General features: G+C 36.4%; 2 protein-coding genes and 1 long non-coding RNA gene across 6 annotated transcripts in view; 1 reads left to right on the top strand and 2 right to left on the bottom strand.

Moving 5' to 3' along the window:
- The window catches only part of PTTG1 (PTTG1 regulator of sister chromatid separation, securin), a 10,513-nt gene extending 4,551 nt beyond the window's left edge, over window positions 1-5,962 (bottom strand). Inside the window, exons 1-3 of one of the 3 annotated variants that reach the window (XM_074291980.1) lie at window positions 5,815-5,962; window positions 3,097-3,181; window positions 1,638-1,831 (exon numbers count right to left, since the gene is read on the bottom strand). In XM_074291980.1, the coding sequence (XP_074148081.1) occupies window positions 1,638-1,831; window positions 3,097-3,172 (270 nt within the window). In that variant the 5' untranslated portion in view covers window positions 3,173-3,181; window positions 5,815-5,962. Of the gene's footprint in view, window positions 1-1,637; window positions 1,832-3,096; window positions 3,182-4,319; window positions 4,562-5,801 lie in introns of those variants that run through there. The other 2 variants (XM_074291979.1, XM_074291981.1) reach the window with 2 other exon arrangements.
- A 35,567-nt stretch (window positions 5,963-41,529) lies between these two features.
- On the top strand, window positions 41,530-61,260 carry SLU7 (SLU7 homolog, splicing factor). 2 transcript variants are annotated; one of them, XM_074291976.1, is made up of 16 exons: window positions 41,530-41,664; window positions 47,538-47,719; window positions 47,812-47,965; window positions 48,397-48,477; window positions 48,778-48,942; window positions 49,440-49,508; window positions 51,072-51,119; window positions 54,025-54,156; window positions 54,996-55,093; window positions 55,281-55,348; window positions 55,724-55,863; window positions 56,217-56,378; window positions 58,193-58,297; window positions 59,959-60,030; window positions 60,319-60,432; window positions 60,954-61,260. In XM_074291976.1, exons 2-16 carry the CDS (start codon window positions 47,550-47,552, stop codon window positions 61,131-61,133), a joined length of 1,758 nt encoding a protein of 585 aa, XP_074148077.1. In that variant the 5' UTR covers window positions 41,530-41,664; window positions 47,538-47,549; the 3' UTR covers window positions 61,134-61,260. The 2 variants fall into 2 exon arrangements, with proteins under 2 accessions (XP_074148077.1, XP_074148079.1); XM_074291978.1 differs by lacking the exon at window positions 41,530-41,664 and adding an exon at window positions 41,774-41,875.
- Window positions 61,261-65,731: 4,471 nt separating this feature from the next.
- LOC141553551 (uncharacterized) lies at window positions 65,732-67,436 on the bottom strand. The gene is made up of 3 exons (XR_012485518.1): window positions 67,337-67,436; window positions 66,076-66,252; window positions 65,732-65,952 (listed from the first exon to the last, which is right to left on the bottom strand). It is a non-coding gene; the product is annotated as an uncharacterized LOC141553551 (long non-coding RNA).
- Window positions 67,437-72,089: the final 4,653 nt, after the last annotated feature.

Genomic DNA, 72,089 nt, shown 5'->3' with positions numbered 1-72,089 from the left:
TGCCAGATCATAATTCAAATCACTGACATCATAGGCATCCCTCAAGGGTCTGTGGACCCTCCTTTCCCTCTATACTATTATGCTATTTCACTTGGTGATTTCATTGACTACCTATGGTCAAGTACCTTCTCTCTCTAGATGACTTTCAGATCTATTTATAAAGTGCTAACTTCTCTCCTAAGCTCCAGTCTCACACATCACTAAATGCCTACTGGATATCTCAAACAAAATACCCCAAGGAAAAACTAATTCAACATGTCCAAAATAAAGCTCCTCTTTTCTCCCAAATCTTCCCTTCTTCCCAACTTCTCTATTACTGTTGAAGGTATGAGAAATGGTAGATACATTTCCATGGAGAAATTTTAAAAAAACAGAAATCTAAAAACAGAAATAGTCCAGAAAAGGTGAGCAGGGAAGCGCCTGAAGCCAGCTGATACTGGGTAAACTGGATAGAGCTAATCATGTAGCCGAAAAAGCTGAAAATAGGACAAAAGTCATAACAAAGCTAAAGCAGGCATGATTAATTGCTTTATACATTTTAACTTCTCCTCCCAGGAGAAGCTAAGGCTCATTTTGATGGTCATACAATATATGCAACAGGAAGGGGGATGTGTTAAGGAGCATATGTTGTAGGAATTGAGGAAAGAATGTTAACTTCATTATCCCAAGTCATTGGGGAGATGAGGGACAGACTTGCCACAGGGAAAAGAGATAGGGCTATGCTCTTGCCTCTGTAAAGTTGTTGCTCATTCTGGAGTTTCACACTACTTCCTACAGGGACATATTAAAAGTTTAAACTGATTCACTCATCCTGAGTTTGTTCATTTACTGCACCCTTACTGGGGTTCAGAATTTTGTTTCCAACAAAGGCACCCACCGTCCTGCTGCCCAAACCAAGTCAGCCACCTCAGTTTCATTCTTAACGTTTTCTCACATTCACTCCACATGTCCAATCTGTTGCTATGTCTTCCTGTTATTTCTACTTTCACCACATGTCTCATAAATATCCCTATCTGTCCACTCACTGTTGTCCCCTGACACAAGCTCTCCTCTCCCATCTGGACCACTGCCAAAAATCTTTGCTGTGCAGAGCTGTTCATTCTACACACCTTTACCAAAGTGCTCTTCCCAAAGTACAGATCTGACCACATAATTCTCCTATTCAATAAATCCTACATCTGGAATGCTCTCCCTCCTCACCTAATTCTCCTGGTTTCCTTCAAGACTTGGCTCAAATTCCAACTCAGTTATATGCCTTTGCCAGTCTCCCCCCTGACTTCTCTCCAAGATTCTCTCACATTTACAATGTATTTATCTTGGATGTGAGTAGCATGCTGCTTGAGGACAAGAATAATGTTTTTGCTTCTTTTTTTTATGCCCTGTGCTTAGGACAATGCCCAATAAGTAATAAGCCCCTTTTAAAATGTCAGTTGATTGACTAGAGAGAAAATAGGTAGATTCCCATCAACTGGCGAAATGGCTAAATAAATTTTGGTACTTAGCATAACAGAATATTATTGTACTATAAATACGATATCATGAATATAGAGAAGCATGGAAAAATATATCATCCAGAGCCTCCATTCTCACAGATGTCTAAAGAAATATCATCTTGAAATACCAAAAATCTAGCTTACATTTTTGGCTGTGAAGTTTTGCCCTTTCTGTTTGAGAGGTCCTTTTCTCTTCCCCACCAAGTTTTCCTTTTCTGTCGTCCTGTTGACAGGCCCCAAAGCCTTTCTGACAGATTTGGATACAGTTGGAGTTGCAGCAAACACTTTGCCAGCCTTGGGAGTTGAAATCTGAGCTCTTCCAGATAAGGCTTTGATTGCTGAAAAAAACAATTGTGATCAGAATCCCCTACTCTGGAATAACTACACCAAGTTATGCTGTTGCCCAATACGTGAAACTTCCACTGTATATACGCTCTTGCCTCTGCAACAGTGACCCTGACAATTGCTTTGGGATTATTTCAAAATGCCAAAACTCAAGATTTTCTCCTCTTCATAAAGTTATCTCGATAAATGGCTTATCAAAATGGTATTTGGTTAATCCAAGCACAACGGTTATTTTATAATGAATGCCCCAGATTGTGTACATAGCAGGCCTCAGGGAAGGGCTAACTATTAAGAGATACATTTAAAGATATTTCTAAAAACACATTACTTAGAATAGACATCAGTACAATAAGAAGGTATAGATTCCATGGTAGTTATATGAACATGATATGACCAGTGGAAGCATATAATGTAATTTAAACTTATTAAAGTCTTTGTTCCAAAAAAATAAATAAAAATTGGGAGCCCTATTTAGCTCCCTACCCCCCCCCAAAAAAAAGTGGGGAAGATACTCACCCATAGGAGTAAGGGAGTCTATTACTGATACTGATTAAAACAGAAGAGAAAATCCAGACCAAAGGAAAGGATGCAGAGATGCAGATACATTACTCTTATTTGTTGAGCAGTATCAGATATCCATTGTCATTTGACAACTGCCACTTTGATAGAATTTGAAGTCTGGAAGTAAAATTCCCCCTTCTTTTTGTTTTTTCCTTTATTATTCTAGATATTTTATTTTCCAAATGCATTTTATTATTATTTTATCAAGTTTTATAAAGTATCCTTTTAATAATTTGATCAGCATAGCATTAAAGCTATAAATTTACAGTATTATCATTTTTATTACATTGGCATGACCCAATCATGAGCAGTGAATATTTCTTCAGTTATTTAAAAGATTCTTTAGTAATAAATGTTTTATAACTAAATCTAAACAAAATTTTTGTATAATTTAATAAATTCATTCCCAGATATTTTATGCCCTTTGGGATTTCCTTTTTTATTATGCCTCTTGGATTCTGTTATTCTATATAGAAATGCCACTGATTTCTAGGGCTCGTTTTTGTAGTTAGCCGAAACTATAAATTGTCTTGATTAGTATCTTTGCCGGTCCCCTAGAATTTGCTAAGTAAACCATGAGGATGCAGACACATTTTTTAAAGTACATACACCTTATACAACTTCCACGGCAGCCCTTCAGAAGTGAAAATTTTATTCACAACAATCCTGCACGCCCATCAGAATCCAGTAAACTTACACTTCAGCCTGTCTTTAGGTGCCACATGAGAGCCTGGTTCTCCATTCTCCTTATCGACATAGATTAGAGTCGCCATTCTGGATTACTGTAGAGGAAAAAATACAAAGAGGGCAGCCCCCTGTAGCGGAGAAGTCAAATGGTCCAAGCCCAACAGTAACTGTGCTTCAATCCTTACTTTAACTACTGGCTAAAGCTGACAATGGGGCCCTACTCTCCTCATCTGGGGCATGAAGGGATTTTAATGAGATGATCTTTGAGTTCCCTTTCAGTTCTTTTAACTATGACTCATAAATGAATGAAAAAGCACTTACTAAGTACTTTCCATAAGAGTAGCACTGTGTTAAGAAATGTATCAGACAGAAAAGTAGGCCAGAGCCTGTCCTCAAGAAACTCACATTCTAATAGGGAGAGGAGGCACATATAAGGAGTTTCTGGTACAAGCCAGATGGAAAGGCCCAGTGGTACTTGCTATGCAGTGTTCGAGCAGCAGGACCCCTTAGGAATTCTGGGCCAGTGGTCTTCAAACTTTTTAAATAGGGGGCCGTTCCCTGTCCCTCAGACTGTGAGAGGGCTGGACTAGAGTAAAAACAAAAGCTCACACTCTGTCTCCGCCCCTCAGCCCATCTGCCATAACCTGGTGGGCCACATATACGTCCTCAGCGGCCACATCTGGCCCGTGGGCCGTAGTTTGAGAATCCCTAAACCCTTACCAAGTTCTCACACTTTCAAATACAAAGCAGCAGCAGTTCCCAGAGACCTGGGCCAGCATTTAGTGAGTACGCAGGTTAATAAACTAGAATCATTTAAATCAGTAAGTAGGAATTGGTTTTTGCTCCCACCAGTACCCGTTTTACAGAGTAGGCTCTCAAACATTTGTGAAGGTCAGCCAAGGAAAAGAGCTGAATTCAAAACCAGAAAAGTGAAGAATCCAAAGCCAGGACTGCTTGGTACCCTTATTCAATTCCAACAAGGAGATAGGGACTTTCTGATTTCCTTTCTTCTCTCTTAAGCCTCCTGCTCAAGAAATCCACCATATCAATGGTCTCCCCCTCATTAAAAACTCTTCCCTGAGGGCAAAGTCAGGGAATATAGTTATGAATATGCTAGATGCTTATGCTGAATGGCCACAGTCTATTTCTACTGTTTCTTAAAGGGAAAAGTGGTATAGTATAGAGAGAGAGAGGTCTTCCTCAAAATCAGGAAGATCTGGGTTCAAGTCCTACCTGTGGAACATTGGCTAAAGAGCCCTGGGAAAAGTCACTTAAATCTTCAGTGCTCTAAGCAATGTTACAGAGGAGGTACAGACTTGCACTGGTAAAGGGATTATCACCTCCCAGAAGTTCCCCATCCTAATGAAATCAGAGGTTGCATCTGCATCCCTGAGAAAGAGCACTGAAATTAAAAGCAGAAAACCTGGGTCCAAATTCCAGCTGTGTATCTGCCTGACCTCTTCAGAGGTCAGTTTCCTCCTCTAAGATTCAAAGGCCAGGACCAGAGGCCCCAAGGAGGGGGGAGGGGGGCTCTAAATTTGATCCCAAGGGTAAACTTTTCCGCTTGGCATTTAAGCCCCTCACAATCAGCTTCCAGCACATGTTTTTTTTCAGGTGCATACATTACTTCTCACAGTGGGTACTAAGGCACAGCCAATCTGGTCTTCTTTCTCACATTCTACAGCTCCCTCTCCTCTATGTTTTTGCATAGGCTGTCCCAGGTGCTGGGATTCATTCCTTCTTCCTCGTCCCCATCTGCCTTTGCTCATCTACAGAGCTCCCTGCCTCAAAGGACCTTTCTTTATTTTTATTTATTTCTTTATAGCACTATATGGTTTGCAAAGCTTTTTACATATGGCATCTCATTTGATCCTCACAACAATCCTGAGAGGTGGGTACTGTTATCCCCATTTTACAGATGAGGAAACTGAGGCCTGCCCAGTCACAGGACAGTGTCTTAGGCCCCTCCTGACGCTAGGTCCGGCTCTGGGCACCCGGCTGCCTGTCACTGATCCCGGAGCTTTCCGCTTCTGCATTACTTAAAACTTGATTAGCGAGGCAGCGGGGATGGAGGGCCCTGACACCGGTCCGAGCCCTGTCTCCGACACCCACCCTTGTAACTTAACAGGAAGCACAGTCTGTGTCAATTACTTGCAGAGAAGATGCCAATCAGTACTGGTAGAAGTCTCCTGCACTAAGCAAACCGGCGGTTCCGGTAATTGTAGCATAGATTTAACCCTTTACTGCGATAAGCCTTATGACAGTTTATTTCATTAATTTATGCATGTGACTCATGCTTCCCAAGAATGTAAACTCCCAGTTTGCTTACTGGGTCTATATACACTCAGAGCCTAGCACTCTCTGTGGCACACAGTAGGCGCTTAATATATGGGCCGGCTGCCGGGGGTGGCAGGCTGCCCCGAGAGCGCGCCGCTCCTCAGCGCAAGCGCAGCCTAGAGTCCCGGGAGTCTCCGGGAGCCCGAGCGCTCCCAGACAGTCCGGGGGCTCAGATCGCTCGCGTCACTCTCTCTGCCTCCACGGCCGCCCGGGCGGACACGGTCGGCGGCTCAGCCGTTTCCTCGCATTCTACCTCCCAGCTTCTCTTCGAGGGCCTGTTCTGAGGCAAGCCCCCGGCCTGCGTCCGTGTCCCCACCTCCAAACCTAGCGACCGGACTCAAGCTTCCGTCTCCCCTCCACCCCAGGCCCACTACTCACGTGGAGCCCTCACCGTCAGCTGGGCCGAAAAACAGAGCGGAGCCAACCACCGAGCCGCCCCACCGCAGCCGTTAGCAGCCTAGCTGGCCTTGTTTTCCCAAGACTGTGTTTAAACTGGAGCAAGCGCCCTCATTGGCTCTCCGGCATCAGGGGCGGGGCGAAACCGCCGAATGAGCCAATGAGAGAGCCCTCCCAAGTCCGGCCAACTTTATAACAGGGGCAAGAGGAGAGAAAAAAAACTCTTGCGGGATCTTCTTCATAGAAGGAAACTGTGCCTGCACCCGGAAGCCATGAAATCTGAAGTTCAAATCCTACCTCCTATATCCAAGCAGGCTTTTAATGTGACATCACTGAGCATTTAAAAAAATATGTTGATAATTGTATTGTAATATAATTCTGTTCTTTTGTTAGTCTATATATATGCATATATGTGTGTGTGTATTTTTTCCATGCATTTAAAAACATTATTTTAAGAAGGAATCCACAGGCTTCATCAAACTGACAAAGTCGTCCAAACCTATGACCAACTATATGAGCCTGGACAAGGTCCCTTAACCTCTTGGATCCAGTTTTTCCTGTAAAAATTGTCAAAAATATGTTGATAACTATTGCAGTATAATTGTGTCCCTTTGCTAGTATATATATATATATATATATATATATATATATATATATATATATATACATATATATATATACATACATATATATATGCATATATATATGTATACATATACATATTTTTTTTTAATTTCATGCATTTAAGGACAATATTTTAAGAAGAGACTGCCTAAGGGCCAAAAGATCATTATGTACTTCAACAACAATACTGAAGGCTTGAACAACAAGCCTAAAGAGGGACACAGTACAAAAACTTTCTTTAAAAACAGAGAAGTTGAACACTTTAAATGATTTCCAAAAATTAATAGGAGATATCCAATGGATGTGTCCAGTGTTAGGCTTAACTACCAATCAACTGCAACCTCTATATGACATTTTAAGGGGAGACAGTGCTTTAAACTCACCAAGCCAGCTTACAAAAGAAGCACAAGAGGCTTTGAGAGAAGTTGAACTGGCTTTATCCAATGTGGTTGAAAGAGTCACTCAAAAACCCTTGGAAATGTCAGTTTTTGCTACAAAAGAAGCACCCACAGCAGTCAAGGAGACAGTGTGATTGAGTGGGTGAACCTCCCAGCACAATCAGAACAAAGTCTTACTCCTTACCCAGTGCTTGTGGCTAGGATTTTATTAAAGGCTATTAAGAGAGTAATGCAATTATCTGGAATAAGTCCTGAAAAAATATACACATTCTATACTAACGCACAAATTAATGTATGCTGTGAGACCATCCCAGAATGGCAAATTTTATTGGCCGCAGCTCCAAATTTTGCACATGGATCTCCATTAAAGATAACCCGGCTACTACATAATTGGCAATGGATTTTTGAAGAAAAGGTTTCTAAGGTTCCTCTTAAAGGACCAACAATTTTTACAGACGCCTCCAAAGAAAATATTTGTGCTGCATATTCTCATGATTTAACCATAAAGAGAGTAATCAGGACTCCTTTTCAGTCCACTCAACAGAATGAATTATTTGCTATCATGCTAGCTCTTATTACCCAGGAGACGTAAATATAATTACTGATTCAGCCTATTCAGTAGGTGTGGTACAAAGAATTGCCACAGCCCAAATAAAATTTGCAGCCTCTAATATTTATCAGCTCTTTAAGGAACTTCAAGAGCAAGTGAGAAAGCATCCAGGCAAGATTTGTATCTTGCATGTCCACTCACATAGTGGACTTCCAGGTCCTATTTTTGATGGAAATTCAAAAGCAGATAGCCTTCTAACTATGTTAGCCAGTAGTCCTTTATTTCAAGAAGCACAAGAATCTCATTCTAAATATCATCAGGTTGCTCAAGCTTTACATTTACAATTTGGAATCACAAGAGAGGAAGCTAGGAGCATAGTAAAAGACAGCTTGTCTTCCTTTCCACGCTCCTACACTCTCTCCAGGGAAGAATCCTCGTGGTTTGAGACCCAATGAAATCTGGCAAATTGATGTGACCCACTATAAAACTTTTGGTCGTCTGTCTTTCATTCACGTGGTAGTAGACACCTTTTCAGGATTCACTTTTGCAGTGCCAACAGCAAAAGAGACAGCCCAAGTAGTCACTGAATTCCTTATCCAAGCATTTGCAATTATGGGTGTGCCACAAGAAATAAAAACAGATAATGGACCTTCATATAGTTCTAAACATTTTGCGCACTTTTGTGCGCAGTATAAGATTTTACACACTGGGGGCAGCTAGGTGGTGCAGTGGATAGAGCACTAGCCTTGAATTCAGGAGGACCTGAGTTCAAATCTGGTCTCAGACATTTAACACTTCCTAGCTGTGTGACCCTGGGCAAGTCACTTAACCCCAGCCTCAAAAAAAAAAAAAAAAGATTTTACACACTACTGGAATACCTTTTAATCCGCAAGGTCAGGCAATAGTAGAGAGAAGAAACAGAGACATTAAGACACTCCTCCAAAAACAAAAGAAAGGGGGAGCCACAGGTAGCCCTAGGGAACTTCTAAATTTAGTTCTCTATACCATTAATTTTCTAATTTTTGACAAAGATGCACTGGCTCCGGCAGACAGGCTTTATAACCCACCAGAAGGGCAGTGTCCAGTGTGAGCAGCTCCACTGTCCTTAGATAATCGCCAGGTGATGTGGAGAGATCCACAAAGTGGTGAATGGAAGGGACCAGATAGGTTAACTGCCTGGGGGAAAGGGTTTGCTTGTATTTCAACAGTAGGAGAAGGAATCAGATGGGTGCCAACGAGTCGTACTTGCCTTGTCCATTGGAGAGAGACAGAAAAAGAGAAAGACCTCAAAACAAAGGAGAAAAATCTAAGAAACATCTGACACTGAAAGAGCATGGCTAATAAGAAGACTGTTAAAGAACTTTAGAAACCAGCAGGAATCATTGGATTTCCTAACACAAGATGAGACTAATGGACAATGGACTTATGGACATTTATAAATTCTCAATTTATGATTATTTGATCATGTTATTTGTTACATACTTCTAGTATGTACTATGTTACTATGTTATTAGGTTACTATGTCTTTATATAATCTATGTAATTATGTGTAATGCCTCCCATATTGATGGATTTATGTTTCAAGGTCATGACCACCCTATGTTCTAAATCAAAAGAAAGGGGGGGGGGGATGTTAGGTTCTTACTAAGTGCTAATGACATAATGAGATACTAGGTTTTTACTAAGTGCTAAGTCGGTACTTGACAGTTCTCTAGTTCGGGCCTTTCCTGGGAGTTTTACTTGTGAATTCCTGGGGAGGAGCTTGCGTGCTTAGGAGGAGCAAGTTCATTGGTTGAAGTAATTTTTTCCCAGAAGCCCTTGCATTATCCCACGCCCATTCTCTGGGAGGATAAAAGAGGGCGGCACTCCAGAGATAGAGAGTCTCTGTTCTAGGTCAGAGTTGTGGCGGCTCTCTGAAGGAAGAAGTCTCTCCTTTAGACCAGAGAGCAATCGGCAGTTTCTGGAGACAACAGCACGTTACATATGATGATCAATTCTGATGGATGTGGCCCTCTCCAACAATGAGATGAACCAAATCAGTTCCAATAGAGCAGTAATGAACTAAACCAGCTATACCCAGTGAAAGAATTCTGGGAGATGACTATGAACCACTACATAGAATTCCCAATACCTCTATTTTTGTCCGCCTGCATTTTTTATTTCCTTCACAGGCTAATTGTACACTATTTCAAAGTCCGATTCTTTTTGTACAGCAAAATAACTGGACATGTATACATATATTGTATTTAATTTATACTTTAACATATTTAACATGTATTGGTCAACTTGCCATCTGGGGGAGGGGTGTGGGGAAGGAAGGGAAAAGTTGGAACAAAAGATTTGGCAACTGTCAGTGTTGTAAAATTACCCATGCATATATCTGGTAAATAAAAACTATAATAAAAAATAAATTAATTAATTAAAAAAAAAAAAGGGGGACTGCCTAAAATCTATGACCAACTATATGAGCCTGGACAAGTCCCCTTAACCTCTCAGTTTTCCCTGTAAAATGAGGGAATTAAACTAGATGGTCTTTAAAGTCCTCTCTAAATCAAAATCCCCCTTTAACTTTCTAGCCTTTCAAACATATGGGTAACTAGTTATTGAATACCTGCTGTACACTCAACACCTTCCCAATTCCAACCTCCTCTCCCTTCTGATTGAAGGGCCACAGGGTGGAGCACTAGATCTGGACTCTGCAGCTAACTGCACTTTCCCTCGGAGCTCTTCCTGGTTTGAACTGATGATGCCCTGGGTTTCCCAGCCCCCATTACCTACCCACCACCCCAGACCCCTTTCCAGCTTCCTTTTGTGTATCTTCATTGGATTATAAATTCCTAAAGGGATGGAATTTTTTCTTATTTCTAACTCCAACTCAATATAGTGGCTAGCACAAGTAGGTACTTAATAAATATGTTTGGGGCAGGGGGATGTAATTGAATTGAATTACTATGTGCAAAGTATTGTGTTAAACATAAAATTTATAGGATCAATTCAGAGCTGCAGCTGAGGTTTCTCTGAGGACATCTAGTCCAGTCCAATCACTATATATGTGTATGTATGTATGTATGTATGTATATATGTATGTACATAATATATGTACATATAATATATGTAATATAAATAATATATGTAGAAAACTGAGACTACAAGGTTGATTCCCTTAAAATCCCCCTATTAAGAACAACAGAATTCCAAATCCAGCACTGTTACATAATATGTTCTTCAGTCCTATCACCATCATGTCCACTGCCTTCTGTACTGCTCCAGTGTGTCACTACCCTACCTAAAAGCAAGAACTAATTACATTACTGTGTATGAGGGTCTAACCTGGGCAGATTATATCGTATCCTTCTGAATATTGCATCTTGTTTCTATACAGGCAAAAACGAAGTTGGTATTTCTTTTTTTTTATTATTGACTCATTGGACTTATTTTACTTTTCGTTTCACTAAAAGTGAAAGTCTTTAGAAACATGTATGTTTGCACACACACTCATAGTTGTCCAGTCACAATTTCCCTATACTGAACTTGTGTTGATGCGGGATGGGAAGAGTATCCAAATGTAGGATTTTATATTTATCCCTAAACATTTAATCTTATAAATCAATCAATCATTAATAAGATTTTATTATGCATATACAATTTGCTATTAAATTCAGTGCACTCTTACCTCTTCTAGATCTTTTGGGATAGCAATTTGGCCATCCAACCCATTAGACTCCCTACTAGCTTCTTGTCATCCATGAATTTGATAAGGCGAGCATATATCCCATTATCCAAATTAATTCATAAGTTTAGGTTTTTAAGGGCTATTCACTCACATACTTAAATGGATTTGTGCTGTCATTCATAAGAATGTTCCCTATAGTGAAGCAAAGCAAAACCCATCAGCATTCTCTTATCTACTGCAATTCACACCTATGTTATCCCAAAGATCTTTCACAGAGAATTTAGCCACTATTCCTGGGGGCTTCTTTTAGTTGAAGGATTCTGAACCATATTTTTGTTATGGATTCTAGTTGTACTTGAGGGAATACCAAGGCCCCTCTGTTAGAACAGTATGTGTAATGAATTATAATGAAATACATAGGAAATATTCAGCATATGGGAAAATATATAAGGACATAGGAAATAAAATTAAATACACAGGAAAATCCTAAAAATATGAAGGAAAAATACAAAAGAAAGCAACTATTTTGAAATATTGTTATAAAAGATTTTTTTAAGAAATTCACAGACACTACCTTAAAAATTACTGTTCTAGGAGCAGCTAGGTGGCACAGTGGATGGAGCATCAGCCCTGAAGTTAGGAGGACCTGAAGTCAAATCAGATTTCTGTGTGACCCTGGGCAAGTCACTTAATCCCAATTGCCTCAGCAAAAAATAAAAAAATAAATAAAAATAAAAATTACATGTCTAAGCCTTTTTATATTTTATAGGCATCAATCTCCTATTCCAGCAGTCCATCTGTTTATTCCCCTTCACTCTTACCACTCATGTGGTCCAATTCATTTCCCAATATTACATCTCTCTGATCATATGTACTGATTACTAACTCAATAAGCTGGCTACCAAAAAAATGGTTTTCTATTCATTAAGCTTTCCAGGTATAGACTTTTAAGCCAATATTTTTAATACAATTTTGGACAATCTTTTGGAGCTCAAAGCAATCAGAATAAGCTTATTCACAAATGGTAGTGTCTAGAGAATCTCATCATTTATAGAGACTCTCATTTAAACTCTCTTTTGGACATCCTCCATGAAAGTTTCAAAGATCTTTGATGTACATATATTCATTTCCTTCATATAGTCCTTAATCTATTTCCTTAACATATATCTAATATCAAGCAAGGCATATCTGACATTAATAATCAAAGGATAGTTAAATAAAATTACTTCTTTAGTTGTACTTGTTAAAAGGTCCCTTCCACTACTTTTGTATAATATGATTCGTATTCATGTCTATTCATATTAATGCTCTAAGACCCTATTAATGCTTTTATCTCCCTGAATTTCCTCCCCTTGTACAGCTGCTATGCTAATCACATAATACTACACTGTAGTGATGGGAGAGAGCAATGTGAAATAGAAACAGGATAAAATCAGGAAAATACAATAAAAGAAAACACTCAACACCATGCCCAGAATATATTTACCCTCTTAACATCCTGTTTATGTACTCAATCCTTCTCCACTTCCCCTTGACTTTTGATACAATAAAAAAGACATCCACGTAACTTAGGAGCAGTTTTTACCAAATCTCAAATAATCCTTCTGTTTCCCACATGGCAGAAGAGGTAACAGAAATTCAATCAATCATAGGAGATGGGCAGGAGCTCATGGGGGTCACCTGTGTTATATTCTTTTATATATTTCCACAGTAGCAAATTTTCAGCGTATAGGCTTCTTGGTACTGCAATTAGAGAGAATATTGACACTTTTCATTACAGCGGGAATACATTTCAGATATACAGACTTTTTGCTGGAGAGCTAAGGGAAAAACATGCTCCCACATCTTGCTGCCTCAGGTCCCACTGGGACTGCTGTCAATGCTGTGCTATTCCCAGCATGGACTACATATAGCAGCTATAATCATTTCTTCCTAGGATCTAGTTCCTGACTTCCCTCAGCATTCTTTTCCAAACTGCCACCCTTTCACAAGTCACCTGCTCTGAAAGACTATATTAGCTGGAGGCAATGGAGGAAGGGAAGCCTGCCATTAGTCTGTGAAATTACCACACAGGCTTATGGGAAATTCAGTTCTTGATGTTCCCCAAGGGGAATTTGTCTTCCCACCAAAAACATTTATCAAGGGCAATTGTATGACCCTAACATCTATCTACACATGAAAGGTTCCTTGTCAAGGGAAAACATTGAAGTTTGTACTTTTCTCTATTAAATCAAGGCTGTTTTATAACCAACCAGCAATAAATGTATGCCCTTTCTAGCTTCCTTTGAATTCTAGCTAAAATCCAACTTTCTACTAGAAACTTTTCCAATTCCTCTTAATGCTAGACCCTTTTCTCTGTGATTATCTCCAATTTATCTTGTTTGTACACAATTATTTACTTGTTTTTATTTACTTGTATTTTATTTACTTGTACCCTTTAGATTGAGAGGTAGGGACATGGGCCTAGAGTAAAATACTCTGGAATCAATTGGGGACTCAGATACTTTCTAGCAATGTGACACTTAACATCTATTTGCCTCATTTTCCTCATCTGTAAAATGAGATGATAATAGCACTACCTCCTAGAGTTGCCATGAGGATCAAATGAGATAATAATTATGAAGCACTTAACACAAGGTATGGCACAAAGTAGATGCTATATAAATGCTAGTTATTATTATTATTATTCCTTGCAAGTAAGAACTGGTGCATTTTGTTTTACTTTGCTTTTTTTCTCTTTTTTATATCTCGAATGGCAAGCAGTGCCTAACACATAATAGGAGTTTAATAAATGTTTGTTGCCTAATTGGCATATTGTATTCTTCTTGCCTTTCAGTAAATTGTGTGACTGTAATGATGTGATCTGTTCTAGAAAAAATCACTTATGAAAGCCTATTTTCTTTTAATATTTCCATAGGGAGCTTTCAATGGACAAAAGGAAATTTTCTGTATAGACTATAATAGGGAAGAGGAAAATAGAGAAGTGCTCAATTAGCAAATGGGTGCTGATTATAGTTCTAAATTTTTTTCTCATTTCCTTTTCTGTTTTAGCTATTTGCTTTTGTTAGTACCATTCTGTTGTTTGATTTGGATTCTGTTAGCATTTATATAATGATGAGAAGTAAAGTTAGCAGAACCAGGAGAGCATTTTACACACAGCAATGTTTTAAGAAGAACTCTGAGCAATTAAATTAAAAATAAAGGATACATGAAGAAAGATTATATGCATTCAGAAAAAAAAACAAATAGAAATATGTGAAGTGTAATTTTACATAAAAATACCTATTGTGTCTAATGATAGCAATCTCTAAGTAAAGGGGAGGAGGAAAAGGAAGAGAGTAAAAATAGAATTTTATATAATGTGTATATTTGGAGGGAACAACAAGTTGCCCATGGTAGATTTGCAGTTTCATTTGAATTCACCTTTTTTATTGTACTGTGTTACGGAAAGGCTTGTTTTGTTACATGAATTGAAAATAAAATTTTTAAAAATAAAAATAACTGAGTAATTAAATGTAAGTTGATTTTAGAGTTGCTTAGGGTCATTTTGGTTTAGAAGTTCAAGTCATATAAGAATGCAATTTCCAGGAAATAGGTTCCATAAACATGATCCCAAGTCCTTGATGAACAAGCTAATTCATGGGTAATAATGTTTTTCTTCTGAAAAGACTTATAAAGATGAGCAATTGGCACACATGTTGGAAAGGATCTTATTTTTAAAATAATAACATTGTTTATTATTTTCTCCTTCATTTTGGTATCACCTCACTAAAAAATCTTGTAAAACAATCCCTTGAAGTTTTCAAGATTCTGCTGATCTGATGCAGACATTCTTTTCTAATTCTTCCTTTTAAGTATCATTTCAAGTAACTCAAATGGTGTTATGCCAGTTTCCTTTTATTGCTCTGCCTCAGTTTCCCTAAATTGCTCTGCCTCAATTTCCCAGAATTGTTCTGTCTCAGTTCCTTGAATTGTTTTGCCTCAATCCCCCTGATTGCAACCTCCCTTCCTGATCATTAGGACTGAGATAATTAGGGCTGGGACCCCTGACCATTAACATTCCATAGAGCCATAAATTGCAGATGAGTTACTAGGGGATATGCTTACATATCTCTAACTTCCAGACCTTCTGTCTTTGACTACCTCCTTCACTCCCAGTTTATCAGAATTTATGGCCCTACCCCCAACCTGTTAGAACTCAATTGATGGTCCCTGCCTGAAAATTCCTGCTGATACTCGAACTCCACCCCTTGCCTTTGTCTCCCCTGATTTATAGATACCTATAAAAATCATTGGAATCTCACATTTGATGCTGGATTCTTTGAGACAAAAGTCCAATTCAGCCCTGGAGGCAGAATGGATTCTATTCTGCCTCCAGACTATTTCTCCCTCTCAGAAACCCAAATAAAAAATATTAAAAACTCTCTAATCTCTATATTGCCTCAGTTTCTCCGGCATTACAAAGGCAACTGTGAACTTTGGTGTTAGAATTCATGTGTGTTATTTTCATAACCACTGGGTATCAAATCAGATTAGTATATAAACACAGAAAAAATTATTCCAATTTTAATCACATTATTATCTTCTTGCAAATTTTATTTATTTCTGCTCTCAAACTATGTCAAGTTGAGCCCATAAAATTTTCTAGTTAATTGACTGATTTGTTTTTGCCTCTAGAGTTTTTGGTAATTTTAGAAGGCAATAGTGCTCATAATCTTCAGCCATTCTCTATGGCGTTTACATTATACTACAAACCAACATTCCCCTTGCTGACCATCTCTTCCATTTGCCAAAAAGATTGTTTATTGATTAAAGCAGTTTCTGGATAACTGATATCATGAGTAGGACCTTACCCCTTCTCCCAGATACCAAGCTTCTATGACTAGAAACTTGTCCCCAACCAACCTCTTAGGCTTTTACCACTGGCAAGATCAGTGGTATATAAGGAATATTGACCACTTTTGTTGGACTCTACATAGGAATTCCAAACCCTTTTCAAACTGCATTAAGACAATGCCCCTGCCAAAATACATCTCCCCAGAAGTAGCCAGGGTATCAGTTCCCAAGCATGTTCTGTGAGAAGGCCATTGCTACAATTTTTTCTCTGCCTTCCTCTTCCTTCTCTCTGCTCCTTTTGACACTTTTAGCCACTCCAGTCCTTGATATTCTTATCCCCTCTTTTTTCCCAAGAGGCTCTTCTGGTTCTCTTCCTAATCGTATGATTGCTCATTTTCAGTCTCATTTTCTCTATTGTGATGTCTCTACTATCTATAATGGGCATCTCTAAAATTCTTCCATAGGATACCTTTTCTACTTTCCCTAAGTTCTTTTTTTTAGTGATCTATATATTCATTATCTTTTCTACAAGGATGATTCCCAATATATACATCCAGTCATAATCTCTTTCTAGAATTCCAGTCCTTCATATCCAACTACTTGCTGGGTATATTCACCTTGATATCCTAAACAGTATGTAAAACTTAGTTTGTCTGAAGCAGACCTCAAAATTTGAATGTAAATTCCCTGCCCCCCAGACTTTCCTAAGTTTGAGAGTATTATCCTTTTCTTTCTTTGCCTCGGACTCCCTCTTTATATTTGATCAGTTGCCAAGTTTTGCCAAGTATGCTTCCATATTTTATCTTGAAGCCATAGAAAAAGGACTAACTCCTGACAAAAAATATTAATAAACTTAAGAAATATGTGGGCTATTAGTAACTGAGCTACACACTCATCAAACAGCTATGCCATATTTGGATATCACTTGCTATAATCAATCCAATTTAGAAAGTACATTAAGTTTGAGATCATTCTTCATAGAAATTACAGTAGTAAAGGAGATACTGGCCAAGGGTTACAAAAAAAAGTTTGAACTTCTCTTTTTGCTGTATCTTTGATATAATGACCCCATTGTAAAAACTAAAAAATAAAGAAATGAAAGAGTATTACTTTAATCTTCCATCATCAAATATTCTTTTAATTTGAAATAAGCTTGAAGGTTTTTATTCAATGAAAAAAATTAAACTAACTTTTTTCTCTGTTATACTCCAAAGTACATCAATTTTTGCAAAATATATTTCATACTGTATATCCTGAACTTGTGTCAACTAGAGTAGGCAACCTGAGATTCATAAGAAAAATAGAAAAGAAAAATTGGTAAAATACTTGATCAGTCTTCAAATCAGAGACCAGTGAATTCAACTTCTATTCCTGAAAAATTTATAAAATATATTATGAGATATACTTCAACATATTTAACATGTATTAGACTACCTGCTATCTTGGGGAGGGGGTGGAGGTGGGGGGAAGGAAGGGAAAAGTTGGAACAGAAGGTTTTGCAAGGGTCAATGATGAAAAAATTACCCATCCATATTTCTTGTAAATAAAAAGTTATTATAACAATAATATATATGTATAAGTACATATATATGTATTATAAGAGAAAGAGAGTTGGTCAGCAAATATCCAAGAAAAAAAATACTCATTTAGAAAAAGTGTGGTTTCATCAAGAATAACTTGTATCAAGGGCAGCTAGGTGGTGCAGTGGATAGAGTACCATCCTTGAAGTCAGGAGGACCTGAGTTCAAATGTGGCCTCAAACACTTAACACTTCTTAGCTGTGTGACCCTGGGCAAGTCACTTAAATCCAATTGCCTCAGCAAAAAAAAAAAAAAAAAAAAATGTGTCGTTTTGGTTGTTTTGTTTTGCTTTTTATTTCCAAGGGAGAGACAGGTAGAGAAAGTAAAGAAAACCAGTCTTAATTGAAAAAAATAAAATTGAATTTTTAAAAAATAGGACAAGTCAAATTAATCTCATTGTTTTCATTGACGGATTTTATTAGATCGATGAATCAGGATATAGTATCAGTAGATATAGATTACCTGCATTTTAACAAAGTATTAAAGTTTCTCACACTTATTTTTATAGAAGGAATCTATCTTGTAAATGGGTAAAGATGTGCTAGATCAACAGTCTTCAAATAATTACATACCTCTGTTAATTAAAATTGTGAATTTAATGTATAAATTGTATATCCCCAATATGTATAAATTTACTAGTAAATTATATACATGTACTATATAATTACTATTTCACAAAATACATAAAATAGACATTTATAAAGAATAAGATGAAAATTAAATAATATTTGATCCTAAACTATAAAGAGGCAGAATTTAGATCTATATGAGTATAATAGATACTCTTCCTCTCTCCTTCCCTTCCTCCCTTCCTCTTTCCTCCTTCTCTTTCTCTTTTCCTTCCTTCTCTCCTTTCTTCCTTCTTTGTTTCCTTCTCTCCTTCCTTCCTTTTGTCCTTCCCTCCCTCCTTCCTCTCTCTGTCCACACAAAGTACCATACTCTTACCTACTCTTACTCTTAAAAGAATTTTTTTCTCTTTTGCACCTCTGAACCCTCCCAAGATATCTTGGGCTAGATTTCTTCCTTAAAGACCAGGCCTCATACCAGAACCAATCTGATTCTAATTAGCCACCAGCAGCCAAGCCCCATTTGATCATTGTTTGGGTCCTGATTGACTAAGAAGGATGTAAATAGCAGTCATTTCTGTTTTGACCAGAAACCCTGATCTTTCCCTCCCAGATTCATTCTTTTGTTTATTTATCTATTTAGATCTTTTTTGGACTAGATAAAAAAGAAGATTCTTTGCCTCAACTGCAACCTATCTTTAATCACTAAATAAGTGCAGCCTCAGTCAAACTGAGACTTGTTGAAGACCTTACCTTAAAAAGGCCAAGGTCCCCTTTGTATCAAGGGCCATCTCTAGTTGTCCTGATCTATATCTGAACTCAGATGACTCTGGAGGGAAAAGTGAGGCAGGTGATCTTGCACAGCCCTCCCTCACTCAAATCCAATTCACTTGCATGTCATGGTAATGTAGCTTCTAGGGGACACAGCAATTGTCAGGAACCTTCCCCAACCTTTCCCCTTGCTCTTCCCCCCTCTTGAACAAACCCAGGTCACCACGGCCCTGAGGCTGATGATTTCTGAGGAATGTCAAGACCACAGTTCCCAGAACTGATATGGAATAGACAAAACTACGTTATTCCACCCCGTCCTTGGGCCCCTAACCGTCTCATAATCTGCACCTGGTAAATGTTACAAAAATATTTGACTCATCTATCATGCTACCCAATCCTTATGCATACATGGCATTGCGGTTTTCTGCCTATAAATTCTGTAACTGTAAGCCAATAAACGAGACATGCTTGACCATTGCTTTGAGTAGTCTCCCCTCTCTCTCTCTCTAGATCCTGTTCCCGGGCTGTCTTAGCCCCCGCAGGCTTTTGCCTTAATTTCGGTCTATGTCCTTCCTTTTTTGACCCACGTTGAAGACCTGCTGGACAGGTCAAGCAATAATTTTGTTCTAACAATCTGCCAGTGATTCTAAATCTTCTGGCTTTGGAATCTGTGATCCTGAAGCCTTCTGATCTAAGAATGCTATTGTTCTGTCGATAATTATAAAAGTCTTCTGGCCTAAGAATATAAATATTTCTTCCCTTAAACTTTAGGGAAGATATATTAATGATCCTGAGATTCTCTAACTTTAGGATGCTATTGTTTCTAACAATCTTGTCTGTCAATGACTCTAAAGTCTTCTGGCTTTAGAATTGTCCTAGGTCTGCTGGTCAGGAATAACCAAATTCTTGAGACTACTCTTCAGTTCTACCTGTAAGCCATAAAATTAGCATATAAATGACATAAATTGGATAAATTTGTCTCCTTGCCCCAGGTTCTTTGCTAAATTATGTTGGAATTTAGCCCACTTCAATTGATGTTACAATTATAATAAACTTTGCCCTTTGACTTGGAGATGAGTTCAAGCCTGCAAATTCTTTTGAGGCACCTTATGACACCAGTCTATGACCCCAAACTTTTGGGGTCCCTTCCCAATCTCAACAATGGCATCACTTTCCAGATATCATAATCTTCTTTGAGAATGAAGGACAAAACAAAAGTTTTGCTAACACCTTCTGTAAGGGTTAAAAAGCCTCTAGAAGCAAGGAATGCAGTTCAAGGCATGTGGGAGGACCTGAGGGTGGGGCACAGCCCCATGAGGCAGTGTCTGATTCCACTCCTCCCTCCTTAGTGCTCTCAAAGCCTAGCATGCCTCCTTCCTTCTCAGGCCAATCCCATTATGCCAGGTTCCTAGAGGACTTCCCCCTTCCCCCATATCATCAATGGGATATAAATATGTGCTATTTCAGAATAAAGTTCTTTTTTGCTTCACCCCTACCTTCTGGTGGTCCATCTCTATGGGATCCGGGTTGGTGCCCAAAGACAGGTAAGTGTGGCCTAGCCATGCTGTCGACAGACGGGCATTAAGAATAGCTCTAAGGGGAGCTACCAGGTTAGAGTAGTCCATAGGGGTGTAACACCTTCTCTGATGAGGACATGCCATGGTGGGCAATCCTGTGCCAGTGTCTCCCATTGACAAGGGGAGCCTCGAAACTCTCTAAAACCCCTTGAAGGACAGATTCTCCTTGAATCTTGAACTCGGTAAAAGATCCTGAGAGATGGGCACCACCCCCATTGATAACACTCACTACTGATTAAGCTTCCCGCTGAATTAAAGAGACTCAATTCTATTCAAATTCCAGCTCAAGCTGAAACTCAGCTTGTAGATAAAAAGAGCCAACTTAAAACAACTCCTTTCAGAGAACTTGACATGCCATGCTATGCCATGCTATGCTATGCCAAGGAAACCTCTGCCTACTGGGATGATGTTCTCTTTCAGCGTTACCCTCTCTTTATCCTCACCTATTTCCCTAACAAGACTTTATATTTCTCTGTTTTATATCTCTCTATCGGGACTTTGCCATTAAGGAATTCAGTCTTTCTATTCATGTGTAGCAAAGGCTGATTTCCCAATGCCAATAATAAATCTCTTTTACCAATCTAAGTTTTCGGGTTCATAAATTCCTTTACAGAGAATCCCTGTGCTGCCAGAAGGGGGTTCCCAAAACTCCCTCCCCATGAGCTGAATCCCAAGGGGACTTAGGAGAGCCAAACGTCTTTATTTGGTTCCCTGAACTCCAAACCTGCCACTAACCTTACCATCTAACTCCCTGACCACCAGGAACCCTAATCTCATCATTTGATTCCCTGACCACCCTAAATCTAGACCTCTATTATTGTAATTCAATTGAAGCAGAATAAATTCCAAAAGGATTTAGCAAAGAACCAGGAGCAAGGAGACAAATTTATCCAGTTCTTCATATCATTGATATGCTAATTTTATGGCCTAGAAGTAGAACTGAGGAGTGATCTATTCACTATTGTCTCAGAATTTGGTTATCACTGACCAGCAGATGATCTATTTGACAATCAGCAAAGTTTGTAGAATTATCCTAAAATCAGAGGATTTTAGAATCAGATTCAACAGACCCCATCACTGCTATGTTTCCCCCTAGGAGTTATACCCATCATTTCCCCTCTCAGGCAGTTTGAATCCCAAATTCATTTGAAGGGACAGAGATCTCATATTCTGAAGCTACTTCTTGCTAATACAGGATGAAGAGCTGTCCCTGCCTGGTGAGGTCCAGACTGAGGAGAAGAGGCATGCAACTTGAAGATGGAGGCAGCAGCATTCAGAGGGATGCTGAGTGTCAGAATCAATTAGCCAATAAATAATTGGAAGTCTGGAGGAAACAAATTTCACAAGTAGACTGAAAAAAAAAAAAGAATAAACAAAAAGTGGAGTTAGTAACCAGGAATCCCATCCAGAGGAAGACTGGAGGGAGGAGATGAGGCTATCATGAATGTCTCTCATCCAGACAGCTTTTCCTAGGGTAAATTCCAAAGAACATGTCCCCCCAAATCCCTGATTTTTGTCTCCTCAAAGGAGTAGAGGAAATGAGTAGAACAGTGGTATTATCCACAGTGAAACAAGTGCTCAGGTGGCCTAGAGTGCAAGCACCATAATGTTTAAAAGGCATTAAGCATTGAGTAGAGAGGATGACTTGCAGAGTGAAGCAGAGTAATAATTAATTTTAAATGGGTTTTCAAAAACCTCTGAGCCTTTTCTTACAAAAGAAGATTTTTACCCAATTAGTAAAGTTGTCAAGAAAAACAAACAAAAGCAGTTTGAAGCCCCTGAGAGGGGACACATGTAAAATCCATCTGCCAGCCCTCCCTAAGTATGTATCCCTCTTCCAAACAGACTTCAGAATGGGAGGTTATCAGCCCTTTCAGGATTTACTTGGGCACAAACTGGGCAGGCCTGACAAGCCTGTTTTTCCTAGCTTGTGACCAGTGAAAATAGGTTTCACAAGGGACTAATGAGCATTTTTTTCCCAAATGAGTAGCTTGATGTAGGGCAAAGAGAAGTTTTCACTGGCTGACCTCTGGGATTAGAAGTTGGTCTGAAAATATTTGAAACCACCTAAAAGGAGAAAGGAAGTACCCCCTTTCTTTAGCAAAGGACATGTTCCTGTGAGCAATGAAGAAGTATAGGAGTTGAGGAGTTGGGGAATTAAATGTCTGAAGTGAATCCCCCTTCTGGTGTCCTTTACAAAATATAACAAAAACCTCTCTATGAATAAGTTGCCATTGTGGAATTTTCCCTGCATTTTTAATGGAGAATTATTTATTTAGTTTTGCTGTCAAAAATCCCATTTCTTTCCATATAGCCCCATGAGCATGCAAAACCTAAAAGGCATATTTGCAATCAGTATAGATGTTCACTCTCATTCCTTTCCTCAGTTCTAAAGCTCTGATGAAGGCAAAAATTCTCTGAACCTGATTAGAACTTCCAGTGGTTGGTTTAGGGTGAGCTTAGAGACTTCCTCAATTTAGAAGAGCTGTGGTAGCCAGCTCTGAGGCAGGAGGGTCACCCTAAAGACAAGTTTCTTTGAAAAATAAGCAAAAAGTCTGGGATAGGGTTCCAGAGACTGAGTAGAGATCCTTAGGGCTTGGCCATACCTTTGATCAACATACAGAGTAAAAGGCTCTAGGTAGGGCTAAGGCTGGGGCAGTTCAGCTTTCAGGGTCTTAAAAGCTCTGGCCTGATCAGGGACCCATTCGAGGGAAATTGTGTCAGGTCCTTTAATAGAATCATAGAGGGGGTTAGCAATAACCAAAGTTACGTATCCAGATTCTACAAAATCCAGCCATGCGCAGGAATGTACACAGCTGTTTTTTTTTGAACAAGGTTCAGGGAGTGATGATTGCTTTCACTCCACTGTGAGCAAAAAGGAGATGGGAATTAATTCATGGCCCAAATACTTAACAGACTGATAGACAGTGTGGACATTTAGACAAAGAAATTATCATCCCAGAAGCCAGAATATTTAGGGTTTTTATGACTGCAGCCAGAGAAGCTTCTCAGGTTAGGTCAAGATACCATCTACATACTGGATAGCCAGTACGTGCCCAAATATGTGAGGGCTGTCATGGTAGCCTGACCTATCTCCATGTTATGGACATGATTGTCCATGTTAATTGGTGGGAGTTATATTCTCCTGGATTTGCCCCTTCAAAGGCAAAAAAGAAATTGTGACTCTTTTTGCAATGGTATGCAAAAGAAAGATCTAAGGTAGAAAACCATTGTGTCCCCTGGGATACTTTTATTGGGCTCATGGCTTCTACTGACTATCTGTGCTTTTTTTTTCCTGAGGCAATTGGGGCTATGTGACTTGCTCAGGGTCACACAGCTAGGAATCTGCTCTCAGAGCAGATTTGAACTTAAGTCCTCCTGCCTTCAGGGCTGATGCTCCATCCACTGTGCCACCTAGCTGCCCAGCATTTGCTCTTATTATAGAAATTTGCTATAAGAGAAAAAGCAAGGGCATGATTATAATAGCATCAAAACAGGTTCTTCAGGCTTCAGCCTGTGAGCACATACATGGCGAGATAAAGCATCTTTAGTTCAGTCTGACAACCAATCATGTAGTAACAATTCAATCAGATAGCCAGATTCAGGAATAATCAGTGAGAAACAAAGAAGCAGAACTGAGAAATTAAGTCAGAAAGATCTAACCTTGAGCAGAGGCTAAGGTTGTCCTCCTAGCTCTTGCCCAGATCTGATGTCCACCTATGACAGTTCAGGAAGGAATCCCTCTGAATAACTTATGGCATTTCTCTCAAATGGTGGGTAATGAAAATAATCAGGCAATCAAATTCAAAACTCAAAAGAATATCAGTTACAGTCCCAAGAGATTTTATCTCTAACAGTAAATTCTACTAATCGCAGCTTAGGGCTAGATACATTATTTTTTTAAAGTTTGCCAGGACTTACACACATAGGAGATTTTGTTTAATATGTTTTATATATTTAAACTTATCTTGGTGCAAAGGACCAATCATTAAACAAGCTCATAGATTCTTAGTAAACACCTTCCTTGTTTAAAACTATATATATCCTAAACAGGCTCATTTCTCAGAGATAATGGCCTTGCTTAACCTGATTACAAGAAAACTGGCAAGTTTACAAATTAAGGGGGATTGACAGAAACCCAGGGAAGGGACTGAGTTTGTCGTTGCCAGCTTCTGCTATTCTTAGTGTTTTCATGGGCTAGGCTGTTTGATACCTTCTTCCGCTCGGTGAAGGGGGGAAAAGGAGGTGAATTGATAAGTCTTTTACCTCATCCCTCTTGTTCCACACACAGTAATTAACAATTTTAAATTTTATATGATGACAATAACTCCAAATTGTTTTGGGCCAGAACTCTGAAACAAGGATTATTACAAAGTGTTAAGTCAGTGGAATTGATAAGACAATGGTTATCTAGTTTAGCATAGTGCTTAATAACTATTCCTCTTGTTTCTGATAATGACATAAAGCAGACAAGGCAGCACCATGTATCTAGTGGTATTTTGGAGACAATGCAGAACTAGGAATCAGAATCTCAGAATCAGAGGTATCTTGGAAGCCATCTTGTAAAATCAACAACAGAGGACTAACAAATATGAGATTTTCCCTGACTCAAGCTACTAATAGAAAGCAAAAAATCTAAAACCTGACTAAAAAAGAGCCATGAAAATCTTTTCATCCTTTGAAAGGAAAAAAGCTTTTGAATTTTTAAAGTGTAAATGTCACAAGATCAACTGTGTGGCTCTGGACAAAATGGAAAAAGCACTAACCCTAGAGTTTGAACTCTCTCTAGATCCCATCCTTCCCCTTCCCTTTGACCTTTAAAAATCCCCCTTCATTCTCAGGCAGTTGCTAAAATCAGTTTCTATTTTGTCAGTGAGCCTTAACAACATATAAACAAACTCATAGATCACAACAGTATTATTTTAACTGTTATATTGAGACTTAAATATCAGGATATGAAAAAATTTGTGTAATAGATGAGGAGGCAGTTTACATTTCACCTTGGTTCTGTGTTGTCTGAACAATATACTCTAGGTCCATGACTTCTGGTAACCCAGGCCAGAATCTGAAGCTCCTCTATATTATTTGGGGTCATCTGATAATCCTCTCTAAAAATTCATCCTGCTATAAGTCAGCTCTGACTAAAGAATTGACTCAGGAAGCCTAGAGATCTGAAATATAGAGGATTGTCTCCAAGGCTAGAAATGTCCATCTCAGGATTGTTTCTCAATTATCTATTGCAGTAAGGAAAAACAAAGAAAAAAAGACAATCAGGGTCTCCTAAACCAACACATTTACTTTAGTTGTTCTGTATTCCTACTTTACCATTATTGCCCTCATGGGAGAAAAGACATCTTCTGTCCTCATCCCTCCAAAGGAAGGCTCTAGTAGTCTTGATTAACTCCACAGAAATGAGAAAAGAGAAGAGAAGGGGCCATTCATTCTCTTTTTAAGATCCAATGAGTCATTGGCTCTTACTGCTTGATGATTAATAAGAGACTCTTTCATCACCTCTTCAGCAGAGAATTAGTTACATACATATGGCAGAGTTTGGCAGCATATCCTATAGGATATAGCAAATAGCTATATATAAAATAAGAGAGGGTTCACCTCTAAAATGCTTCTAGCTCTAAATCTATTTGCCATTCATCTGACTGCTACAATTAATAAATTATAAGAAAAAACTGAAAAGAATATTTAATCAAAGGACTAGAAGAAGCTTTACCAAAAAAAGGTCATATATTTGAGAAATATGTTAGCTCTTCATCTTTCACCATCAAATGTTTTGGTTATTTTAAGCAAGTGTGGATTTTTATATTCCAACTCCATTTGTCAAGGGGGCAGCTGTTTTCATTTCTCTTTCTGTAATTTCCCAGCCTCATAACTGAAATTTGGCAAAATGTGTTTCACAATCTATATCCTGAACTTGTGTTTAGAGAGCACAGATTAAATAAAACTGATGAAGTAGGGGAATATTAATGTGGGATTTTTTTTTTTTTGCTTTATTTTGTTTTGTTGATGTTTAATTTTTTTCATTAAATGGAATCTTTTTGTTTTCCGTCTTTATCCAGGATCTCATCCAGTTTTTATTTCTAGAAATCCTGTCCAGAGAAATTAAAAATCATGCCTTGAATGATAGCCCAGTATCTTCCTCCTATTTAATTATACTCTCCAAGAACTTTTCTGGGCCTCAGTTTTACTACATGTTAAATGAAAGTTTTACCAAAGAATCTTTAAAATGCCTCATTCAGCTCAAACACTCTATTTCTAACTATTTTTCTTGTCATTCAAATTAAAAATTGTGAATTTTATTAGGAGATCAAAATTATTTAAACTATACACAGATTGATTTTTCCTGATTCTTAATTGAGAATCATTGACCCATGGGAAGGCTGAAGCTCTAAAAAGAAATTAACACAGAATTCTTCTTGACCATGTATTAAATTAATTTCCTCACCCTCACCACCAAATCTCCACCCCCACAAATTATGCCTTAAAAAGTTATACCATTTTCATTAAGAGGTAGTGTGAAGTAATGAAAATAACACCAGGTCAGAATGGTTGGTATCCCTTTTCTGACATTTAACTAGATGTGAGAGCTTAGCTAAGTAACTGTAGCTAGAGTGTGAGAATGTAACCTATGACTCCAGTTAATATATGCTACCTTGAAAGTATGTAAACAAATAAGGAAGCTCCAAGATGTGAATGTGACTCTCGGCCATCTCTGACATGATGCCTTTTTTGTTCTGTTTCTATATAATATTTTACCTGATCTAAGGGTAGATCCATTACTTTGTCCTGCTGCCACTCAGAACTGTTGAGCTTGTGAGCAAACTCCCTTAAACTCCCTCAATTAACTCAATAAACCCTACTAAGAGTGCACAAAGTAGTGTGGACACCCCTTCTTTCTTCAGTATCTCAGTACTTTCCTCTTATGGTAGAGCTGTTCCTTTGGAAAATTTGTGTCCTTAGATCAACATAATCAGGGCAGAATTACATTACATTATATTACATTAATAATCTCAGTTTCTTCTTCAGTATGTAGTTACTGTTACCAGAGAGAAATACATATTGATTATAAAGTTCTGTTGGTCTTTTTCTTTAATCTGTTTTCATTCATGGAGTAAAGAGGGATTGTGTCTTAAAGAAACAACATTGTTTTCCCTTCACCTGGGAAAAGAAAATATGTATGCAGGGATGAGCAGAGATGAAGAGAGAAAGGAGGAAAATTGAGTGAAAGAAAAGAAATATGTAGGGAATACTAGGGATCAGCAGCACCACTGCACAATGATGAGAAGAGGACAATAAAGGGAAAGAGAAGTTACATCATACAAATGTCATCCAGACCTGAGATGAGGAGAGAGTCTACAATTGTTGGTGTTTTTCTTCCTCTCTCCTTGTGGCATTCTATTCTCCTTTCAGGGAGAGTGAGTACCCAGTTCTGGAGTTTCTCTCTATTCTTTAAAGTCTGTTTGCATTTCTGCTTAATTAGTATTGACTGTCAGCTTAAAATAATTTGTGATTAATCAAAACAGTTTCTCATTAGTATGTTTACATTCTTGGAAATAGGAAGCCAGAGAGAAGTCAGTGACATATAGAGTACAGAGAAAGAGAGAAGGAGACAGAGAAAGGTAGATTTACCACTGAAACTGTCATTCTTTTTCTCCACTTTGGAGCTCTGACGCTATCTACATATTTTATTATTCTTCATGTAGTGAACATATCTCTGGGGTCACTATCCCAAAGTCAAGCCTCTCTATTTCCCTGTAAGGTCTCTAGGAACACCCTGGGACTGGGGTAACTCTTCACTAATAACACTTGATTCCCTCATCTTTAACTAACAGTGATTAGAGACCTCAATTTCATTTAACTTCTATTAACTTTTATAAGAGTCAGTTAGGTAGCATAGTGGATAGAATGAATACAGGGTCTGAAATAAAAAAAAAAACTCACCTCCCTAATTCAAATAGGGCCTCAAAAACTTACTAGTTCAGTGACCCTGGGCAAGTTATTTTAACCCTGTTTTCCTCAGTTTCCTCATCTGTAAAATGAGCTGGAGAAAAAAATGGCAAACAATCTCAGTATCTTTACCAAGAAAACACTAAATGGAGTCATAAAGAGTCAGACACTACTGGAAAATTACTGAACAATAACATCAGACAGTCAGGACTATTAGTAGACAGTATTGTTCTGGAAATGGGCATAAAGCCTAGAGAATGAGTGCCTTAATGAGAAGTAAAATCACTCAAAAAAAGTAGCATAATAATCTACATAGGAAAAAAATCCATAAAAATTGCTTAAGGTCCAAGCTATAGTAAGTGTTATAAAGAGCTGGAAAGGTATTCCTTTAGTAGACCATTTAACAGAGAAATAGGTGTCTCTATAAGCAGGTTTAAGAAAAGAGGGCCCATTCCAAAGTATCAGTAACATACATTCCCCTATTCTTGTTTACTTTTGAGGTCTAGGGATCAATCTATAATATTATTAATCTCTCTTTTTATAGGATCTCCTGCTTATAGGAATTTGCACTTGCTTAGAGGTGATAGTCCAATGAACCTCCACTGTTTTTGTGATGTCAGAATGGAACTACTTCCTCAAGCTTCACTGAAGCCATCTCTTTACAAACATCCATCCTTTCTCCCAAATTTCTGCCTAAACTTAATAATCACAGAGATGAGGACTATCAGCATCTAGGTTTTACTTCATGTAAAAGGAACAATAAAATGATTACAACTGAAAGAAATGAACAATGATGGAAGAGTGAATTTGGATAGTAAGAAACCATCCACGGTGGTAGGGACAGAATTCTCTTTTCTTTTCCTTGATTCCTTTCCACTATAGGAGGGATGAAGAGAGAAAAATTTGGAGTTGGGCTGCTAATAATAGCTGCTCTCTAAGGTGGTTGATTATTTCACCAACTGTTGGTTGTTCTTAGATCTTGAAAATCTTTTTGGTGCCTCATTAAATCTAACAAATCTCTGAATGAAAGAGTAAGGGAGTAGTTACCCCAAGACCAGAAGCATTGTTCAACCCTACTTCATGTTCCAGGAAGTAGAATAGATTTTTCTCTTCAAGCTCCCAGCTCCCAAAATTCTCCAAAAGCACCATACCAGAAGCCTGTGCTCAAAACAAGTCACTAAGTAGTGTACTCTGGGATAGCATCTGTTTAAGTTTTTCATATCATAGCAGTGTATACAACAAAGGCACTACACTGTGATTTGCAAGTCAACAGGGATTTTATTTAGCTCATTTGTCTTAGATAGACCCTGAAGATGGAGAAAAAGTTGAACAAAAAGAGAGGGTAAGGTTAAATCTGGGAAATTGTGGAGTGTTTTTTGACAATTCTAAGTTATTCCCTTATACAAAGACCCATTTTTTGGGAAACCATGATCTCCAAAGAATTAAAATAAGAGGACAATGAAGAAATGTATGATGAGTGTGAATAGGCTGATCCCAATGTTCTGCATGCAAGAAGTATCATAAAATATCATCCAAGAAATTGGAAAAGGAGATGAGGTATACACATAGGAAGAACAGGAGATAAAAGAAAAATGATCCAAATACTGCACACACACACACACACACACTGTTGAACAAACAGTGAAAATGAAGAAATTCAAATAAAGATGTTTGCATGAATTATTTTATAGCTATAATACTCAACACTCAACAAAAAATTAAATTAATGAATGACTTTAGCAAATAGCAGGGCACAAAATAAATCCATAAAAATCATGTTATCACCCAAAAAAATCAGACAAATGGATAGAGAAATATGATTTACAATAATGACAAGATTTAGCAAATTTTGTTAATTTGCATCAGTTAATTTGTTAAGACATGCATATATATAAGGAAAATTTCAAAAGAGTTTGCCAGAAGTTAAAAGACCAAATGAATGGATTTAACACAACATTGAGTTAAGCAAATTATACTAAAAAAAATGTCCAAACTTTCCAAATTAATTTATAGTTTTAATAAAACACCAATCAAAATTCCAAAAAACTATTTCATAGCCATTAAATAGATAAAAGCCATAAAATATTAATTAACTAAATTAGATAAAGCCACAAAACATTACGATGAGAAAATGAATTGGCAATATTTGAGGAACTATGCAACAGAATTTGTCAGAAATTAGTACAAAGGGAAATTTACCCAAACAGATTTCAAATTATATAAATGAACATAAAAATTAAAATTGATAAAATACATCTGGCCTTGGATTTAAAAAAAAAAAGTTGTATAAAGGTTGTACTAGAACACACACACATGAACAGTCATCAACAGTGAAAATTAAGAAATTCAAATAAAAATGTTTGCATGGATGATTTTTATAACAATTTTTAAAACAGATTAATGGAACAAAATAGAAAATTCAATTAATAAAACAGTGTATTTAAGTATAATCTTGCTAGGACCTTTTTTTCTTTTCTTCTCAAAACTGAAAATTAAAGAAGGCCCCCTCCTGTATCAAGATGATCTGAAGAATACCATTTAATTGCTCTCTTAAGCATTCAATGCTTAAGAGATTTAATTAAAAAGACACTGAGTTGCCATATATGCTCCTGAAAAAGTAGAGAATGTTCCCTCTAATTGGAGAAATATTCTTCCTAGATATCAGAGGAAGAAGGAGCAAGGTTTCTAATGACCATTTCTGAACTGGTGATCAGATGTTTAAAATGTTTAAAAATGGAAAGAAGGCAAGATTTTGTAAGGATTGAAAAAAAAATAGAGAATTAATTATGAAGATGTGAAGTTGTGAAGTAAAGAAAGTCAAAGATAAATATTTGAGGCAAGGAATTTGGGAGGAATTAAGGAGGATCCAAATGAAAAGAAAGGGGAAAGGAAAAGAAAAGAAGTTAATAGGTCAGTAGGAGAGGAAATTAGGTTATTTCTGTCAGTGCTAATGAGGTGAGAAGGTGCTAACAAGGTAAGCAGAATTGAAGAAATTCTGTTATTTTGGCACTAAAGTTCTTGAGGAGAATTAACCATCCAAGAACTATTAGAAGAAGAGAAAAAGAAAGAAAGAAAGAAGAAAGGAAAAGAAATGAGGAAGAAAGAAAGAAAGAAAAGAAAGAAAAAAAGGAAGGAAGAAGAAAGGGAGAGAGAGAAAGAAAGAGAAAGAAAGAAAGAAAATAAAGAGAAAGAAAGAAAGAAAATAAAGAGAAAGAAAGAAAGAAAGAAAGAAAGAAAGAAAGAAAGAAAGAAAGAAAGAAAGAAAGAAAGAAAGAAGAGAAAAAGAAAGAAAGAAAGAGAAAAAGAAAGAAAGAAAGAAGAGAAAAAGAAAGAAAGAAAGAGAAAAAGAAAGAAAGAAAGAAAGATAAAAAGAAAGAAAGAAAGAAAAAGAAAAAGAAAGAAAGAAAGAAAGAAAGATAAAAAGAAAGAAAGAAAAAGAAAAAGAAAGAAAGAAAGAGAAAAAGAAAGAAAGAAAGAAAGAGAAAAAGAAAGAAAGAAAGAGAAAAAGAAAGAAAGAAAGAAAGGAAGAAAGAAAGAAAGAAAGAAAGAAAGAAAGAAAGAAAGAAAGAAAGAAAGAAAGAAAGAAAGAAAGAAAGAGGAAAAGAAAGAAAGAAAGAAAGAAAGAAAGAAAGAAAGAAAGAAAGAAGAAAGAGAAAAAGAAAGAAAGAAAGAGAAAAAGAAAGAAAGAAAGAAAGAGAAAAAGAAAAAGAAAGAAAGAAAGAAAGAAAGAGAAAAAGAAAGAAAGAAAGAAAGAGAAAAAGAAAGAAAGAAAGAAAGAAAGAAAAAGAAAAAGAAAGAAAGAAAGAAAGAAAGAAAGAGAAAAAGAAAGAAAGAAAGAAAGAGGAAAAGAAAGAAAGAAAGAGAAAAAGAAAGAAAGAAAGAGAAAAAGAAAGAAAGAAAGAAAAAGAAAAAGAAAGAAAGAAAGAAAGAAAGAAAGAAAGAAAGAAAGAAAGAAAGAAAGAAAGAAAGAAAGAAAGAAAGAAAGAAAGAAAGAAAGAAAGAAAGAAAGAAAGAAAGAAAGAAAGAAAGAAAGAAAGAAAGAAAGAAAGAAAGAAAGAAAGAAAGAAAGAAAAGAAAAAATGGAGGGTCTGCTTTCATCAAGTTTTAAAAGCAGTGGGCTGAACAAATTGTAGAATATTTGTTTTTCTGCAATGGCAAGTAACTTTCTGTGACCAATCTCAATTCTAGAATACTAATAATGCTGCCTCTATCTGTTATGCCTCAGTTTCCTTAAATTCTAGTTAAATGTTTCAGACGAACTGAATTACCATTATGGTTTATATGTGTGTGTGTGTGTGTGTGTGTGTGTGTGTATAGATAGATAGATAGATAGATACATACATACATACATACATCTATATATATACATATATATAGATGTATATATATATATATATATATATATATATATATATATATATATATATATTTTTTTTTTTTTTTTTTTTTTTTTTAAACTATCAGAACTTTGACTAGATATGGAGGCTGTTCCTTTGCCAGAGTTTTTTTCTTCAAAGCAATTGACATCAACTTTTGTTCTTTCTCTCTTACTTACTTCCCATTCAGAGCTGCAACTTGAATCAGATAAGGTTTAATTGCCCCCTTTTTTTTCTCTTCTAACAGGGTTTTGAAAAGAGTGCTTTGCTGCCAGATTTTAAAAGCAGCCAAGTTGTCTTTGTTTTTGGTTTTTTTTTTTCAAATTAGTGCAAACAGGTTACAATTAAATACAATAAGAAGTTAATATTCACAAAGCATTTTTTTATGCTAAGCACTTTTGCAATATTGAAATGACCAGTTGCCAAATTTCTTAATCATTGTTCTTAAAATTTAACAGAATTCCTTAAATCAACTCTACAGAAAGACAAGTCACAAACACAGGCTATACAAACATAACATTTAACAGATACAAACTAGTAGCAAACTCCTAATATCTCAGGAGTGCTATGAGGGGAGTTTTCAGGTCCACAAACTCTCCCTTCCAGAAACCCAAGTTGAGCCTTTTCAAAGATCAATTAGGCTTCCAAACTCCAATGTAGAACTGGAGGGATCAGATCAAGTGTGTCCCAGATGTATTTTCCTTCATTTTTACACACAGAAAAATACCCAAAACCAAATTGTGCCTAATGACACCCAGATTTGTGCCAACAAGCACTCAGATTTGTGCCCAAAGGCCCCCAAACCCAAGTTGTACTTAAAAAGCACCCAGATTTGTGTAGGAAGGTACCCAGATTAGATAGTGCCACATGGTATCCCATTGGCACTTTCTAGAGTTTTATGGCTTGTCAGCCCAACTTTTTCTGGGGACCCAGTTTTGCTAGCAATCAGACCAAACATAAAACTTGCCTTGCAGGGTGAAGTTTCAAACAAGGTTCTCCATATAGCTGAAATAGAGGTTTGTTATACTACAATTGGAACTGGTCTCTTCGTGGAATTCTGGAAGAAATCAGGTGCCCACTTCCCTAAAAGAGTCCAGGACCAGCCAGCTCTGACCTGCTATTCTCCAATCTTTAATCTTGCTCTCAGATCTCATATCTCAGGGAGGGGGACTTCAAAAATGTAATGCTGGAGAAATTGAGGCAAAACAGAGATTGGTTTTTAATATTTTAATAGTGGAGAATTTGGGCTAGCCAGTCAAACAGGACTCATGTCCAAAAGATGTTTGACCCCCCCCCCCAGATGGCTTCATGGGACTCTTGTCTCAAAATATTCAGCAGCAAAAAAAATAATTCCAGAGACTTTTATAGAGCTCCAGCTATAGGGAAACAAAGGCAAGAGAGGTGAAGAACACTGGGTGAGTGGACAAGCCATAATTTTAGGAAAGGATCATAATTTAGTCCTGACAGGATGGGGGTCAAGATAAGAAGTTCAAAAGCATAAAACAGGGAGTCAAGGGCAAATCCTAGCAGGAATTTGAGATAAGCCACCTGGAATTTATGACTCTATGGAATATAATAATAATTTTATTCAGGGCATAGTTAATAATTCAAGGAAACTGAGGCATTACATCTCCTGACAGAGGTGAGTGATATAGTCCAGTTGCAGAATGAGAAACACTATTTTTGACACAGCCAATGTGGAAATTTGTTTTACATGACTATACAAATTTGTTACAAATGATTTTTTTTCTTTTTTCAGTGACAACAGAAAATATTGGTTGGAAGTGTGTAGGACAGTGACCCTTACTCAAATCAAAATCAGAGACTCTCAAGGTAAAAAGCAAAAAATGATTTACTACAATCTTGAAAGAAAGGGCAATTCCCAACAGACAAGGTGTCAGTAGTGGAGTGCAAACTGAAAATTGCAAAACACAAGATTATATAGACCCTATCTAGAAGCCTCCATCACTATTACCACCACCCCTGACCTTTTCTCCCATTATCTAGGGATCAGAGACAAAAAACTAAGAATATTAGTCAATAACACATTTTTTACTGTATTAGATACTTAAATGCTAACGAAAAGATGGGGGGGGGAACAGGAGGGAAATATTTATCTAAGATAATGGAATACTTGCAGTTTTTACCTGTTATTAAACTCTCAAGTCACAGTTAGGGCATAGATGAAGGCCACATTCTTATGAAAATTTTTACTTTATTCAGAAGAATATTGATTAGGAATAAGGATTGGAAGGAAAAAGAGCAAAAGAAAAGAGGAATTGAAGCATTTTTAAAATAAATGTACAGAACAAAAAAAAAAAAGGTCAAAATGAAATAAACAAGATAGTTTAAAAGTTATATGTTTTTTAAAACTACTACCTATTTTCAAAGTACAAACTGATCTTCCTCCCAGAAAAGAAAGCAAAGGATCTTGATAATTATCACTCCCCTGTTCAAATTATCAGCAAGAAATAAGTTTTGTTAAGGTAGTGGTTGTTTTAATGAAATAAGAATTTTGGTATAAAAAAATTTTTTTAAAAAAGAAGGGTCTGAAGAAATAGAGAGTAATCTTGATCTATTCATAGAATTTGACAGCAGACAAATTTGACACAAGAAAAGAAAGGGAAGAATGACTATTTAACACCTAAAGCCAAATAATAGATATGAGGTGCTTCTTTCCTTTCCCCCTGTAGTATCAGATAAACTGAGGCGAGTAGAGACTGGTTTAATTTTAAAGTAGAGAATTTAATAAACCAGCTGACTGCATGGGAATATGTTTCCAAAGCATATGGTACCAGAGAAACTGAGGCACAGATCTTGTATAGTGTTTTAATTAACTAGGGTTTACTGTGATCACCACATTAGCACCCTGGATACCTTAAAATCAGCTAGAGTCAGGATAAGCAAAAGTCTTTATTCTTGGTCTTTAGCAGTAGAAGTGAAGGGGAGGGAAGGAACCTCACCTCTTCATCTCCTGCCCAGAGTGAGTCTAGCTAGTCTCACTGCACCTCCTAGTTCTTCCCACAATTCTCTATATACACCAAATGACTGGGCCAGCATAGGATAGTGGGAAGGGCCATTTTCCAAGCATATTCTTATAGAGTATTGTCCGATCGGTAATTAGGATTGTCCGACCTCAGTGCATTGACTCAAGAGTTTCAGCCCTTTACATCTGCAAGCAGAATATAGAAGCTGAGCATGCTATTAGCCTAACATCTTGCAGCTGTTGTTATCTTTTGGGAAACACTTCAAAGGCAGAACAAGGAAACAAAGGAAAGACACTGGGAGCAGGGAAGGCATAATTCCAGGGAAGGATAAGCCTGTCAAGATATGCTTTCTTATCAAGGTTTAAATTATATTCTCATAACTCCTTGTCTTGTCAAGGACAGGAGATGTCGAAAACAGGAGACAATGAGGCATAGGACAATTCTCAAAGTCCTGAGGGAGAGAGGGATCACCCTGGCAATGATAGAGACAGGGAATCAGGCACCTGGACAATGATTTTCTTTGCTATCCTTCATTGTGACACAATGATAATTGAAGGGGGGCTCCAAAGGTTTAAAGCTTTCTTTTAAACTCAATTTTCCCAAGCCTAATTATACAAATAAAAAGGGAAGGGGAGATATGGCCTACTATCCAGGGCCCAATACTCCTCAAAAAAAAAAAAAAAAAAAAAAAAAAGAGTAAATCTCTTTATAGAGATTTCCTCTTGGAAGAGCTGCTTATTTTCAATGGAAAGATGATACAGAGTCATATTAACAACAGGTGGTATAGATGTAGGTATCAGAGGAAAAAGAGGTGAGCAATGGAAATTATGGACCAACTCAGGTTCATCATTCAGATAACCTCAAATATTTATAGCAGCCCTTTTGATGGTTAAAAAAAAAACTAAAAAAAAAAAAAAAAATAGATGCCCAATTTGGGGAATGGCTAAATAGTGAATATAACAGAATATTGATGTGCAGAAAGAATAAACATGATTAATACAAAGAAGCATAATTAATAATAAAATGAACCAATAAAAAGTGAAGTAAGAACCAACAAAGCAATACGTACAAAGTCGACGTTTAGCAGTGTTCAACTTTTCTTGATCACATTTGAGGTTTTCTTGACAAAGATATTAGAGTCGTTTTCCATGTCCATTTCATTTTAAGGATGTGGAAATCGAGGCAAACAGACTTAGTGATTGGCCCAGGGTCACCCTGGAAACGAGTATCTGGAACTGAATTTGAACTTAGGATCTTTCTAACGCCAGCCTGGAGTTCTACCCACTGAGCAGCCCACTCGATGACTAATGTTGTCTGTTTTTCCTTCTCAGAGGATGGTGAGAGTAGAGGGATTCCAAGGCATGCACGTGAATTGAAATTTAATGAGGGTTGTGCAAAGTCAATTTCTCTTCCAGAGCCATCTGGGGCCAAGACATAGATCAAGACGACAGGAAATGGCTTTCAATATTACAAAAAATGTAAATAGGAAGAACAACAAGAAGTGAAAGCATGACTGAATATGGCCCCAAAGAAAAGATGCCAGAAGAGCCTTCCCTTCGCTCCTTTACAGAAGCAAGGGGTGGCTCCTTGGAGGTGCAATACCACAGATCGCGTTAGACTTTTTTGACTCGTTAGTTTTGCAGAATTTTGAGTTGACCATTGCCTGTCAGCTCCAAGAAAGCATGTGTAAACCTAGAACTCCAGTTGTACTTAATACATAATTACAAACAAAGCGAGGTTCTCTTTCCCCTGATGTAATTAACACTAGTAAGCATTAGTGCTAGGGAAGTAAGAACACTCTTGTTGAAATTATACTTGAAATATATATATATATATATAATAGTATATATATATATATATTTTTTTTTTTTTAATTTTTTTTATTCATTTTTCCAAATTATCCCCTCCCTCCCTCTACTCCCTCCCCCCTGATGGCAGGTAATCCCATACATTTTACATGTGTTACAATATAACCTAGATACAATATATGTGTATAAATACCATTTTCTTGTTGCACATTAATTATTAGCTTCCGAAGGTATATGTAACCTGGGCAGACAGATATTAGTGCTAACAATTTACATTCGCTTCCCAGTGTTCCTTCTCTGGGTATAGTTATTTCTGTCCATCATTGATCAACTAGAAGTGAGTTGGATCTTCTTTATGTTGAAGATTTCCACTTCCATCAGAATACATCCTCATACAGTATTGTTGTTGAAGTATACAGCGATCTTCTGGTTCTGCTCATTTCACTCAGCAACAGTTGATGTAAGCCTCTCCAAGCCTCTCTGTATTCCTCCTGCTGGTCATTTCTTACAGAGCAATAATATTCCATAACCTTCATATACCACAATTTACCCAACCATTCTCCAATTGATGGACATCCATTCAACTTCCAGTTTCTAGCTACAATAAAAAGAGCTGCCACAAACATTTTGGCACACACAGGTCCCTTTCCGCTCTTTAGTATTTCTTTGGGATATAATCCCAATAATAGCAATGCTGGGTCAAAGGGTATGCACAGTTTGACAACTTTTTGGGCATAGTTCCATGTAAAGGGCTAGAACTGAGCAATGCACTTGGATGATGAAGCACGTGAGACTAATTGCCAATTGGACGGTTCCCTATTAACTTGTTTGAAGGTTGACCCTCCCCAGCTGTTCTGTGCTGACTTGATTGGTGGGACAAAGAGAGGGAAGTGACTTGTGTGGGAGGAGTAAGAGAAACTTGGGTGGTGGAACTCACGCTCACTTGCACTCGTGACCTGGCGTTGGAGGTGACTGTAAAGATCTAGAATAAAGACATTTAGTGATCCTGACTCCTGCTGATATCTGGAAAGATAGAGTTCCAGCATTTGGCGTCCAACGTGTGGCTGGCACCCTACTTCCACTGAAGTCCTCCCGTGACCAGGAGATTAGGTGAGTATTCTAATAGAAATAAGGAACTTACCTTGTTAAGGACTAAATCAGCAATCTCTAGTAACTGAGATGGGGCAGATGTTAGGTAAATCCTGGGCCTCAGCTGACCCTGCTCCAACCCCAGCCCCTGCCTCATCTAGCAATGCTATAGAGGATATAATTAAGATAATTGATGAGAAAAGTTTACTTGTTCCCATCCCACAAATGAATAATCTCTTACACTCATTGAGTCGCACGTCCCCTTGGTTCTTAAATGAAGAAAAACTACGTATAGATAAATGGAAGCTAGTGGGACTTGAAATGAAAGAATTTTACTCAAAAAATGGGCTTTGTCAAATTTTCCCAGAGGTATTTTATTTATACAACTTGATTCTATTAGACTTAAGCTATCGAGAAGAGTTTAGAAGAAGGAAGAGTTCTAAAAAGGCACAGAGAAGGAAGGAACAAAAGATAGAAGATAGGCAAATTCAGGACATTGCCAGAGGGCAAGGGGATTTGTATGAGGAATCTGAGGGTGTAGACTCTGATTGTCCAGAAGAAATTTCTACTCCACCTAGAGAGCAGATTATTGATCAGCCCACATCCACTCCACCTTCAGGGACGGAGGGAGGAGGAGTAGTGGGAGGGGCGGTGACATCATCAGCGCCGCCCCCTCCTCCCACACAGAGCCCCCCCTCCCAACAACTGCCCACTCCTGTAACTAGATTAGAAAGAGGGCTTATTGAAGCAATTGAAAATGGAAAAGAAGTAGATAACTCTGTAGGATTCAAACCCAACAAAATAGTCAAAGTGCAGCTAATACTTCCATCACCTATGACCTACTAATAGGTGTAGGTTCTTATGCAGACTGCTTCGGTACAGATTAATTACTCCATAACAGCATTTGAGCAAATTGCTGCTGCTGCTATCAAAGCATGGGCTTCTCTCCCCAGTAAAAACTACAAGGGTGAGACCTACACAAAAATTGTACAGGGACCAAATGAACCTTTTGCTGATTTTGTGGCACGTTTGCAGACAGCTGTCATACAGACTAATGGTGAAAATGAAGTAACAGACACTTTGGTAAGGCAACTTGCTAGAGACAATGCCAATGAGGTTTGTAGAAGGATTATACTAGGACTACGTAGGGATGCTCCTTTAGAGGAGATCATAAGACTGTTGCTGGACTTCAAAACCTGTAGGGATCATTGGATTCCCTAACATATAAAAAGACTGATGTGGGACTTCAAAAACTTGTGGGGATCATTGGATTCCCTAACAGTGAAGCAATGGACAATAGATTGGTTTTGGACTATCTCTTGGTTGCTGAAGAAGGGGTATGTGTGTCTGATGTTTACATACCCTCCTTCTAGGACTTCTGGAAATCTCTTACAATACCATGTTGATTTATATTGTCTGTTATATCACTACTTGCATGTACAATTCCTGTTTGTTACACCACATTGATTCTGCTCTGACTGTGGGGAGAGTCATCACTAATAGCCTCTGCGTTATTGCTATGTGCTTGTGTAATAACTCCCATGCTGATGGGTTTGTGCATACTTGTCTCTAATAAGGCCCTTCAATCCAGAAACCCACTAGCAAATCCCCACTTCTCTTTGGTGCTTCTCATCTCCCTTCCTGAGATGTCGGGGAGGGTGTGATTATCTCCTTTTTAGTGCTTTCATCTCCCCTCCTGGGAAGTCAGGGGGGGCGTGATCACCTCCTTTTTGGGGTTCTCATCTCCCTGAAAGGTCAGGGATGGCGCGACCTCCTGTGGTCTAAAACAAAAGAAAGCGGGAGATGTAAAGGGCTAGAACTGAGCAATGCACTTGGATAATGAAGCACGTGAAACTAATTGCCAATTGGACGGTTCCCTATTAACTTGTTTGAAGGTTGACCCTCCCCAGCTGTTCTGTGCTGACTTGATTGGTGGGACAAAGAGAGGGAAGTGACTTGTGTGGGAGGAGGAAGAAAAACTTGGGTGGTGGAACTCTCGCTCACTTGCACTCGTGACCTGGCGTTGGAGGTGACGGTAAAGATCTAGAATAAAGACATTTAGTGATCCTGACTCCTGCTGATTTCTGGAAAGATAGAGTTCCAGCAGTTCCAAATTGCTCTCCGGAATGGCTGGATTCTTTCACAACTCCACCAACAATGTATCAGTGTCCCAATCTGACAGGAGTGTAGTGGTATCTCAGAGTTGTCTTAATTTGCATTTCTCTGATCAGTAGTGATTTGGAACACTCTTTCATATGGGTGGAAATAGTTTCAATTTCATCATCTGAGAATTGTCTGTTCATATCCCTTGACCATTTATCAACTGGAGAATGGTTTGGTTTCCTATAAATCAGGGTCAGTTCTCTATATATTTTGGAAATGAGACCTTTGTCAGAACCTTTCCTTTTAAAAATATTTTCCCAATTTGTTCCCTTCTAATCTTGTTTGCATTAGTATTGTTTGTAAAGAAACTTTTTAGTTTGATGTAATCAAACTCTTCTATTTTGTGATCAATAATGATCTCTAGTTCTCCTCTGGTCATAAATTCCTTCCTCCTCCACAGGTCTGAGAGATAGACTATCCTCTGTTCCTCTAATCTATGATCTCATTCTTTGTGCCTAAATCATGGACCCATTTTGATCTTATCTTGGTATATGGTGTTAAGTGTGGGTCTACATAATAGTATATTGAAAATATACTTGATATACTTGAGCTTTCAAAGGAGAGCGAACTTTGGGAACTACGTAAATTAAATTTCGGTCTGCAGATTTTTGAAAAGGAGGGCGGGGAAAGGGGCGGAGGGAGAGGGGCTTGGGAAGATTTCGCAGTCACTACGCATGTCTGCTTGTGCTTAGGCGGAGAGTTGAAAACACTTCCTTGCTGTCTCTTTAAAATACGTAGGCCCCAATGGCTTGTGGGACGCTTCCGTATATTCCCGGATGTAAACAAAGCTTGGCCGCCGTAGAAGTGTGTCCGGGTCGGGGTCGGTGGCGATTACGGCAAGTCATTTTTCTGGGGTCTTCCGCTCGATAGACGTAGGGACTCCGCCAGGTCAGTACTCTTGAGCTGCTGAAGGGAGGATATCGGGGGACGGCGATTACTAGAGCTGGTCCCGGAGCTTCCGGTTTCTGCTCCGGGCCCGGAGGGCCTCGAAACGGGGGCTTTTCTGCTTTTTTTTTCCCAGTGGCCTCTGGGGCAAGAAAGTTGAATTGGGCGTGAGGGAGAGGAATGAACTGGCCTGAAGACGGGTGGAGAACCCAGGGTGAGGGGATGAGCCTTCTGGGGGGGCTCCTCGAGGAATCTGTAATAAACTTCCCCACTCTCTGCTCCCCACTCCCATATGCCATTGAAGAAACTTGACACATTAATCAAGTAAGGTTGGCAGATGTAGAGCTGGGAAATGTTCGAGTCGGGATTTGAACTCAGACCTTTTGACAACCAAGGTTCATAGTGGATAGTGTCAGGTGTGCTGTCAGGAAGCCTTGTGGGACAAGATTCACAACTTCTCGCTCCAGTCAGGGCCTTTTACATGGAACCCACTCAAGGTTCTACATTCAGAGCTCCAGAACTGGGGAGAGGGGGTAAGAAGAGGGGGGACCCTCAGACTTGAGGGTAGGAAAAGAAGCAAAAGCTGTGAATCGCTCCCGAAACCCTTAGGTTTGTTGTTATTGTTTTGGGCAAAATATTAGAGACTGAAGCCAATCAGGTTAAGTGACTTGCCCAGGGTCACACAGTTTATTGTGTCTGAAGTCCGATTTGATTCAGGAAGACAAACCCGTGTACTGTATCACTGGATGTACTCATGACTACATGAGGAGGCTACAACATGCTAACAGATACATAACTATATACAGTATGGGATAAAAAGGAAAAGATTCACAGGAAAGGCCTTGGCGCTAAGAGGAGTTGGGGAAAACTTTTAGTTGTGATTTAAAGGACTTCTGGGAGGAGGCAGGAGGGCATTTTAGGCATGGAAGATAGCTAGTCAGGAAGACCTGAGTTCAAATGTGGCATCAAACCATTAACTGTAGTCAATAATTTAACCTTCTGTCTGCCTCAGTTTCTTCATGTGTAAAATGGGGGTAGTTATGAAGATAAAATGAGATCCTGCTAACAAAGTAACCTTTGCAAACTTTACTATGCTTTGAAAGAAAAGAGGTGGGGAAGTATATGCAGTGGAGTTGAACTTATTCAATCCAACAACCTATTGTAATATGACCAGTAAGAATTTTTCATTCTCTTGATTTTTCTTTAAAAACTGCCAGACCAGTTATTTCGTGAAGGTTGCAGTGTTCCAGAACGAGTTGCTATAAGCTTAATTTCTTTTATAACAGGAGAATTTAGGGCAGTGGTGTCAAACTCAAATAGAAATGGATACCATTAATCCATACTTCCAGTCCCTCTGGCCACAAATTGACTTCGTTTTAAAATGTAATATTAGCTGCTTTATTGTATTTTTATTTATTTAGATAAACATTCCTCAATTGCATTTTAATCTGGTTCTAGCAGCATTCAAGTGGGTTGTGGTTTGTAGTTGACCCATGTTTGACAAGTGATCTGGAGAATCTCACCACGAATAGGTAATCTCCGAGACATCTGCATTTCTCAAAGTATATCCTGCAAACAATGATGAACATCTTGTCATGTGTCTTTTCCTGTTACCCTGTTTGCTTTTTATATTAAGAGGTTTATTGAACAAAGTTATCTTCTGTGATTCCATCTATCAGATGGGATATATACTATATATTATATTCCATATATAATATATATATGAATAATATATGTATGCGAGATACCTCTTTAGAGAAGTATTGAAGCTGCCAAATATTGTTATTTTATAGTCATTCATCATAATAGAATTTTGTCATCCTTAATCAAAAATTCAGCTATAGGAAATAATCTATAAAAGTCTAATTTGTTCCTTTCTCAAACATTCATCAAATATACTTTTGATAATGTACATAAATCATTTTCATAAATATTTTATAGATATGAGAAAATAGGTGTGTGAATTGATAGTTAATGACATCTTTTGGTTGCCTTAAGCTTTTTAAAAATTTGTATTGATCACTTTTTTACAATACCTGCATTTCCCAATATTGATTGATTAGGACCTTTAAATTTGTATTGTCTTAAACATAGATTTCCTCTGTAGTGTATTATTTATTCATGTCCAGTTACTTTTCCTAAAGTCATCTTTATAAGTTTGATTTCTGTTTCCTCATATAGCATATCGTTTACTTTAGTGATAGAGTCCAAATGTGGTAGTAACACTATCATTAATGATAAGAAGAGACACTATAAAAAGACCAACAGATTTATTCTTCTTTTGTCCTTTTCCTATTTTTTTGGAGTCAGTAGTTAATTTAAATAGATCTATTTTGCAAAATTCTAACTTATAACCTGATGCCTGTGAACTCCCAGTGAGATAGATTGGAGGAGGAGGGTGTCTGTGAAGTCATATGGGGGGGAAATTATGTACTTATATCAATATATTATGTTTCCTTTGTATTTTATTTTATAAAGACAGCTAGATATTGAAGTGGATTGAGTATTGTACTAGAAGTCAAAAATACTTGAGTTCAGATTCTCATCTGTATGACTCAGGGAAAGTCATTTAACCTATGTCTCCCTTAATTTTCTCATTTGTAAAATAGAGATAAGTACCTATCTCTTAGGATTATGAAGATAAAATGAGATAATATCTGCAAAACAATATATAGATGTTAACTATTATTGTTGCTTTTGCAAAGAGAGGTCCATAGGTTTATCAGAGTTCCAGAGGAGTCCGTAACACAAACAGCAACATCATTTTATCTTTATTCTTTGTTCTAATTTGGTGTCAATTTAACCTTAACTTATTATTTGATGATCTTATTGAATACAAATAACTGATGCTAAATTGACTACCATATCATTAAACCAGTTATTTCCAAAGATAATGGTTTCTTTTTTATTATGTTGATTGGTGCTCATTATGTCTAGTTTTTTTTAAGTCTCTTATTAAAGGACTTTATAGTATGTAGACGTGAAGTTTCTTTGTCATCTCTAGGCCTTTAGACTCTTAATTTCTTAATCTTGAATCATATTTTTCAAGACTTTTTGCCATTCTGCTCAATGCCCATCATTGCTTTGAATTCTTTGTACATGAAAGTATATGTTATTTGGTTTGAAGGATCTTAAGTTTTTTATAGGCTTTTTCTACTGCTTCGTCTTCTGAAATAGATTTGCCCCACACAATTAATTATGTTTGTGGTCTTTTTTTTTTTCACGTGCTCATAATGAACACTGCAAAGTAATATAATAAATTGCCTCATGAAATAATGTTTCTTTTCTGATTACATTATAAAGCCAACTCTTGTATTCACTTCCCTAAGGAGAAAAAAATCTGCGAGTCATCCTTCCATTCATAAACAATTTTTTGTGGTTTTAATTTATAACATGAGTGGCATTATGAATGATACAGTTTTTCCAGTATTTTGTCAGTTTATTATTATTGGACAAAGATTCCATACTTGGAAAGTACTAGCAACTAAATTAATGTTTTTAGATTCTCTAAAACTCATATGATACTGAGTAGCCATTGTCCCTTTTTCTGCTCTTCCTCCATCACTACAGAAGCTGGCTTCATAAGACTGTGGATCATTATTTCATGGATCATAGAATTAATCATCTAGTAGCCAGTGTGTTCCTCCTGAACTTAGGTAAACTTGTCCTTAAAACAGCAGATGGAACTTACTGCTAGAACTGTATTAGCGACACTTTTCTAATTTGATAAATCTGCCAGACATTGAGCTTTTCTTTAAATAGCCCAAAGTCACTTCCATTTGGTAACAAGTCACTGGATCAGGACTTTTTTAGGAAACAGTTTGTCAATATACTTCCCAAAATATAGTCTTCAGAACCGTAACAGTATTTCAGATATAATCTGAACAGGGGAGAATACAAAGAGACTATCACTTCATCGTCTTAGAGACTAGACTTCATTTAAACTTAGTCCCAAAATATCACATCTTTGTGGCTATCAAGTCATATACACTAATGACTTTTTAAAATCTTAATTTTAATGATTATTTTGTTTTATATCACCTTAACTTCCAAATATTTTCCTCCCACACATCCATTAGGACAAAGATTAAAGAACAAGGAGGGGAACAGTTCAATAAAATCAGCCAACTCTTGATTGTTTTCTTTTTTTTGGTCTTTGTAGCCCTGATTCCTAGTATAATGTTTGGTGTATAATAGGTGTTTAAATAAATGCTTATTGTTTGAAAACCATGTCTTAACAATTTATACAATATTCCCACCCCCCCTAATTTGTCTACTTCTATAAATATGAGAGGAAGATAACATTATACTTACACAGTATGCAAAGTTTTTTGTTGTTGTTTTTACTGTTATTTCCATTTGTATTGGTATAATCATCCTGTATATTACTTTCCACTTCTGATCCTTTTTCAGTGATTTCCCACTGCCCACAAGAATGCAGATTCCTTAGCCTAATGGTTAAGGCCTATTTGACATCTGGCTCCAACTTGTAGTCACAGCTTTATTTCCCTTCCTTAATTTTATGCTGTACTTTCTTATCCTTGCCTGTCATTGGTTTTTCCACACTCAAGGCTAGCCTACAGTTTGTTGATGTAGAAACAAGGTCACTAATCTAAGGATCCCTGGGATCTCATAGGGACTTCAAAAACTACATATTAACATTATGTTCTATTGTATTTTAATTAATTTTTAAAATATTTCACAATTATATTTTAATTTGTTTTGGGCTGACTACCCATCATGTATAATGTTGTGGAAAGTGTTTGACATTACTACAGCAGAGGATTCACTGTCAAATACAAGTTGTATCAGATGACCTCTGAAAATTTTTATGATTTATTTTGTTTCTTTAAGCCATCTCTCATGCTTGTACAGTACTTCTTCCTTCTTGGCCTTCATTAGTATTTGACTTTCTTTGATGTAGACAGTACAATCTTTTTCTTTTATGTCTCTAACACTGCCTGTACTAGCTCCTTATACATAGTTTTTACACATGCTGGGAAATAAAGAAATGTTTATTAAAATTATTATAGGGATTCTCACCACCCTGACCCTTCTATTCTGTTGACACCATTCAGAAAGACACCATAGTCAGGACTAAGTGTGCATTGGTATATTGGTTAAAAAGAAGACAATCATTGCTAAGCCTTGGTAGGGTGGGCAAGGGGAGGGGTATATAAGAGATACCTCAACTTAGAGGAAAAAGAAAGCATGGTTTAAGGAGAATGTGAGGAAAAGAATGTAGCATACAAAAGTAAAGAAAGAAGGGTCATTGAAACATTGTTTAAATGCACAGATTAAATGGAAGTCTAGAATACATACACAGACATTTGCTATTTTATGTACAGTCCTCTTTGTTTTATTTTGTAACTAGACTTGTTTATTTTATTTAGTGTTTGTTAAATTAAAAAAAAAAAAAAACACTTAAGAAAAATAAGGAGCACCAGGCTTGACTCCTCAGGGCAACTTTGCTATCTGTCTTCTTGCACGGTGTTTTAACCGCACTTAATCCCAGTTTCTTCATCTGTAAAACAAGAGCATTCAACCAAATAATCTCTAAATTTGCTTCTAAAGCTCTAAGTCTATGTTCCTAAGGATTTTTTAATACAGGTTTATAGCTTCAGATATATATGTATATATGTGTGTGTGTGTGTGTATATACCTGCCTGTATACATATATATGTATATATACTTATATATATGTATAGTAAGTATTGTAGGTATGTGAAATCAGTGGGAGACTTCCATCAATATACCTGTGCTACTAATATGAAGGAATCAGGATTATTAATTATTGGCATGTACTCAAGTGCCTTAAATAATGATAAAATAAAAATCAATCTCCATCAAATCTAAATTATTTTTCCTCCTCATAGATAAACAGGACCATGTCAGCTGCTGTTTCAGAAGCAATAAATTCTGGCCCCCCAGGGGGATCAAGTGACATGGGTTTGGAAGAGCCAAAGAAAATGACAAGGGAAGACTGGAGAAAGAAGAAGGAGCTAGAAGAACAGAGAAAGCTGGGTAATGCCCCAGCTGAAGTGGATGAGGAAGGAAAGTAAGTATTTAAATTTTCTTGAAAAGCGTATTTATACTAAATTTACATTAATTTCTCCCTTATTAAACTTTCTAACTTTTATTTCATCATAGAGATATCAATCCTCATATTCCTCAGTACATCTCCTCTGTGCCATGGTATATAGATCCATCAAAAAGACCCACACTAAAGCATCAAAGACCCCAACCTGAGAAACAAAAAGAGTACAGTTCATCTGGAGAATGGTATAAGAGAGGTGTAAAGGAGGTATGTGACCTATGGGTATTAGTTGGAAGAAAAATTTTAAATCATGCACATAATATGCCCCCCTCAAAAATATTTTAAAATAATAATAATAATAATAATAATAAATAATTCCAAACCTGTTTGGAAACTTAAAATTCATATAATGTGTAATATTAGCTCATAGGCTTTCATTATTCAGTCATGTTGCCAAAATCTTTAGACTTCCCCTCAAATTTCAACCAGATTGTTTTCCTTTTGAGGATTTTTTTTTCTCTAATTTAGTCCAAATTAATAATTTTTCCAACAATATTTTACTTTATCATATGAGATGTTTCAATATTTTAGGGTACCATTGTCGTGAAAGACATATTGAAGCATATATTCCAAAAACATTATTTCTACCACATATATCTTGATAGAACTAAGTCTTTATATTTTGTTTGCATTTGTAGAATGTTGTGACTACAAAATATCGCAAAGGAGCATGTGAAAATTGTGGGGCTATGACCCACAAAAAAAAAGATTGCTTTGAGGTAAGCTTTGTAATGAAGGCTTTGGAGTCTCTTGACAAAGATTCTGTCTATTTCGTTTTATTTTTTTGAGAATGGTTTTTGTAGCATTCTCTTTAGTGAACAGAAGTATGTGTTGAGAAAATACGATCAAAATCATCAGAAAATTCCAAATGAAGAAAAAGTGGTCATTGGTCAAAGTTAAAAACAGTTATTCTGTATAAGGTGTTATTGTCATTCCAATCTATGTAGGAGAAAGATGAGATGAAAGTTTCTGATAACATTATTTTATCTTTTGTTAAATAATTGTGTCTATTTTTTCAGAGACCTAGGCGTGTTGGTGCCAAATTCACAGGAACTAACATAGCACCAGATGAACATATACAACCTCAACTTATGTTTGATTATGATGGTAAAAGGGATCGCTGGAATGGTTACAACTCAGAGGAACATATGAAGATTGTGGAAGAATATGCCAAAGTTGACCTTGTGAGTAAAATTCTCTGATTTTCCATAATCCTTAATGAATGAATATACATTTTGTTTTCTCTTTTCACATTCTGTATAAACAAAACAGAATGAACTCAGAGAATATGTCTAGGATTATATATAGCTGTTGTGTTTCATTTATAAGTTAATGGTAGTAATAATGGATTTACCCAATTAGTAAATGACATTAAATTCAATCAGGATGATTATTTTGTTTTTCATTTAGGTGTTTATTTTAGTGTCTAAATTGAGGAACTGATATATGAAGATAAGTTAGAAATTATTTATTGCCTACACTTGTAGTTTATTTTGTACTTATAATCATAATGTTTTTAGACTGGTAGAAGATTATATGGTCTAACTTTTGAAAATAGTAAAAGTGCTACTTATATGTTTCATGGTTTTTGTGTTTTTGGTTTGTTTTTGTTTTTGTTTTTTTTTAGCTTATCACAAGGTTGAATATTTTTGTTTGTGATTTAAAATGTTTTTGTTCTTAGGCTAAACGTACATTGAAAGCTCAGAAGCTACAGGAAGAATTAGCCTCAGGAAAGTTAATGGAACAAGTGGTAAGTAATTGAATATCATAACTTCAATGAAAATGTATTTGACAAAAGTATAGTTAGCCTTTCTTTACACAATTTACTCTTCGTACAAGTTTTGTTTTTAATACATAAAATCGTAGCCTTTCATTTTCTAGTGCTTTGCAAAGTATTCATAGCATCTAGAGAACTAATCTTAATCCTTCTTACATCTCGGGAAAACAAGAAAAATATCTCATAGCTTTTATTATTACATTTTTAATCACTATGTATGTTAACAATGACTTTAAGAAAACAGACAATTGGCAACATAGACATTTAAGTTATTAAGCAAAATGTCAAAGAGGAAATTATACTCTTTGTTAATTATAAAATAAACAAAATTTCCAACTCCTTTTTTATTCAGGAGCCACTGAGGTAAATTTTTTTTTGTACTTTTTAGAAAGAGGAAAAGGGAACTTTTTTTAATATACCTAAGTCTCAGTTAAAACATTATTTAATTATCACATCATTGTATCATAATCTATTTAACTATTATCTTGTTGGGCATTTAAATTACGAGATGGGTTTTTGTTTTTTTATTTTGCAGCTATATAGAGAATGGTATCAAAATCTTTGAATGGTATTTTGGATAACTTTTCAGCATATTTGCCTTCATTAACATCTAAATCTTGCAGCAGTTCCAAGCAGAGAAAGAATATGGTAGCACTAGCTAGCCACATGGGTCATCTTTAACAAACATGCTGGAAATTCCTTATCATTAAACCTAGAAACTATTACATCTGAGTTAACTGTAACTTCCAGTGGTTATACGGCCTGCCTGGGCAATGATTAAACTCAGTTCATACCGTCAACTTTTTAAACTTGATAACCAATATAGTTGATTGTATAACTTCAGTTATATACATGGAGGGCAGCTAGGTAACACAGTGGATATAGTGCTGGGCTTGGAGTCAAGAAGACTCATTTTCATGAGTTTAAAGCCAGTCTCAGACACTTGCTTGCTGTGTAATCCTGGATAAGTCATTTAACCCTGCTTGCCTCAGTCTCTCCTCTATAAAATGAGCCAGAAAAGAAATGGCAGATCCCTCCAGTAAGGAATACAGCCAAGGAAACTCCAAAAGAAATCATAGGGTTAGACACAACTGAAATAACTGAACAGCATTAACATGCATTGAGTAGTTTTTTTTTTTTTTTTTTTTTTTTTTTATATCCTCAATCTCACCTATTGGGTACTTGATATACTGATGCTTATTATAAGCGACATTTATTTTCTCCTTCTTTGTATTTTTTATGCTTATCTTTCTATAACTCCTTCGTGGAGGAATTACAGAATTCTAATAAATAAGTCTAAATAATAGACTTAAATAATTAAGCTCAGGGTAACAATTTTAAATAGTATTGATTGTTGATAATATAATGCAATTAAAATATATGTGATGATAGTTCTATTTAGAATTCTTATTGGTCCTAATTTAGGACACAGTAGATATTAATATGATTAAATAATATTAATATTAGAAATCTAATAGTTTGTATTATCACATTTCTGCATTCAGAAATTACAAAATCTTTTTTTTCTTAATACAGAATTCCCCAAAACATCAGTGGGGGGAAGAAGAACCAAATTCTCAAACGGTAGGAAATTTTTGTCTCAGAAATAATTTGGATCTACATTGAATTTTCATAGTTACTGTTGACTCAGGAGAGAGATTGTATGACATTCATACCTGTAGTTTTAAATTTCCTTAGTAGGGTAGTAACTGGTTTATATTTTCTTAAGAAAAATATTAACTTTTATTTGCCAGGAAGCTATTATGTTTAAAATTTAGCTTTCTTGTTTAACAAAACTAAAGCTGTTTTCTTCCCCATCTATTGATTGGAATATGAGGAAATCAAACTGCATTTCAACACCCTATAAATGACCAGATCCTACACTGACTTGCATTCATCTAGCCAATCCTGCTAGGACACCAAGGTCCAGCCAGATCATGGATTTCTTGATGTTTGCCCTGCTGTTCTCCTTAAACAACATTATACCCCATTTCACTCCCCTGTTTTCCAGAAAAATTTTTTCTCTCTCCTATGGCTCCATTTAGCATTCCTTCATTTTAGGCCACTTCCTTTCACATTCCTTCCATGTTGCAATCACAGAAACCTGCTTTCCCCAGAAGACATTGCCTCTTATGCCTGGTATTAAATGTACCATCTCTGAAGTCTCATCAACACAGTCAACCTTGGAGGCATGAGAGGAGAAAGGGGGATTCCTGCTGTCTAGTTGGTGTAAGCTCATCTTTTTGCACCTTTGAGGTTCATGTCTTCCCAATAGATCAGCTGATCTAACCTCTAGTGACTGTTCTCTCCTGCTCCCCGGATCATTTTCTGCCCTTCATCAAGACGTTAATTACCTGGTTTACTATATTCTTCTCTATTCCAACACCCGACCTTATGTTGAGGGATTTTGATTTACATCTTATTTCCTCAAACACCCTCACTTCCCAGTTCATCAGTATACTCAGCCCTGTCATCTTCTGACTTCATTCCACCTTACTACACACACACACACACACACACACACATATAACACACATACAGAAGGGCATACCTTTGAACTCAATGTCATCTGTCATCATTTACAAGAGTTCCATTTCCATAATTAGGAAATTCTTCTAGCTATAACTTTTTGCCTTTCCATCTCTTCTCTGGGTGTCATTTTTGCTAACCCATGACTTTGTTCTCACCAAAACTTCTACCTACTTTCCCAGATCATAGCTATTGCTCTAGTTTCACTTTCTTCCTTTCAGATTTTTATTTCTTTAGTTAATTAGTTCAACTTTACAGTGCCATCTTCTCTTGAATCTTTTGCCCCATTGTCCTGTTACCACTAATTTCTTTCTAGACCTTAATCCTTGACTACTCCTCACCATCTGCCTTCCATGTCCCATATGCCTACTATTGGTTATTGCTAAAGGAAGTCACTTGACTGTGTTGAGTGAATCCATTGCGAATTTATATTTATATATTATCTAGTCAACTAGGTCTTTTACTCTTTTTTTCTAACTGTCTGGATTATCTCCACCTGGATGTTTTATACATATCTCAAACCCATTGGATGTCCCATAGAATCTCATAACTAAAAAAACAGGACTTTTTATCTTTATCCCAGATTTCATTTGTTTTATTTTCTTTCCTGTTTCTTTTGAAGGCACCACCCTTGATCTCCAATTCAAATCTATTCTTCACTCTTCGTTTTCTTATCCAAGTTTTATTAATCTTATTTCCAGGAATCTCTCATCTTTCCCTTGCTCTCCCCTTATCTATCACCCAGTCAAGCCCAGATCAGGTCTACTGAGATAGTCTACTAATTGTTCTTTTTATCTCAGATCTCTTCCTTCTCTAGCTATCATCCACACGACTGCCAAAATGATGTTCCTAAGGCACAGTGACAAGATAATTTTCCTTCTCACAAAGTTCCAGGGACCCCATATTGCCTCTAGGATCATATGGAAACTCCTCTTTTTGGAGTTTGAAGCCCTTTCTTAACCATGTACAGACTACCTTTTCAAAACCATTACCCATTTCTTCCTTGTACATATTGTTCCTCTTCAGATATTCTGTACTGCAGCCACATTGGCCAACTTGCTGAATTTTATTTACAGTGATCTATATGTCATATTTTGTGCCTTTGTCTCCCATATCTGAAATAGCTTAGGTCAGTAAGACCTTTGCTGATTCCCTGATACTAGGGAACCTAATACCAGGTTACCCTCACAAATAAAATTACTTTGTATTTAAGTATATAAGTTTATTTATAAAAGTATATATACTTTGAATTTAAGAGAGACAGTGTGGTATAGTAGATAAAGAAGTGATCCTGGAACCAGGAAGATCTGGGTTTCAAGTCTGCTACTTCTATACCAACTTTATGTATGACCCTGAGCAAGCCACTTAACTTCTTAGTGCTCTAGGCCAGGATTCAATAAAGACCTCATTTAGAAGGTGGTACTTGACTTGAACTTTGAAAAATGGTAGGTGTTGTAAAAGGCAGAGATGCGGAAGGAGCACAGTAAGCTAAGAATGACTTTTTCATTTTAAAATAAAGTCTTATTGTATCTAAAAATATTAAAAACTATTCCTAGAAAAAAAAAAAAAAAAAAGGTGGCTAGCCCATGAGCCAAAATATCTGCTAACAAAAATTTTAGGCTACAAGTTACAGAAAAGATGTAAATCTGCAATGATGGAGGGAGTTTCTTCATCTTAAAGATACCTTTGCCAATGAAATCACTTCCTACTCTTGTGTTTTGTATTCTTTTATGTTTATACATCTTGTTTCTCCCATTAGAAGGTACATTCTTTGATGGTCAGGATTACCTCACTTTTATCTTTGTATTTACAGTGTTTGCTACAAATTATATAGATACTGTATAATTGTTTTTGCTTAGTTGATAGTAATTTGGTATTGTTCATATGGACCCCCTTAAACCTAAAATAAAACCCTGATCCTTCTTTTTCTTAATCGTTTTCTAACTTTGTCCTATTTTAGGAAAGAGACCATAACAGTGAAGATGAAGATGAAGATAAATATGCAGATGATATTGATATGCCTGGACAAAATTTTGACTCTAAAAGACGAATTACTGTCCGGAATCTCAGAATTAGAGAAGACATTGCTAAAGTAAGCTATAAGTTGTTTTATTTCATAACTCATTAAGGATTCCAATTAATAATTAATTTTTATATAGTTGTGGTTATTTTTTTTTTTTATTAGGAGTAAGAACATTTCCAAGGCAAGACTTTTGAGAACCTAGAATAGTGACTATATTGAGGCTCCTATCTAAACCATATCTCTTCCTCCCCAGTGCTGCACATTCTATACTCTGATTTTCTTTTGCAAATTTTATTTTAATAGCACATTTTTCCAATTACATGTAAAGATAGTATTCAAGTTTTATTTTTGCAAGATTTTGAGTCCCAAAACTTCCCCTTTCTCATGCTAGCAAGCAGTCTGATATGGATTATAATTGTACATTCATTTTTAACATGTTTCCATATGAGTCTTGTTGGAAAAGAAAAACCAGAATGGGGTAGCTGGATGGCACAGTGGATAGAGCACTAGCCCTAGAGTCAGGAAAATAAGAGTTCAAATCTGGCCTCAGATACTTAATACTTACAAGCTATGTGACCCTGGGCAAGTCACACATACAAAAAAAAACCCAACTCCAATCAGAACAGAAGAAAAAAAATCACTAAAAAGGAAAAAAAGACAAAAGAAAAAACAGTCTGCATTCAACTTCCATAGTTCTCTCTCTGGATGCAGATGGCATTTTCCATACAAAGTTTTTTGGAATTGCCTTGGATCACTGGAAAGATCTGGGTCTATCAGAATAGATTATCACACAATCTTCCTGTGTCTGTTCTGTACTTTGATTTTCTCAGCTGCACACCACTTAATTGAAAAGTTCTTATTGAACAACTAAATGTTACTATTTAATGTTTTCTTTTTCTCTTTTTTAGTACTTGAGAAACTTAGATCCCAATTCTGCCTACTATGATCCAAAAACAAGAGCAATGCGAGAGAATCCCTATGCCAATGCAGGAAAGAATCCTGATGAGTAAGTATGTTTAAAGTCTTATTTTGTATGCATCTTGCAGAGTAAGGGGGTATTTTAAATTGAAGGTGAGATAAGTGGTCAACTCTTAAATTAAAATTAATATATTATGCTGTGACACGGTCATAAAAGAAGCAGCCTACCTTTCTGAGAAGTCAGCCTTATTAAATAATCTTTTTTTTCCTTTTAGAGTTAGTTATGCAGGAGACAATTTCGTGCGATACACTGGAGATACCATTTCAATGGCACAAACACAGTGTAAGTATTTTCATCAAATTAAACCTTGATGATGTTAGGTTTTTCCTGTAGAAAAGACTTGCTTTTGATGGACCAATTAATGAAAATACTAGCCAAAGAAAATTTTGTTATGCTTTTGAAGTTCAAGTCAAATGATAATCCTAGCCAAATGTATATCAGTACCACTATAAATGCACGTAAATATTCAAAATATAATATTATTCTCTTTTCACAACTATGTCGTAAGCCTTTTAGAAGATACCAAGGTCCTTTTCCTCTTTTTAGTTTCTTTGATACATAGCTATGCCTGTACATCGAAATTGTTCAATTCTTGTTTTCTAAATGCACTATTTAGCTAATAACTTGGTTTTTTTCCAATATCTTCACTCATTATAGTGTTTGCCTGGGAAGCTTATGACAAAGGGTCTGAAGTGCATCTCCAAGCAGATCCAACAAAACTGGAGTTACTGTATAAATCATTTAAAGTCAAGAAAGAAGATTTCAAAGAACAACAGAAAGAAAGCATTCTAGAGAAGGTAATTTAGGCCAAAATTGAAGTTAATAACACTGTCAAGAAAAATTATTTTTAATATGTATTGCTTCATGTTAGCAAAATTCTAAAAACTTTTATTTTCATAAACTTAAATTTTATGTTTTCATTTGTCAGTATTTTTACCAGTTATAATTTTTCATGCTACTCTAGAATATCTTCAATTAAGTAGGTAAAAATCCATTGCTATTTGCCTTTCTTTTTCTTTTGAGAAGAATTCAATAATTTTTTTTTTTTTTTTTTTTTTTTTAGATTTTACCAATTTATATAAAGTGATTTAAATATCTGTTTGAATAAAAACTTTGAGCATACTTCACCAGGCATAATTTCTTTTTTTAGTATGGAGGTCAAGAACACCTGGATGCTCCCCCCTCTGAGTTACTCTTAGCTCAAACAGAAGACTATGTGGAATATTCAAGACACGGAACAATCATCAAAGGACAAGAGAGAGCTATTGCCTGCTCTAAGTATGAGGAAGATGTCAGGATCAACAATCATACAGTAAGCTCAAACTATGTTTCATATTTGTCTATTTTAGCTAATGTCTCTATAATGCTAAGAGCATCAGTTATTGCTTTAAGAAATTTATTAACCCCTATTAGAAAATGAAACGTAGAGACTATCCTACCCAGCAAATTAATTATTATACCATATTTGGAACTTTACTTCTCTTTCCATCTTACCAGTCCTAAGATCCCAATCACACCATCACTTTACTGACATCTTTGCTGACAAGAACATCAGAGAAGGCTTGATGTAGAACAGCATTAGAGCCAGAGGAAATAATAGGTGGACATAAGGAAGCATGAGGGATAGCTAATGTAAAGACAGGAGATGGAATGATATGTGTTAGGGAACAGTAGTTTGACCAATTTGCTTGGGCTGTAGAGTGTGGAAAGGAGAATAATTTTTAAGATTGGAGTCAAGTAAGTAGTAAAAGGCTTTAAAAACTAAACAAAGGAGCTTACATCTGATCTTGGATGCAGTCAAAAGCCATTGTAATTAAATGAGTTATGGTAGTAATGTAGTCAGACCAGTGCTTTAGTAAAAACTAACTTTGACACTTGGGAGGATGTTTGATTGTAAAGGAGAGAGACTTGAGTCAAGGAGATTAATTAAGAGATTATTGTAATAATTTCAGCAAAAAAATAAAATAAAATTGGGTGGTATCTGGATTAGTATGTAGAAAAAAGGGGATGGGTGATACTATGGATATTGTGGAAGTAGTAATTTAAAAATTTAGCTATTGATTGAATATGTAGTGTGTGAAGAATAAGGACTTAAGTATTATTTTGGAGTTGAGAGAATCTAGGAGATTTGTACTTGTGTCTAGGAAGTTTAGAAGAAGTGTGGCATTTAGAAAGAAGGGTAATAAGTTTAGTTTTGAACCTATCATGTTTGAGATGCTCACAGGACACAGGCCATCTATTTTGAAATATCAAGTAGGTAGTTAAAGATGTACATTTAGACTCAGAAGAGAGGTTGGGAACAAGATAACATAGATCAGGGAGTCATCTACAAAGAGATGATAATTTAACGCAAAAGGAGCTGATGAGATTGACTAATAAAAAATGTAAAAAGAGAATAGAAGAGGATCCAGAAGGTATATCCACAATTGGAGTCATGATATGGATGAAGATGTAGCAAAAAAGACAGAAGGAACAATCAGATATATAAGAAAACCCAAAAAGGAGAGAGCAATGAGACAAAGAAAATGATACATTGTCATGCATTATAGTGACCAAAAAATATGAGCTTTGAGAAAAGACCATCAAATTTTATGGTTACAGGACATTTGTTACTTTGGTAAGAGTAATTTCATTTGAATGTTGAGGTCACAAGCCAAATGGCAAAGGATAGAAAAGAGAATGAGAGAAAGTAAAGCAACTAATGTTTACAACTTTTTCTAGAAATTCATCTGTGAAAAGGAAGAGAGGTATGAGATAGAGCTGAATGTGATGGTTAATAGGGTTGAGTAAGCAGATAAGGAATTGGTATATATGGAGAGACAGAGGTGATTATAGATAAAAGAATTAGCCTTGTGGAAGAGAAAGATCACCTCTTCATCAGAAAGTAAAGGAGGAAAAAATAAAGGACAATTTAAAAGGCTTTGAAATGTGGAAAAGGTGAGAGGAAGGAGCTTATGAAGCTAGTCTATTTGTGAGATGTATTCTGAGCTAGGAAGGAGGGGAGAGAATGAATGACTTGTGATTTGGGAGGTTTTGAAGCAGCCTTTTCTGGGAAGTGAGATAAAGAATCAATTAGAGAAAAGTAGCATCTATTTGTTTTTCAATAATGTCTTTTCTCATCTACAGCATATCTGGGGTTCCTATTGGAAAGAAGGTAGATGGGGATATAAGTGCTGTCATTCCTTCGTTAAGTTTTCCTACTGTACTGGAGAAGCTGGGAAGGAAATTGCTGTGAGTATCCCTTTTTCTGGAAACACTACAGATTGATTATTAAATGTTAGGGTCACTCTTCTTATTGCTTGTCTTTACATTTTCTAGAATTTTTTTTTCCAGAAAATTGTACTTTCTGATCTTAAAAAAGAAGCAGATTGATATTAATGGATAAAGAGTCAAGTCTGAAGCAGGGAACACTTAGGTTCAGGTCCTACCTCTGCAATATGCTGACTATGTAATCCTGAGCAAGTTTAACCTCTCAGTGCCCATAAGCAACTGTCTAAGACTATTAAATTGTTTTTTTTGTTTGTTTGTTTGTTTTTTAATTCTTTTTTTTTTTTAAATTATAGCTTTTTATTTACAAGACATATGCATGGGTAATTTTTCAGCATTGACAATTGCAAAACCTTTTGTTCCAATTTTTCCCCTCCTTCCCCCCACCCCCTCTCTCAGATAGCACGGTAGATCAATACATGTTAAATATGTTAAAGTATATGTTAAATACAACATATGTATACATGTCCATACAGTTATTTTACTGCACAAGAATAATCAGACTTTCAAATAGTGTACAATTGGTGGTAGCTAGGTGGCACAGTGGATAGAGCACCAGCCTTGAATTCAGGAGGACCCGAGTTCAAATCTGGTCTCAAGACACTTAACACTTCCTAGCTGTGTGACCCTGGGCAAGTCACTTAACCCCAGCCTCAGGGGAAAAAAATCAAATCAAATTAAAAAAAAAAAAAATAGTGTACAATTACCCTGTGAAGGAAATCAAAAATGCAGACGGACAAAATGGAGGGATTGGGAATTCTATGTAGTGGTTCACACTCATCTCCCAGAGTTCTTTCCCTGGGTATAGCTGGTTCAATTCATTACTGCTCTATTGGAACTGATTTGGTTCAACTCATTGTTGAAGAAGGCCACATCCATCAGAATTGATCATCATAGTAGTATTGTTGTTGAAGTATATAATGATCTTCTGGTCCTGCTCATTTCACTCAGCATCAGTTCATGTAAAGGACTATTAAGTTGTAAAGATAATGCCAACTTGGATTGCTAGAAGGCATTTCCTCACCAAGTTGTTCTCTATGCCACTGAAATCACAAGTGCAATCCCTATCCCTCTCCTGATCTAAGGCTATATAATATACAATTAGTTAAGATTATAATGGCATGGTTAATAGTTTGCAGTTCCAAAACATGTTGACATAAGTGCTAGTGTCCATACTTTATAGTTATGAAGCTATGAAAGTATTTGTAACTTTGCTGCAGTCATATATATGAGAGGCAGAGTCAGTCCTAACAGGGGTATCAAGCTCAAATAGAATGATCTGGATTCCTGTAGGCTCCATATAGACTTAGAAAACCATAAACCAACATTTTCTGTGTTTTTTTTATTTTGTTAAAAATTTCCTGGATACATTTTCATTTGGTTATAGCCACACTCAGGAATTTTGCAGGTAGGAGTTTGACCCCTCTGCTCAATAATGTATGTCCACCCAGGCTATAGTCCCAGCTTATTTCATTGTAGCATAGCTTTAAGTCAGACATACCAAAACAATGTCTGTTTATCCACTGTTAGGTAGACAGTGATGTGGGTAGTTCCTTTTTCTCATGATATTTGTTCATTAGGGTACACCAGTTAAATTCATTTTGTTTTCCTTTTTAATTAAACAGAATGCAGATGAATATATTCCTGATGATTCTGTAGGAGAAGAGCAAACAAGCAGACCAAAAACTCTAATGGAGGTAGGTCATAGTCCTATTCATTTTACAGGGTAAAAATGTTCTTTACAATCTGTAAATAAATGGTAGAAGTGAACATTTAATTCTCTTGAGCATATTAATAACAGTTCACATTAATATAGCAATTTAAAATTTACAAAACACTTTTCTCAAAGCAGATATGTGCAATAATTCAAATAAGTATTCATGAAAGATTAAGGAACCTCCCTAACTCTATTCAAACCAAAGTTATTTGGCTTCGTGTGTTTTTTCAGTATACTATTAACTCTACTTCTTAATCGTTTCTCAAAGCTTCACCAAGAGAAGCAGAAAGAGGAGAAGAAGAAGAAAAAGAAGAAGAAGCATAGGAAGAGTAGTTCTGACAGTGAGGGTGAAGAAAAGAAGAAACACGAAAAACTGAAAAAGGTACAATGCCTTTGCATAACTGCCCATGAAGCAACTCCTAAACTTCATTCCTAAGGAGTGTGCTTTTTGTGAAGGTGTCACTTCTGAAATTTTAGAATATTTGCAAATGAAATTCTCCCAATGTCTCTAAACTGTCTAAAAAAAAAAAATCTGACTTATTGGCCTTGAAGTAGGTACTTCTAAAGTGTAATTCTCTATCCGAAGCCAAGCCTAGGAAAACATATCAGAGAAACAAATTCTGTTTAGTCTTTGTCATTTAATAAAAATACATTAAAATTGACTAAAACAGTTAACACAAATGAAAAAATTCATGAGAATCAATTTTTACAAACTAAAACAATGGGGCAAGCTGAATAATAATTGGCTCCAATTAAGAGTTTGAAGAATTCCTTCAGCTCTGCCAGCAGAGTGGTTTCTGATGTCACAGTGCCCAATGCTGCAGCCATTTTGCCTTGCCACTACTGGGCAAGTAGATTTATGTTTAAAATGCCAGTATTTATTTATTTTATTTTTCTCTATAGGCATTAAATGCTGAGGAGGCCCGCCTTCTCCATGTCAAGGAGATCATGCAGGTAGATGAAAGGAAGAGGCCTTACAATAGCATGCATGAGACCCGAGAGCCTACAGAAGAAGAAATGGAAGCCTATAGGATGAAACGTCAGAGGCCAGATGACCCCATGGCTTCTTTTCTTGGACAATAATAATTGAAAGAAGATTCACCCAAATTGTATATATTCTTATTATTCTCTTGGTAAACAGTGATGGAAAAAACCTCATTTGTTTTCCTTACTATCTTTTAAATAAATTTCTGGAACTCTTTCATCAGTACATTACCTCTTCTACTCTAGAGAGAAAAACCAGCAAGCAGATTATGATGGAGGTGTTTACTAGAACTTACATTCACAGGGGTAGCTAGGTGGCGCAGTGGATAAAGCACCAGCCCTGAATTCAGGAGGACCCGAGTTCAAATGTGATCTCAGACACTTAACACGTCCTAACTATGTGACCCTGGGCAAGTCACTTAACCCCAGCCTCAAAAAAAAAAAAAAAAAAAAAAGAACTTAGATTCACTGCAAGCTGCTTTCAGAGAAATCAGTATCGTGTATTTTTTTTCTCCTTAGAAGTTATTTATTTTAAAGGCTTAGTATTTATAATTTTAGTGTTATTTTTGTTTCAATTCTGAATTTTTTCTTCTACTTCTCCCTTCTGTTCCATCCATTCAGAAGGCAAGAAAAAGCTTGTTAAAAATAAATATATCAAGCCAAACGAATTCCTGCATTAGTCATGTGCAGGAAGAAAGAAAAAGAAAATGTTTTTTCTTCAGTCTTGAGTCCACTAGCTCTCTGTGTTAAGGTAGAGAGCATGTATGATCATGAGTCCTTTGAAATTGTGGTTGGTCATCATGTACAGTAGCATTACCGGAGATCATCTAGTCCAATCCCGTCCCTTTTACAGAGAAAGAAATTGAAGCTCAGAGAAATTCATTGATTTGTCTTTGTTCACACAGCTAGTGAGCTGCAGAGCTCAAGTTCAAATTTCAATCCTTTAAGTTACAAATCCAAGGCCTTTCCCATTATACTATCTTGGGTGGGCCTAAGTATCCTTTCCCAGGCCCTAAACCTAGCTACATGATGAAGAAACAATTTTATTGATGCCTTTTTGGTTTTACCACCATAGCATTTCTGGGTACAACCTCCCTCCACCATAACATTAAATTCTCCCCTCCCCCCCATTTCTTAATTTAAAAAGTTAGGTCCCCATAGACTCCCACCTCTCTGCTGAGAGAAAAGAAGTTTGTTTCATTATCAGTTCTCTGGAACCAGCATTTTTTAATTGTAGTTATTTAGAATTCAGCTTCCTTTTTAAAAAATTTACAGATAGTGACTAAGCATATTGCTTTCTTTGTCCTATGTATTGTATGTATTTTAGTTTGACATAAATTTATGGAAATATTCCATGTTTATCTAAATTCATCTTCATATTTTATGATAATAATATTCCATTAACATTCATGTCAGAGTTTCTCCAATCATTCCCAAATTGAAGAGCATCTATTCTCTTGCTTCTTCGTTAACATTCAAAATATTGCTGGGAATATTTGGACATATTTCTATCTTCCTTAGAATATATGCCGAGTAGTGCAATCTGGTCAAAGGATATGAACGATTCAATAAGTCTAAAATATTTTCCAGAATGGTCAGATCAATTCACAGTTCTACCAACAGTGTATCTAAGTCTGCTAACCTATAATAACAAATATGTGTTGTGAATTTGTGGGGGGTTCTCTCCCAAAAAATAAAGAACTTTGTAATTGTTTTATGACTTTACCTTTTTCAGGAATTTTTTAATCTGGTATTTTAAACCTAAAAATTAATTTGGAGGTCACTTTTTAATTTATAAGCCAACAAGAATCTGGCACTATGGTAATCAAGAAATGATTGTTTATTGATGAATCTGATAATTAAATTATAGCAATAAAGATAGTTCCTGACTTTCCTGATGGCAAGATTTTAGATAAGCAGAGGCTGTGTCTGACACAGCCTGAAGAATAGAGCTCTGACACTGGATTCACTTTTCTTGAATAGGCAGAGCCCCACTTATATAGCCATATAATTTAAAGTAGCAGAACCGAAATTTGTGCACAAGTCTTACTCCATATCTGATTCTCTTATCTGTCAACTGGGCTTGAGACCTTCAGCTTTTAAAATCCTTTATCCTCTCAGTATGGTTAAAGTAATTTTTAGACAATGAATTTTAATTGGCAATGAACTAAATTATATGTTGATCAAGAATTAATTGAACATCTCTGAGCTTTAGTTTTCTCACTTACAAAATAAGGGCATTTGACTACATGATCTTTAAGGTGCTTTTCAGTTTCAAACCTATGATTCCACGAATTAAATTTTATTAGACTGTTACCAGTTGCACCTAATCTTTTTGGCCAGCAGGTGTCACTTTTTTGGTAAATTTGCTAAAAATCAGGGCTTTTGAAACATTCCTCAAAAAACCCTGAAGATAGCCAACCTGTAAGTTTATTTATTTATTTTTTAATTAAAGCTTATTTTTCAAAATATGCGTGGACAATTCTTCAACATTAGCCTTGCAAAACCTTGTGTTCCAATTTTCCTTCCCCCTACGCCCTTCCCTAGATGGCAAGAGTCCAACATATGTTAAACATGGTGAAATCTAATGTATGCATACATATTTATACAATTACTGTGCTGCACAAGAAAAATCAAATCAAACCAGAAAAAAAAAAAAAAAGAAAAGAAAATGCAAGCGAACAACAACAAAAAGTGAAAATGCTATGTTGTAAACCACACTCAGTTCTCTACAGTCCTCTCTCTGGGTGTAAATGCTCTCTCCATCACTAAACAATTGGAACTAGTTTGAATCATCTCATTGCTGAAGAGGGCCATGTCCATCAGAATTTATCATCGGATAGTCTTGTTGCTCTGTATGATAATCTGGTTCTGCTCATTTCACTTAACATCAGTTCATGTAAGTCTCCCCAAGCCTCTTTGAAATCATCCTATTAATGATTTCTTAGAGAACAATAATATTCCATAACATTAATATACCATAACTTATTCAGCCATTCTCCAATTGATGGGCATCCACTCAGTTTCCAGTTTCTTGCCACTACAAAGAGGGCTGCCACAAACATTTTTGCATATACAGGTTCCTTTCCCTTCCTTAATATCTCTTTGGGATATAAGCCCAGTAGAAACACTGCTGGATCAAAGGATATGCATAGTTTGACAGCTTTTTGAGCATAGTTATAAACTGCACTCCAAAAAGGTGGATCTATTCACAGTTCCACCAACAATGTATCAGTGTCACAGTTTTCCCACATCCCCTCCAACATTCATCATTATCTTTTCCTGTCATTTTAGCCAATCTGACAGGTATTTAGTCAGCCTATAAGTTTAAACAGCCCCCTTTGGAGATGTTTGAAGCTGAAATCATGAGAGTCCCCAAGCCTCAAGTAGCAGCCTAATGGAAACTGTTACGGCAATCATTCAAATAAACAAAAGTTTGAACAGAGATAGGACAAAAATGTTTAGAAACAGTAATATGGGCAAGTGAACTTTTAAAAAAACAGCTATTTTTCTGATCAAATTCTGAGTTAAGTGGAAAGTGATAGCAATAGCTCATTGTTTTAAAATAATCAAAATGAATTCTGAAAGGTATCAGATTTACATAAGAGATAAAAAATAGGCTGGAATAGAAATACCTAATACTTGTAGCATCAAATTTATATCATCAATTCCAACTTAGTTTATAAAGTCTAGACTTTGGTCTCCAATTACTACAGATTCACATGTGGGTGAAAATAGCTAAGATCTCAAAAGTGTGTGCTGTGGCTCCATTTTAAAAGTAAAATTTGTGTGTTAAGTTTAGGTTTCTGTTTCTTAAATTTGGTAAATAAAAATGTCTTTTATATTTAAGTATTCATTAAATGTTTCCTTTTAAAATATCAAGTTCCTTGGGTATAACAAAATATGCAGAACACAACCATATCCTTAGGATATATGCACTTGTATGAGCGTCTCAACTTGCATCTCAAACTCGACATGTTCAAAACCATGCTCATTATCTTTCCACTAGCCTTGACATTTCTATCAGCTGCTTTCCCATTTGTAAACCCTAGATGTATCCTTTATCTTCTCCCTCACTTTTTATACCTAATGAGTTATGAAGTGATGCTGATCCAACATGTGAAACAGACCCTTCAATCCATCCTCTTTTTATTCTTGCTGTCTCATCACTATTATAAACATCAGACACCTGAACTTTTTCACTAACTGCCTCATAAGACTTCTTTCTTTCTACCCATTATAATTCATTACTTAAAACTCCACCAGATTTGCCTCCCTAGAGAAATGAGGGAATTTCCCCTTACATGAGATCAGGAATTCTCTCAATACCAATGGGAGAGTTAATTGAATCTATGAATTTTCTATTATATCCTAATCTGTAAAAACTCTAATTTCTTTTGGTATGTTCATCACTATTTAGAATGATTTTGTATATAATTAGCCACCGCTGGAAAGGACCAAGACTTGGACTATAAGCTGCATTTCGTTTTAAGGGATAGCAACTAGGAAAGCAGCTTGAACCTAAGAATAAAATGATTTCCCCTTGACTAACAATATTTAGGGACAGAGATAGATATAATTCTTTTCCAGCACTTCTTCCTGTATATAAAAAAGGCAGATTAATAGTCCCAAATTCTCCCTGCCTTCCTACAAGCCACATTTAGATAAATCTATGTGGACATATACAGAATCTACATGGCCAACACAGAGTTTATATACAATTTTCTAAAAGGAATAGATACATAGATTTTTTTAATTATGGAAAATAATCATCAGGCAACATTTCTCAGTGCTTTATGAATTCATCAGCAGCCCTCTTAAGTTAGCAGATGATCTTCAAAACAGCTATGGTAAAACAAGTCATGATCCTCCATTCAGCTTACTAATGAGACTCTCCAGACATAGCCAGGTAGGTGGTCTTTGAAAAGCAGATATAATGTCAGTCAATAAACCAATATTCAAAGACTTTCCAGCATGCTAAAGTATGCCAGAGTTCCTGCTTCACTGGCATAAAGTTTTAAGAATCCTAGGTTATACTCACAGCATGACAGAATCTTTGAGTACTTTATTGGAGGGCAGGGCAGAGAGGTAGCAGTGGATAGAATGCCACGTCTGGAGTCAGGAAGATTCATCTGTTCAAATCTGGCTTCTGAGCACTAGCTGTGTGATACTGGGCCAGTCATTTCATCCTGTTTGCCTCAGTTTTCTGTAAAATGAGCTGGAGAAGAAAAGAGCACTGCATTATCTTTGCCAAAAAAACCTCATAAGGGGTCGCAAAGAGTTGTACATGTCTAAAACACTAAAGAACAACGACAACACATGTGATAAGTTATAAAACTGGCCATACATATCCTCCCAGGTAGAGATCCTACTGCTGGAACATCATCCTAAGACTTATTAAAGGGAGGGAGGGAACAGAGTTTCAGGGAAATAGGAAAAAAAAAAAAAGACCTTTAGAAAAGCAGCATGGTATAACATATAGAGCTCTGGACCTGGACTCTGGAGAAAGCGGGTTCAAATCATGCCTTAGACTATTACTAGCTAGTCACAAACTCTATATCTCTTCCAGTTGTAACCTATCATCCCCTCCATTTTTGTAAAAATATTTAAAGTGACCCTATTTGTAATCTCTCTCTCTCTCACACACACACACACAATCCTAGAACTTGTCTCTGTGTCCAACAATTGTAGAGCAGTTAATATATCATGGCATATGAATGTAATGGGAAATGATTGCTCCATAAATGGCAAATATGAAGAAAACAAAATTATCTAAATTGATGCAAAACCAAGACAGCAAGACAGAGCAATGTATATGCTAATTATGATCACATAAAAAATAACATCAAAATTTGATAAAGATACAGAAAGAAAAAAGGTAAGGACAAGGAGTTAATAAGATATATTTTTTAAAACTTTCCATTCAAATATTCTTTTTATGAGCTAAATGGTTTAGAATTTGTAGTTTCATGCATGATTCTCTTCCTTGTTATGTTTACTTGATTCCATTTCTTAATCTGGTTAAGTTTATTATAAAAAGTCATTTTTAGAACAGAAGTAAGTGCAAGGGATAATGTTGTAAAAAATTACCCATGCATATGTACTGTCAAAAAAAAAAGTTATAATTATAAAATAAAATAAAAATACAATAAAATTTTTAAAAAGAAAAAAAAAGTCATTTTAAAAAGATTTCTTTGATTTATTAGTAGACAAACGTAATGACACCTACAAAGAATAAAATGGCAGTACCAAAGGAAAGATTAAAAGCAGGATTTGCCTTTTACAAAAGCTAATTTACTTACAAAGGACTTGTTGCCAAAAAGTGGTCTTTGTGATTTCTCAAGGAGAATGTCTATACTTTGGAGCCTGGGCATGTTCAAATCTGAAGTTAGACAGCATTGCAAGCACTATAAACATCTCATTTCTTTTGAAGGCTGGGTCTCTGAAGCAGGAACAATGTTTCCCTGTAGGCTCAACCACAACCACTCCCACTTCTCAACCAAATGAATATTATGGCTCACAAGTCTTGGCCAAAGAAATCCTCCTTACCTTTTACCAAAAATATTAAGCAGGGATTCAACTCAACGTATACAAACCCTCATTCTGATGTGTATTCCTTTTGCTAGTATTGGGTGTCAATGACATGGTGAAGTTATGAAGTTTAGTTGAATGGTTATAAAATTGGAAATTTTTACATACAAGTTTAAAATTCATTAACTTTCTTCGTGAATCCTAGCTAGACATTGTATCTCTCTGGGACCTTGGTTCTGCATCTGCAAAATTAGAATTGAAAAAATTATTTCTGGTATATTTTCCAATTCTATGGAGATCTCAATGAAAACAAGATTTTATTCATTTCCTTTTGGATCATATGTAACACCTAGAACAAACATAAGTTGGGCATAAAGGATACCAGAACTCAGGTCTATTTCTCTGCTTCAGACATAACTCCCAGAAATTCCATACTGGTCATTGTTAGTTTCCTTTCATTGCTTGGGGAGTGTGATGGGGAAAGGAGTGCAGACAGGGTGCGTATGACATAATGTGATCTGTGCTTTAGGATGATTAATTTGACAACTTCAAGAATCATATAAGTGCCTACTATGAGTAAGCTATTATGAGAGGGAATTGTGAGAATTAAGTGAACCCCGTTGACTCCATATTGTGTTTCAATTCTGGATCTAATTTAATTCCCTTTCTTTTCAAATATTGGCCTAGTCCAATTTTTGTCTTGTGAGAAAACTTTACTCAATCATGGAAATTGAAAACTTTATTTTATCATTTGAACTTAGCCCTGCATGGCTTAGAAGCTGGGCCACTTCTACCTGCTGCTTAGAGATCCTTAATCCTGACCCAAATCCAGTCAGATCTGAAGATTGATACAAGGGGTTTTCTCACAATTATGCCTTATGTCTTATCTGAAAATTGATCCCATACCTGTCAATAAGTTATTGTTTCTTTGTTCCTTTGATAGAATACAGACACTTAGGGAAAGTGGGACACCTTTTTTCTGATTTCATGGAATTGTACCCATTCATTCTTCCCCTCCCAAATCAGAAAGCTTCTAATCTTTCTTTATATTAGAAATCAGATTTCTCTAATCTTGTATACTGGTTTATATCCTGTTAATTATTTCTTTTAATGCATAAAACTCTGTTCCCCTTTTATTCAGGATCCAGTGTCAAACTGAAGAAGCTGATATGGATTTGTTATGCAATAGGCATGCATTACTTAATATTTTAATAATCTCAGAAACTTGAACTTTTTTTCTTCAGTTATTTCAAATTCCACCAGTCACATATGTCACAACTTCAGTTCCTCTTACTTATAAAATGAAGATGAATACTTACCCTGGACTTCTGTGACAAGTTAAATGTAAGAAAATCATCCTATGAATTCAGAAAGGCTTGGAGAGACTTACATGAACTAATGCTGAGTGAAATGAGCAGAACCAGAAGATCACTATACACTTCAACAACAATACTGTATGAAGATATATTCTGATGGAAGTGGATATCTTCAACATAAAGAAGATCCAACTCACTTCCAGCTGATCAATGATGGACAGAAACAACTACACCCAGAGAAGGAACACTGGGAACTGAATGTAAAATATTAGCACTATTGTCTATCTACCCAGGTTACTTATACCTTCGGAATCCAATACTTAACGTGCAACAAGAAAATTGGATTTACACACATATATCTAGGTTATACTATAACACATGTAAAATGTATGGGATTGCCTGTCATCTAGGGAAGGGAATAGAGGGACGGAGGGGAAAATCTGGAAAAATGAATACAAGGGATAATGTTATAAAAAATTACTCATCATACATGCTGTCAAAAAAATGTATAATTATAAAATTAATTTTAAAAAAGAGAAAAAAAAAGAAAATCATCCTAACAATTAGGTATACCCAAACACATACCAAGCCTACCTAAGAAAAGAGTGTTTTTCTCTTCACTGTCAGCTTTCTGGCAAAAGCCATGGTTCTTATAAATGATAGATAGATACCGTGTTTCCCCGATAATAAGACCTATCCTGAAAATAAGACACCCACATACTCTTTAATATTCCGCTAAAACAAGCCCTCCCCCGAAAATAAGCCCTATCGAACTTACTATGAAAACGGTCATCATGGTGATCCCCTGCGCTATATGCTGCGTAGCGGTACCTTCAGTAAGCAGCGCCGCCCTCCCCTCCCGGGTGAAACGCACGTCGCGCTCCGAGCTGCATCCAATCAGAGCTGCAGCAGTGAGCGCGTCATCCTCTTCTTCCCTGGTGATTTGCTTGCTGGCGCTACTGAGAGCAGCGCCGCGGAGTAGAGCTGAGACAGGACCATCTAAAAACTCGGTAAGTTCAGTAAGCGATGGAGAATAAAATAAGCACTCAGGGGGCATGATGGAGGCTAAAAGGGGCATGATGGAGGCTAAAATGGGCATGATGGAGGATAAAAGGGGCATGATGGAGGCTAAAATGGGCATGATGGAGGATAAAAGGGGCATGATGGAGGATAAAATAAGCCCTCCCCTGAAAATAAGCCCTCTGGTGTTTTTTAGTCCCAAAAAAATAATAAGACAGTGTCTTATTATCGGGGAAACACGGTAGGTAGGTAGATAGATAGATAGATAGATAGATAGATAGATAGATAAAAACACATTTATTAAACAATTTATTAAATTGAGAAATGGAAATGTGTATTAAACAATTCCCAATATTATATTGGGAATACAAATATAAATGTGAACACAAACACAAAAGCCTTTAAGGAGCTTGCTTCTACTATAGTAGGGAGAGAAAATATACATAGGGGTATGGATGCAGGGGGAAAACCAGGGAGTCAAAGGAATAATGAGTTGATCCAAAGGGCAATTGATTAAAATGCCTCTTCCATAAGTAATGGTGGTACAGAAGATACCATTGCACATATCTGAATTCTCCCTATTTGGTTTTAATTATATAAAATACAGTAATTGAGTTCAGTCTAATAGAATTATTAATGTGAATCTGATTAACATGATAGAAGATTATTTTCATTATTTTGAATCTACCTATAGTGATTTACTCACCTACAGAGAAAGAAGTGAAAAAGGAATAGAAGAATGATAATAATCATGCCCAAAGTGTGCTAGCACATTACTAAAAATGAGTTGTAAACCTAAGAAAGTTTTTGAAAAGTAAAAAATGGTATATCCCAAAGCATTTTTGGTCCAGAAGATGTCCTAGACTTTCCCATAAAGGCTACTGGGGAGGAAGGAATGTTTTTTAAGTATTTTGTTTCATGAGCTTAAACTAACCTCAATGAAAAAAAAATCATAAATTCACTGTTTTCCTTGTGACATAACTAAAAGAGGCCTTGTAGCCCCTTCTCTCTGATGATATTGAGATTGCCAGTTTCTCTACTGACTCTCAGCTTTGAAACTTGTCAGGCATGGGCAGAGAAGCCTGAACAGCTGCATAGCTTTTCTCATACTCCCCAGTGTTGCCACATCCATGAGATTACATCTGGAATGATCTCATTCTGGAGAACACTGCAGCATCAAAGGCTCATATTGAAAAGCTAGTCTTTGAAAACACTGGTCTTGGTCACAGCTGTCTGGAAAAAAAGAACTGAAGTTTTTTGAGAAAAATACTGGCATTAAAATTGGAGCTGAAGGGAAGACAAAGGGGAGAACTAATCTGTACCTAAAAAATCCCACCTTTCATAAGGCAAAATGGTATAGTGGAATAGGCACTGGAACTGGAAGTTTGGAGGACAAAATTCAAATTGCTTGCTACCTTTTTAACTTGGGCATATTATTTAACTTGGTCACTTGTAAAAATTGGGAAGAACACTGTCTCTAGATTCATATTCCATCTCTGATACTTAACCAACCACATGGGCAAGTCAGTAACTTACCTTTTGGGGGGGGGTCAGTTTCCTTATCTGTAAAATGACCTTTGAGGTTCCTTCACCCTATAGATCTATGTTTCTATGACACTAAAATAAGAGGGTTGGAGCAATTGATCTCTAAGGTCCCCTCCCTAAGTTGTAGCTCAGTGTGACCACAAATCTTTAGTTTCTTTAACAGTAAAATGGAGCTAATAATATCTACTCTCATCCATCCCAAAATGCTGTAAAATCCAAATGAAATAATGTATGAGAAAGTTCTTTGGCAGTTATTGAGCATAAATGTGAAGTTTCATCATCATTATATATCATGCCTTTGTGACTAGTTAGGTAACATAGAGAGAGTAGAGGCCTGGGTCCTACCTGCTCTGAGCCAGAAAAATAAAATTTTTGTATAACTGAATGTTAAGTGCAAAATGAATGTGCTGAGATAATTAAATCAGCAGACACATCATTTCACAACTCTTAAATATTTGTTTAGTCATTCATTCAGTCCACCATCCTTTTTGTTAAGAATTTTTTACATGCAAGGCACTTGTGTGTTAAGGTGGACCTAACCAAACCTACCCAGAGAAGCACCTGTCACAACCTTAGGCTGCTTCAAAGGGCATAGTGGATAGAAGGTTCTACATAGTGCCCTTGTTCTGGCTCATTCACATCT

The sequence above is a fragment of the Sminthopsis crassicaudata genome, chromosome 2, assembly GCF_048593235.1.
Source record: "Sminthopsis crassicaudata isolate SCR6 chromosome 2, ASM4859323v1, whole genome shotgun sequence".
Taxonomy (NCBI): Eukaryota; Metazoa; Chordata; class Mammalia; order Dasyuromorphia; family Dasyuridae; genus Sminthopsis; species Sminthopsis crassicaudata.
This window is presented reverse-complemented; position numbering and strand designations above follow the sequence as displayed.

Bases quoted from the DNA above. Each gene is read 5' to 3' on its own strand.
- SLU7 (XM_074291976.1), top strand. From the start codon at position 47,550: ATGTCAGCTGCTGTTTCAGAAGCAATAAATTCTGGCCCCCCAGGGGGA. The intron at 55,349-55,723 runs GTAAGTATTTTC...CACTCATTATAG, and splicing joins TTCAATGGCACAAACACAGT to TGTTTGCCTGGGAAGCTTAT. The intron at 55,864-56,216 runs GTAATTTAGGCC...TTCTTTTTTTAG, and splicing joins AAGAAAGCATTCTAGAGAAG to TATGGAGGTCAAGAACACCT.